Raw genomic sequence first — 72,089 nt, 5'->3', positions numbered from 1 at the left:
GTCCGGGAAGATCCCACATGCCGCAGAGCAACTTAAGTCCGTGCGCCACAACTACTGAAGCCCGTGCACCTAGAGCCCATGCTCTGCAACAAGAGAAGCCACCGCAAAGAGAAGCCCGCGCACAGCAACAAAGATCCAATGCGGCCAAAAATAAATACATAAATAAATTAATTTTAAAAAATCTTTTGCCTGCTTTTTAAACTGGGCTATTTGCCTTTTTATTATTGATCTATAAATGTTTTTTATGTGTTATGATTATAAATTCCTTATCAGACATATTATTTGCACATATTTTCTCCCATTCTGTGGGTTGTTCTTTTTTCTAATTTCTTGATGGTATCCTTTGGTAAACACCCTTTATCAGTTTGAAGAGGTTCCTGTCTATTCCTACTTTGTTCAATGATTTTATCATGAAGGGGTGTTAGATTGCACCAAAGACTTTTTCTGTGTCTGTTAAGATGATCATGTGGGTTTTTTCATTTATTCTATTAATATGGTGTATTACATTTATTTTCAGATCTTAAATTAACTATTCATTCCTGAGATAAATCCTACTTGGTCATGGTGTATAATCCTCTTTATGTATTGTTGGAATTGGTTTGCTAGTATTTTGTTGAAAACCTTTTGTGTCCATATTCATAGGAATATTGGTCAGTAGTTTTCTTATCTTTTGATGCTTTGACTAGTTTTGGTATCAGAGTAATACTAGCCTTATAGAATGAGTTAGGAAGTGTTGCTTCCTCTTCTAATTTTGGGAAGCATTTATGAAGGACTGGTATTAATTTTTTTAATTCTTTAAATGTTTGGTAGAATTTACCAATGAAACCATGTGGGCCTTGGCTTTTTTTGTTGGAAATTTAAAAATTACTAATTCAGTCTTTGTGGTTGAATTCAGATTACGTATTTCTTCTTGAGTCAGTTTTGTTAGTTTGTGTCTTTCTAGGAATTTATCCATTTCATCTAAGTTACCTTGTTTGTTGGCAAACAGTTGTTCATAATATTTCTTTATTATCCTTTTTCTTTCTGTAATATCAGTAGTGATATGTAGATCTAGGAGATGTTCCCTCCTTCATTCCTAATTTTAGTATATGCATCTCTTTCTTTTTTTCTTGGTCAGTCTAGCTAAAGGTTTGTCAATTTTGTTGATCTTTTCGAAGAACCAACTTTTGGTTTCGTTGATTTTCTCTATTGTTTTTCTAGTCTCCATTTCATTTATTTTTGCTATAATCCGTATTAACTTTACTATGGCTGAGATGGTTTCACTCGTGAATTCTACCAAGAATTTAAGGAAGAAATGATACCAATTCTCTATAATCTCTTTCAGAAAATAGAAGCAGAGGAACACTTCCTAACTCATTCTATGAGGCCAGTATTACCCTAATACCAATACCAGACAAAGATATTACAAGGAAGAAAAATTACAGGTCAGTATCGCTCATGAAAATAGATGCAAAAGTCTTCAACAAAATATTAATAAATTGAGTTCAGGAATGCATAAAAAGAATCTTACTAGCAAGTGGAGTTTATTCCAGGTATGCAAGGCTGGTTCACCATTTAAAGAATCAATTAATCCATCACATCAGCAGGCTAAAGAAGAAAAAACTTATATGATCACATCAATGGATATAGAAAAGGCATTTGACAAAATCCAACATTCATTCATGATAGAAAGCACGCAGAAAACTAGGAATAGAGGGGATCGTCCTCGATATGATAAAGAAGATATATAAAAACTACAGCTGACATACTTAATGGTGAGAAACTAGATGCTTTCCCCCTAAGATCAGAAACGAGGCAAGGATATCTCCTCTCATTATTCCTGTTCAACATCATACTGAAAATCCTAGTTAGTGCAGGGTGACTAGAAGGGGAGGGAAGGTATATACAGATTAGGAAGGAAGAAATGAAAGTCTTTGTTCATAGATGACATGATTGTCTATGTAGAAAATCCCAAAGAATTATTTTAAAAACCTTTCGGAACTAATAAGTGATTATAGCAAGGTTGTTAAGTTACAAGGTCAATAGACAAAGGCAATTGCTTTCCTGTAATTGTAAATTAAAAACACAACATCATTTATTTTAGTACCAAAAAGAAAGAAAGAAAGAAAAAAATACTTAGGTATATGTATCTATATGCGGGAAACGACAAGCTCTGATGAAAGGAGTTAAAGAAAATTTAAATGGTGAGATATTTCATATTTATAGAGAGAAAAACTCAGTGTTGTTAGGATGCCATTTCTTCCCAACTTGACTTATAGATTCAGGGCAATCCCAATCAAAATCTGAACAAGTTATTTTGTAGGTTATCAACCAACTAATTCCAAAGTTTATATGGAAAGGTAAAAGACCCAGACTAGTCATACAATACTGAAGAGGAAGAACAAAGTCAAAGGACTTACGCTACCAAATTTCAAGACTTACTATAAAGCTACAGTAATCATAACAGTGTGGTATTAGTGAAAAAATAGACAAATAGATCAATGAAACAGAATAGAGAGCCCAGAAATAGACTCACACAAATACAGTTAACTTATCTTTGACAGAGAAGCAAAGACAATTTAATAGAGAAAGGATAGTCTTTTCAACCAGTGGTGCTTAGCAACTGGACATCCACACGCAAAAGAATAAATCTAAACACAGAATTCTCACCATTTATATTAACTGAAGATGGATCATAGACCTAAATTCAAATCACAAAACTATAAGACTTACAGGAAATAACATAGGACAAAATCCAGGTGACTTTGGATTTGATGATGACTTTTTAGATGCAACACCAGAAGCAGATTCGGGAAAGAAAAAATTGATAAGTTGGGCTTTATGAAAGTTGAAAACTTCGGCTCTGAGAAAGACACTGTTAAAAGAATGAAAAGGCAAGCCACAGACTGGGGAAAATATTTGTTGGCAAAGATGTGGAGAAATTGGAACCTGCATACATTGCTGCAAGTGGGAATGTGAAACGGTGCAGCTGCTGTGGAAAACAGTTTGATGGTTCCTCAAAAAGCTAAACATGAGGGCTTCCCTGGTGGCGCAGTGGTTGAGAGTCCGCCTGCCGATGCAGGGGACGCGGGTTCGTGCCCTGGTCCGGGAGGATCCCACATGCCGCGGAGAGGCTGGGCCCGTGGGCCATGGCCGCTGGGCCTGCACGTCCGGAGCCTGTGCTCCGCAGCGGGAGAGGCCACAGCAGTGAGAGGCCCGCGTACCGCAAAAAAAAAAAAAAAAAAAGCTAAACATGTGTGACCCAGCAATTTCAGTCCTAGGTATCTTTCTAAAGAAATCTAAAGTAAGGACTTGAACAGATACTTATATGCCAGTGTTTACTGCAGTATTATTTACAATTGCCAAAATGTGGAAACAACCCAACAAGTATCCATCAGCCGATGAATGGACAAACAAAATGTGATATATCCACACAATGAAGTATTATTCAACCATAAAAAGGAATGAAGTTCTGACACGTGCTACAACATGGATGAACCTTGAGGACATTATGTTAAGTGAAACAAACCATACACAAAGGACAAATATTCTAAGTTTCTATTTGTAAGAAATGTCTATAATAGGCAAATTCATAGAGATAGAAAGTAGATTAGAGGTTACCAGGGGCTGTGGGAAGTAGAAATCGGAAGTCACTGCTTAGTGTTTATAGTTTCTGTTTGGAGTGATGAAAACGTTTTGGAGATAGTGTTGTGATGGTGGTACCACACTGTGAATTGTATTTTGTGCCACTAAGTTGTATACTTAAAAATGGTTCAAGTGGTTAATTTTATATTGTATTATACATATATATTTTACCACAAATTAAAAAACTAATAATGTAATGTGAAACTTTTTTTTTTAATGCGGTACGCATAATTTTTCTGATTTTAATGAGATTGAGTATTTTTTCATATGTTTATTCACAGTTACGATATTTTCTTCTATAAAATTCTAGTTATCCCATTGGATTATGTCTTTTATTGTTATGTAGGAATTAGCTCTTTAAATATTCTAGATATTAATCTTTGGTTGATTGCATATGTTACAAATAGACATACCTTGCTACCAGAATTTATGAAGTTTCTGAATTCAGATAACCAGAGTTCAAATAATGAAGAATACCTAGTTTTCAGAATCTATTTCATTCTTTATTTTCATATAAAAGTTAGCTAGAATTTGGATAATGAGATAATTCAACATTTTATTCAAATATTTTTGGTTCCTAGGACACCTGTTTCTTCTCTTAGTTTCTAATTTGTCTTTTTATTTTCTTTAAGATATCTTTTTTGTTAGAAGTTCTTAATTTTAACGTTGTCATGCTTATCAATCTTTTATGAATAGAGCTTTTTTTCATCCTACTAAAGAAATCTTTTCTTGTCCTGAGATCATAAAGATGTTTTTCTCTATATTCTTCTAAAAGTTTTATCTTTCACATTTTTTTTTTTTTTTTTTTTTTGTGGTACGCGGGCCTCTCACTGTTGCGGCCTCTCCCGTTGCGGAGCACAGGCTCCGGACGCGCAGGCTCAGCGGCCATGGCTCACGGGCCTAGCCGCTCCGCGGCATGTGGGATCTTCCCGGACCGGGGCACGAACTCGTGTCCCCTGCATCGGCAGGCGGTCTCTCAACTACTGCGCCACCAGGGAAGCCCTTATCTTTCACATTTAAGTCTGTAATTCAACTGAACTTAAATTTTGTGTGTGGTAGGAAGTAGAGATTCTACCATGTGGATAACTAATTGTCCTGACATCATGTGTTTTATAGACCATTTCCCAGTGACCTACAATGCTACCTTTGTCATAGATGAAGTTCTTATACATTTGTGATTGTGTTTCTGGGTGCACTATTATCCATTGGTTTTCCAGCATCAATGTCACCCTGGCTTAACTATTATAGCTTCATAATAATTCTTGATATCTAGTAGGGCAGTTTCCCTTTCCTTATTCTTCAAAAATATCTTGGCTGTCTGTGGGTCTTTGCTTTTCCATATCAACTTTAGAATTAGCTTGTCATGTTTTTTGCAAACCCATTGCTGTTTCATAGAATATACGATCAATTTGTAGAGTACTGACATTTTGTGTGATATTGAGTCTTCCTGTCCATGAACATGGTGTAGTTTTTCCATTTATTTAAGTCTTCTTTAATGTATTTTCAAATATTAAAATTTTTTTCTCTGTAAAGGTCTTGCCCATCCTTTATTAGATTAATTCCTTTGTTCTATCTATTCTGTCATTTAATCTACTAATGTCTTAATATTAAGGCACCTTGAATTTCTAGCATAAAGTCATCTTGTTTATGCTGGATTATCATTTTTATGCACTGCTAGATTTGGCTTAATAATATTTTAAGATTCTTATATCCATCTTTATGAGCGTGATACCTTCCTCAACTGGTTTTGGTCATGGTTATACCATGATGGATGTGGGATTGGGTGTATGGTTATATTATGAACTAAGTTGAAGATTGTTCCTGCTACTTCTTTTCTCTGAAAGAGTTCACATAAAATTGAATTGATCTGTTCTTTGAAACGTTGATAGAATCTTCCAATAAGATCTTCCGATGCTGACTTTTTTTATTTGGTAACAAGATTTTTAACTCTAGTACTGATTCAGTTTCTTTAATGGTTATAGAACCATTCAGACTTTCTATTTTGTCACGTATTAGTTTAGGCAAGTTGTTTATGGTTGTAGCTTACAAATCCCTCTTGTTTTGATACAAAAGCCTGTCCCTTTTTTATTGCCAACTCAATTATGTATTTCATTAAAAAATTAAATTATAAATACTTATATTAGGAGGACTTCAAGTTAGTTTAGACTTCCAGCTTGCTAGAACCAGAACCAGATATGAATTTCTTCAACTTTACTAGATATTGTCCTACAGCTCTTCAAAGTGGTTGCACCTATTTATACTGCCACCAACGCTGTTTGAGAATTTCTGTTGTTCCACAGGAATCTTACCAATACTTAGAATTGTCCAGTTCTTTAATTTTTGCTAGTCTCATGCCTATGAAATTGTAGTTTTAAATGGAATTTCTCTGCTTTTTGGTAAGGTTGTGCATCTTTCTATTGGCCATTTGCGTTTTATCTTCTGTAAATTGTCTGTTCATATCTTTTGACCATTTTTCTAGTGGGTGTTTTTTTCTAATAACTTGTAGGCATTTTAACATACTCTGGATAGTAATACTTTGTCAGTTATAGGTATTCAAATATATTTTCCCATTTTACACCTTGCCTATTGAAATTTTTCAGGTGCCTTTTCAGGACAGAGGTTTTTATGTTTATATATAGAATTTGCCAGTTGTTTTCTTTGTAGTTTGTATTTTTGGTATCTTGCTTAAGAAATTCTTTGCTATCCTAAGGTTATAAAGATATTCTAAAAGTGTTAAAGTTTGCTTTTCCCAATTATATATTTAGTCAGTCTATAACTGATTTTGGCATATGGTATAAGGTAGAGATCTACAATTTTTTTCCACGTGGATGGCTAATTGTGGCAGCAGCATTTATTGTCATAGATTCATTTCTCTGATATGTGTGGGTCTGCTTCTGGGCTTTCTTTGTTGTCCCCTTCTTACATTTATTTGTCTTTCCCAGCATCACTACTGTAATAGTTTAGTTCTCATCACATTTTTTGTAAATCTTGATGATTGTAAAGTTAAGTCTCCCTTTCTCATTCTTCTTCAGGAATGTCTTGGCTCTTCTTAGCCTTTATCTTCCATGTGAATTTTTTTTTTTTTTTTTTTTTTTTTGCGGTACGCGGGCCTCTCACTGCTGTGGCCTCTCACTGCTGTGGCCTCTCCCGCTGTGGAGCACAGGCTCCGGATGCGCAGGCTCAGCGGCCATGGCTCACGGGCCCAGCCACTCCACGCCATGTGGGATCTTCCCAGACTGGGACACGAACCCGTATCCCCTGCATTGGCAGGCGGACTCTCAACCACTGCACCACCAGGGAAGCCCTTCCATATGAATTTTAAGGTAAGCCTGTCATGTCCTTTGAAGAATCCTATAGGGATTTTGGTTGGAATTTCAATGAATTTATATATGAGTTTGGGAAGGAAATGAAAATTTTGCGTGTCCCCATTTATAAACATGGTATATCTCTATTTTTGTTTAAATCTTCTTTTATGTCCTTTAATAGAATGTAATAATTTTTCCATATAAAGCATGCTTCTCTTTTGCTAAGTTTATTCCTAGATTTTTTTTTTTTTTTGGTATCTAAAAGGTTGTCTTTTCCACAAAATATTTTCTGATTGATTGATGCAATTGATATTTGCATAATGTGTCTTATAGTCTTATGTCTTATAGTTTGAACAGTTCCAATGTAGACATTATCTGTAAACATTTTAGTATTGTTTATTATTGGTAAATAACAGTTTATTTCTTTTCAATCTTCATTTCCGTTTCTCCTTCTTTTTCTTATTGCATTGGCTGGGACGTCCAGAACAAAATTAAACAGGAGTAGTAACAGAAGCCTTCCTGTTCTTATTCTTGATCTCAGAGGGAGTGCTTCTAATGGTCACTACTAATGATGAGGTTTGTTCTATGTTGTAGGTAGATATACATAAAACTAATTTTGAAGTTCTGGTTGAAGAAGGAAAAATAAATGTACAAAAAATTCAATCTGAGCCACAAATTGTAGATATTAACTTTGGATTAGGGAGAGATCGATATAAAATTCACAGGGGCTTCCCTGGTGGCGCAGTGGTTGAGTCCTCCGGCCAGGGCTTCCTTGGTGGTGCAGTGATTGAGAATCTGCCTGCCCATGCAGGGGCCACAGGTTCAAGCCCTGGTCTGGGAAGATCCCACATGCCACGGAGCAACTGGGCCCGTGAGCCACAACTACTGAGCCTGCGCATCTGGAGCCTGTGCTCCGCCAACAAGAGAGGCCGCGATAGTGAGAGGCCCGCGCACCACGATAAAGAGTGGCCCCCGCTTGCCGCAACTAGAGAAAGCCCTCGCACAGAAACGAAGACCCAACACAGCCAAAAATAAATAAATAAATAAAAGAATCCTCTGGCCAATGCAGAGGACATGGGTTCGAGCCCTGGTCCAGGGAGATCCCACAGGCCGCGGAGCAACTAAGCCTCTATACCACAACTACTGAGCCTGTGCTCTAGAGCCCGCGAGCCACTACTGAGCCTGTGTGCCACAGCTACGGAAGCCTACGCACCTAGAGCCTGTGCTCTGCAACAAAGAGAAGCCACCTTAATGAGAAGCCAAACGAAGAGTAACCCCTGCTCGTAGCAACTACAGAAAGCCTGCGCGCAGCAATGAAGACCCAACACAGCCAAAAATAAAAATAAATAAATTTATTTTAAAAAATTCGCAGGAACATTAGATATTTGACAACAGCTCAAATCTATCTAGGAATAAATAACTCACAAAGAACCCTAACCATGCAACATCAAATAAGTACTTATTTAAGCCGATTAATTTCTGAGAGCTAGAGGAAACGCTAGTGAAGATCACAAAAAGGAATCAGTGGAGAAAATTCTGAGAACTGTGTTGAATTTATTTCAGAGCATTTTAGAACTGTTCTAGACGTGTTTTCTGACCCAGGATTTCTTATGGCTGGAGAAATTGAAAATAACTAGGGACAGCTTAGAAATTAGCTCTGATAAGAGAGAAGTGGGATGGCTTTCGAATCTCCATACATTTCTTGTGATAACTTTTCCCTTGCACTTTTACAGAGGACTTGGTCTTTTTGTAAAGGAATTAAGTGATCATCACCTAGCCTTTTTCCTTCCTGGCTCATTTTCTGCCTCCTTATGTATACTGTTCTGCCTTTGGGGAATCTCTGACTCCCAGAGCGATCTTCCTGGTTCCTTATTTAGGCCTGTCTTTCCCCACTTTAATTCAGCATTTCCCAAATTGTAAAATTTCTGAGAAAAAAAAGGGGTTCCATGGTCAAATGAGTTTGGGAAGTATGGTGTCAAGCAAAATCCAATACCTTATTTTACTACAGGACTTCTAGAGCCTTCAGTATCCTAATGTGCACTGTGAATCTCCAAAAGGGAAGCATATATCGCAGTGTTTCTCCAATTAATTGATCATGGAACCCTTTTCAAGCAACACCTAATAATACCTCATAGAACCCAGTTCATTAATTTTCAAATAAAAACTTCCATTTCTTCCGTAAACTTTTCTTTAGTGGAAGACATGTTATATGCTATCTCTCTACTAGACTGTCGACTCTGAGGGCAATTTCTCCTGTTTTCTTGAAGTATTACCTGATCTCATTTATATATTGAAACTCTGGGGTTCTGCCTCTTTCTTAGGTCCTGGGATAGCCACACTGGACACCACCCAAGAGTTCCTCTATGGCAGACTCTTGCTAAATTACCTAATTTAGCTTTCAGGATCTTTTTACTACACCTCAATTCAACCACTTTTGACGCTTTATTCAGGGCACTGAGCTAGGTAGGCACTGCTGGAGTTAAAAAGGATGAGTAAGATCTAGTTATACCTTCCAGGAGTATGTATAGAGGAGATAAGACAAGTACATGACACAAAACACGAGTTAAATACTAAACAAGAGGTACAAACCACCTTGATATTCAATGGAGAAACAATAACAATTGGGCAGTTGGGGGAGGGGGACAGGTGGGAAGAATCAGGAAAGATCTCATTTTGGGATGTATCATTTGGGATGGACCTTAATATTTTCTTAAATGTAGACAGAGAGTATTGGAAGAGTGGGGTTACAGGCGGAGGGTATAGCATATGCAAGGCATGAGGGTAAGAAGTTCAAGTGGCAGGAGTATATGGAGTTTGCAGGATGAGTTGTAGATGGGGTACGGCCAGAGCATGAATAATAAAAATGGAAATAAGAGTTGAATGCCAGTGTGAGTTAATACTGCTGTCCACAGGGAGCCACTGAAGAATTTTTGAGCGGGAGGGTGATTCGGGGTCCACGTGTTCCTCCCCCACTCTCGTCCTGTCTCCTATACTCTAGTTCCTTTGCCTCTGTCCAGCACAGCGACATATCAGAACTTCAGCCAATGAATCAAACCTCCAGTCTCCTAACCTGCCTGTAGGGTACTTCCTCCTGGAGAGCTGTCCAGAGTACAACAGAATCCTGAGCGCTAGATTCTAGTAAACGCGCACCCACTCTGTGTAGAATAGGATCGGAAGCCAGAAAGTTGAGGAGAGGGTGTTCAGATAAAGACTACAGATAAGAGGTCACTGATGGCGTTAATGACAAAACTTTGGGGAGTCATGATTTCAGGGTATCAAAGAGGAAACTGATAAGAAACAATTGGGTGCAGATAGTAAATTCTAAGCAGTGAGCCAGGAGAATGAACTGTAGCTAGGCAGACTTTCAAGGCAGCACAGGACTAAAATTGGCACTGGTGTGCAATGGAGAGTGAAAGCAAAGCAACTGGAGGGTTAGTTTGAGGTCAGCCACCCGGCCTTAGAAGCACTATCCCCCCTGGAGTGTTGAGCACACCGGACCCTCCAGGCTGTTGAGATGGGCCTGGAGAAACTGTGTGTGTTTAATGGTCTTAATGTTTTCTGTGAGGTCCTGGGGTAATGGGGTGGGAGCGGGAAGTACCCTTGGCTGGGGGAGCTTGAAGGTCTGAGAAAGCTGGCGCCTGCTGGGGAATCAATAAAGGAGTCAGAGCAAAGCTTTGGTGTTTTGCTGTTTACAGGGTAGGGCTTTAACCAGGCTGCGTCGGCCCGGCGCGGGGTTGCCTCCGGGGCCGAGGGCGCCTAGGGATGGGGCCCAGAAGCTCCACGGCGAGGGGCCTTAGAGCGCCCCGCTCCTCGCACCGCAGGGCCAGCCGGGTCTCGGCGCGCAGGGTGGAGCCGGGGCGTCGGCGGGGCAGCAGCTGGAGCTCGTTTCGCTCTCCTCCCTGCAGGTGCGCTGGGGAAGGCGGAACGCGTAGGAGCAGGTGCCCACCATGGCCGGTCCGCAGCTTTCCGCCGCGGCCTCCAGCCCGCCGTCCCCGCGGAACGGCCTTCCGCAGCCCCTGTGAGGAGGAAGAGGAGGCGGCGGCGGACGAGGCGCCGCCCTCTTGGCGAGCTTCCCGACCTGGCGGCCTCCGCAGGACCCATGGCTGATTCCTCGCCCGAGCGGTCCCTGCGGGCAGCCGGACCCCGCACGCCCCGGTCCTCGGCCCCCTCGCCGCCGCCACCGTCGCGCTCGCTCTCCGAGGCCGAGGAGGCCGAGCTGTCGCTGAGCCTGGCGCGCACCAAGACCCGCTCGTACGGCAGCACGGCCAGCGTGCGGGCGCCGCTGGGCGCCGGCGTCATCGAGCGCCATGTGGAGCATCGGGTGCGCCCCGGCGACACGCTGCAGGGCATCGCGCTCAAGTACGGAGTCTCGGTGAGCAGTGCTGGTGGCTGCGGGCGGGGGCGCAGCGAGTATCGGGGCGTAGGGGAGGTAGCCAGACGTCTCCTGGCGGCTCGGCCCCGAGCGCTTGCCCAGCGCGCGCTGCCGGGACAGCTACGGTCGCCAGAGCCTGTCCTGCAGCCAGAGGGGCGGGCCGCCAAGGCTCCCTCCCCGGGTGGGTGCATCCAGTTCTCGATGTGCTGCCTGTACTCAGACCGGATCTGCCGCGTGAGGAAGGAAGGTCAAAGAGGACCAGGGCGTTGGCACCCTGGGAGCCAAATTCGCCCGATTTTGAGTCCCGGTCGTACTGCTATATATTTCCTGAAAGCCGAACTGAGGTGCGGACTTGGGCAGAGAATTTTGTTTTCTGGGTAAACAATCGCTGTGATGAGTCAGGAAGGGTACAGTTGTTCCCGCAGGATGGTTCTGTTTCTATTGATTATGCTTCTTTATTTAGAAGTGAAATTACACCCCTGGGCTCACTGGCAACTGTGAATGTGACTCCTGTCGCTAAGCAGCGGCCAAGAATGTGGTCTAGGTGAGCTGCAGAGCTGTGTTTATTATAAATTTATAAGTGTGTGTGTCTTGGGCCTATTGCATTACACCTCTGGGAAGAACATGGAAAGCTGAGGGAACATATTGTTTCATTAAAATTACTTATAATTAACTCTGAACTATGTGATGGTCTTTTTACATTTGAGCTCTATATCAGTTTTCAATGTTCCTTCCTGAAGCACCCTAGACAGCAATGGGAAGAAAGGTGATCTTATCTTTATCGTTCTCTTTAAGTGAAACTCCTTCTGGCCCTTCACCAGTGACAGAGACTGAGTCATCTCCTTTGCACACCCATGCTGGTATGTGTTTACCTGGCGGGTCCTTCTATCCTTTCAACATTTTGAGAGCAGGGATCTTGCTGTGCAGGCATGTACTGGAGACTTCATGCCATGGTTAGTCCTATTCCGCCCTCTTGGGAGTTTCTAAAAGTGAACATAGAACTTCAATTCTTGTATTTGCATTCATGGGGCCTGGTTTGAGTCAGAGCCAGAGGAAAGCAGCGTTGGGAAGTATCAGCAGCTACTCTTTCTGCTGAATGCCTGTTGTGTGCCAGGCATTGCATTTGTCTTGTTTCATCTTGTTCTTATTCAGTTTGATTTTCCTAGTAAGTCTTGGAGATAGGTGTAATTAATCTCCTTTTTACAGATGTGAAGGTGGATGAGAGGTAAGGATATTTTCCAAGTATGCTTATTCATTGAGACCAGCTTGAATCATCACAGTGACAAAGCATTTGCTTGGCCCTAGGTATTACTTCTGATTTCCATCCTTATCTATTTATTTTTTTTTTGCGGTACATGGGCCTCTCACTGTTGTGGCCTCTCCCGTTGCGGAGCACACGCTCTGGACGCGCAGGCTCAGCGGCCGTGGCTCACGGGCCTAGCTGGTCCGCGGCATGTGGGTCTTCCCGGACTGGGGCACGAACCCGTGTCTCCTGCATCGGCAGGCGGACTCTCAACCACTGCGCCACCAGGGAAGCCCTCCATCCTTACTTTTATCCTAGTCTTATCAAGAGCTCTCTTAGCATCTTGATTACTGAAGAAGGGAGGTCTTTTCTGTCTGGTTTCTGTGCATCTTATCTACTAGGCTAGGCTGACTGCACCTAGGAATCCATGATACCCAGAGAAGTGTTGTTTCCCTGGTCCCTACCCACAGCAATCTCTCTGCATCCCACTGCCCTCCATGACTTCATTTGGGTTGCTCAGAGCTCCTGAACATCTGCTCACTGCGGTTCTCCACCTTTGATCAAATGCTTTCTTTCTTTTTTTAAAAGATAAATTTATTTATTTAATTTATTTTTGGCTGCGTTGTTTCTTCATTGCTGAGTGCGGGCTTTCTCTAGTTGTGGCGAGTGGGAGCTATGCTTCGTTGCAGTGCTCGGGTTTCTCACTGTGGTGGCTTCTCTTGTTGCGGAGCACAGGCTCTAGGCGTGCAGGCTTCAGTAGTTGTGGCTCACAGACTCAGTAGTTGTGGCTCGAAGGCTCTAGAGTGCAGGCTCAGTAGCTCTAGAGCACAGGCTTAGTAGTTGTGGCACAGGGGCTTAGTTGCTCTGTGGCATGTGGGATCTTCCCAGACCTGTGTCGCCTGCATTGGCAGGCGGATTCTTAACCACTGCGCCATCAGGTAAGTCCTGATCAAATGCTTTCTAATTCCTGTTTTCACTGATGTAGATCCTGTTACTTATAAATTTATCCCTTTTCATTAAAGCATAAATCAGGTTTTTCATTACCTTTATAAAGACTTGATTTTAAGATGTTAAGCTCAAGTGTAATGAATTGGGAACTATAATCTGTAGCCGCAGACAGTCTGTTTCAGGGTTTCTCAACTGCAGCCCTATTGATACTATGGACTGGATAATCCTTTGTCTTGGGGGGCTGTTCTGTGCATTGTAGGATGTTTAGCAGCATCTCTGGCCTCTGCCCACTAGATAGCAGTAGCACTGCCCCCCTCCCCCCCATCCAGAAATAGCCAGATATTCCCTGAGAAGCACTCACTGTTGGTTGAGAATCACTGGTTCTCATTTACTTTGGACCCTGAACTCTAGTTGATGAAATTGTTAGAGACTCTTTCCACTGGTTCTATAGAACTAGTGAAAGTGAAGATAATCACCATAACAGTGAACTGATATTCTTGCAGATATTAACTACAGACATTAATCGGATTTACTCATTGAAATTTATATTTCAGGTGGAAGTTAAAAAGGCAGAAAGGTTTTTTTCATTCCCCGACTGAACAGAGAGAAGTTGAGTGAGTTAAGTTTCTAATATTGACTGCCAAGATCACCCACATCGTATTTAGACTGTTTTTGGTTTTTTTTTTTTTTGGCTGCGCGGCATGGGGATACTAGTCCCCCCTCCCAGCCCCAGGGATCCAACCCACACCACCTGCTGTGGAAGCTCAGAGTCCCAACCACTAGACCACCAGGGCAGTCCCACCCACATTGTATTTAAATTAGTGTTTAAAGGAGTAGGTGATGAGATGTTGGCAATTTAGAGCCTACCTTGAACCTGCTGGATCAGAATATCCAGTAAAGGAGCCCAGGAATGTTCCTGTTTTACAAGCAGGGTCTCTTTGCTCTTTCCCAATGCTGTCCCTTCTTGGGGTCTTTGCCCTTGCTGTTCCATCCATCTGTTGGGAACACTTTCCCTGACAGCTGCATGCAGGGCCACAGGTACGTGCAGATGTGGGACCTGTGTAGTCACATAGGCCCCATGTCGAGAAGAGCCCTGCACTTAATGCTCTGCTGTTACTGTTGACATTTTTAATAATTTGTGAACAAATGCCCCACATTTTCACTTTTCTCTGGGACCTACAAATCACGTAGCTGATATTGGCTGTGTGACTTGCTCCCTCACTGCCTTCAAGTCTGCATAAAAGTCTCCTCCCTGAGGCCTTCCTGACCACTCCATGTCATACTGCAACCCTCCCTCATCCCAGTGCCCCTCCCCCCTTTCCTGTTTTGTTTTCTCAACAGTGTTTATCATTCATCTGATTTTTCTTTCCTCTTTTTTCCCAGCTTCTACCTTTCTGGTGATACCTTAGTGAATAAATAAAAATCCATGCCCTCATGGAGCTTATATTTTAGTCAGTGGAGACAGTTAGTAAGTAAACAAAATATGTTATATATCAGGTGTTGATAAGCAAAATGAAAAAAAAATTAATCAGGGAAAGGAGACAGGGCTGCTGGAGGTAGCTGCAATTTCAAATGGTATGGCGGTGGAAGACCTCACAGAGAGAAACTGAAACTGCTGGGGATCAATTGAGAAACTATTCAGTGTAATTCAAATCTCAGACACAGACTTGCTTGGGCTGGAATTTCCTGGGCTTTGCTCATCTCCACTGAGACATTAAGTCTCCTCCCCCAACCCAGTCTTTTGTGGTGATCCCAGCTCCTTTCAGTTGGAGGCAAGCCTCTGGAGGGAACTGACCAGCTCCAGGCAGCTGCTGTGAACTTTTTGTTAGGAAGCCCTGTATATAAACTGAAAGTGGGTGAGAGGCAGTGAGGGAAACTGTTATTTTCACAAACTTTTTCTTCATCTTTTTGTTACCCCCTGGAAACTTCCCTGTCCTCTACCCTCTCCAGACCATTGCCCCCCATATCCTGAGTCATTTCCTATCCAATTTTATTCCCGGGGTCTTCTCTTTCTCCTCCAATGAGCTGCTAAGCCCACTTGCTTCTTCACACTTCTCCTATCAGATGTCACCTTGCTGAGAAAAGGTGAAATGATTATCATTTTAGGGGGAACAAGTGCGGTGAGTTAGAAATATAAGTGTATATAAAACTTTTGTGTTTATAACTTTAGCTCCTGCTCTTGCTGGAAATTGTTGACCTTTGCTGGTCAAAGGGAAGAGAACCATAACTAAATAGTGCCACCTGTTGTAAGAAGTATGGTAAAGTAGCCCTTAGTAGTTTTAGGTTTTAATAGATTCTCATGCATTCTTTGTTTAAAAACAGCTTTATTGATACATAATTTACATATTACAAAATTCACCCATCTTAAGTGTACAATTCAAGGACTTTTAGTAAATTTACAGAGTTGTGCAACCCTCACCACAATCCAGTTTTAGAACAGTTCCATCACCCCGAAAAGATCCCTTACTCCCCATTCTCTTCTATTGTCCCAGATAACCATGAATCAGCTTTCTAATCTATAGATTTGCCTTTTCTGGACATTTCATAAATGGGATCTCATATATTCTTCTGAGATAGCATGGAGAAGAAAAAATCCTTTCCCTTATTATTAGCACCTGGCAATGGAGGAGGCTGATAGCCACCAACACCTAGCACTTAATAGGAGACAGCGGAGTGAGGAGGTTGAATCCAGCACTTACTAGAACATGATCTTGAGAGAATGCTTTAATGTTTAAGTCTTTTCCTCTATAATGATGATAATAATCAACTGAGAGTTGTGTGTATATGGAAATATTCCATAAGCAAACACAGTGCTGTGTAAATGTTAGTTATCATGGGTCCTGAAATGTTTTCAGAACAGTTTGTCTTTTTTTAAGGACTGGAGAGGAAGAAAAAGAAGCTTTGAATGTTGCATTCCCAGTTAGGCAGGTGGCCTAATGAAGCTGATGGAAAGTAGCCTTTGGGGAGAGTTCTTGATCATGCCCAACAGCAGCTGTTGAGATAACTTGGGGGCAGGGATGTTTTGTGAGTTCCCTCCCCAGTGAATTCACCTTTACAAATGTATTTACAGTGGAATCATTTTAAACAAGTTGTTGATGGTATTTGTTCTACCTGATTTCACCAGGGTAGACCTTGTGGCCATCCTGTCAGCTCTTACTTGATTATTCCATAAATTGTTTCTTAGCAAGCAGATGGTAAATTTCACTGAATCATGCTACTCCATCCTGATTAGGAGACAGTTTTAAAATGAAAGCATTTGGTTGCTGTATCTCCCCCACTAGTCATTTGCTCTCAAGAAACTGAGGGTAGTTCTGCGTCACTTTGAAAAGGTCACACTTTCTATTCTCAGCGTTCACTGGGTAGTAGGAGATATTGAACAGAGGGCAGGTGGTAAAGCTGTAGAGTTTTTCAGCTCTTCCTTGTATTGGATCATGACTTTTCTTAGTTTAATGTGAGGTGAAATTCCCAGAACATTAGACCCATCCAAGTTCAGATAAAAGCATAAAACATTCCAAAGCAAATTAAAATATCATTTCACTGTTTGGGATTATTTATATTTCTTATCTGTGCTATTGCAGTTTCTTCCATAACTGAGCTTCCTGTTTCCACTAATGCCTCTTTCTTACCAATCCATTTTCCATAAAGCTGCTGGAGTGATATTCAAATCATGTCACTCCCTTCCTTTACCCTCCAATGGTTTCCCATCACATTTAAAGTAAAATCCAAATTTTATTTATTATATGAGTGGCCTGCAGCTTGCTCATTACTCCCTATTTCAGCCACACCACTTTTTCCTGCTCTGGGGCCTTGTAACTACTCTTTCTGGAAGGACTCCTTTTTTTTTTTTTTCCCCTGGCTTTTTGTGTAGCTGGTTTCATTCCTTAACTTCACTACTGGTAATAGAGTTTGGAGCCTATGGTTGTAAAGGAGAACAAGTTAAGATCAAATTAAATACCTTATGAAAAAAAAACGCTCAGACCTCAGGGCAGTGACAGTATATTATGTTATTCATCTGGGCTTATTTATATGAAATTTTCTTACATGTTTTTACTTTGTGGGAGAATTTTTTTTTTCTTTTTTTGCGGTACGCGGGCCTCTCACTGTTGTGGCCTCTCCTGCTGCGGAGCACAGGCTCTGGACGCGCAGGCCCAGTGGCCATGGCTCACGGGCCCAGCCACTCCGTGGCATGTGGGATCCTCCCGGACCGGGGCTCGAACCCGTGTCGTCCCCTGCATCGGCAGGCGGACTCTCAACCACTGCACCACCAGGGAAGCCCAGAAATATTTTTTATGGAGAGAAAATTCCTACCTACTTCCTCCTTATTTGCTGAATACATGTTAGGATCTGCCCTTACTTGTTTTCTCACTTTTAACCAAGTTTAATGATAGTTGCTAACATTTTTGTGTGCCATGCATTGTTCTAAGTGTTTTACATGAATTAACTCATTTAATTCTCATAATAATCATATTGTGTGGAAAGTACTATTTTCCTTACTTTACAGAAAAGAAAATAGACATAGGGGATGATTAGAAAGTGGTAAAGCCAGGATTTGAACCTGGAAAGTATGGCCCCAGAGCCCTTGTTTCTAAGTACTACCTTATATTAACCTCTTTTATCTGTTTTCACCTTCAGTTTCAAATCTGCCCATCCTTAGATTGGTTCCCACCTTGATGCTAACTATGTCTGGACATCCCTGATGTCCTTGATGCTGGCAACCATGTGTCATCTTAGAGTCTAGACCATAATGGTCAACATACACCTTAAATGCTTGCTGGCAATGCTGAGATGGAGAAGAAGCAGTTCCTGACATTGGGAAGCTCATAGACTTGTTAAAAGAGGCAGTTCTATTGGTGAATCAATGGTAGAATGGCATGCATGAGAGCTAGGAGAGCCCTGCCCTTCACTCCCTGTGGACTCCCTGACTACACACAGCCTTTTACTCAGTCCATTTGTCTTGTGCTTCCTGTCTTCGGCCCCTTGCCTGGCTATGATGGCCTGTCTTGCTCTGAGTGATGGATGTATCAGGGTCCCCACAGAATACATTTAGCGCACTCCAAGGGTGTGGCCAGAGAGGGTTTAATGCAGGGACATTTACAGAAGTGTGAATAGGATTAAGAGGACCAGGAAGGGATGATGCAGCACCCGAGACCAGCAACAGCAGGGAGACATTACCCCTAGGCCTGAGGGCCAGGGGAAGGAGTGGGGTACCCGACACCGAGGAGAACGGGAAGAGTGGACAAGGGGCTGCCTGGTAGGAGCTCTGCTGTAGAGGGATGCAGGCACCAGAGTCATGGTGTGGTTGTTCTGCTGGTGACTTCCTTGGGAACACTGACTGGAATTCCAAGAACAAGGGGGTTTGGGGAGTGCAGTTCTGAAGAGGTCAGCCTCCTGCAGTTAGAACAAGTTCAAGAAGACTGGGGGATGGATTGGGAGGTGAGGGTGGGTTTAAAGGGAGAATAACCAACAAAACAGATAACTTACCACCCCTTCCTGGTTACTTCTCTGGGTTCATCTTTTATGCCTGTTTCTCTGACCTGTATTAACTATTTATTAATTAATTAATCCATCCATCCTAAGCACTTAGTGTGCATAAGATCTTTGTTAAACCTGGGAGGCTCTAGAAATAACCGGTCTTGACCTGAGGGAATTCACAGTTAATGGCTGATGTTCCCAGCCCAGCTTCAGCAGTCAGATCCCGGTGTTCCTGGCTGTTTCTGTCTTCCATCATTATTCCCAGGAAACAGTGTCTGTTAGCAGTTGTAGGCCCCTGTCAATAAGTATTTCAAGGGTACTGTACCAGTGAGGGTTCTTTCATTTACAAGTGACAGAAAACTCAAGTTGGCCTAAGCAATAAAAACAAAACAGAGTGGCATTTACTGGCTCATTACTGGGACTGAAGGGTGCGAGGGTATTCTGGCTTCAGGCTTTGATTCAGAGGTCTGATCGCTCTCCTTCAAGGTGGCATTGTTGTTAGGTTCCTTGTGGTGGAAGGATGGCTGCCAGCAGCTCCAGGCCCGTCTCTTTCTCACAGAAAAAATAGAGGTCCTTCACCTCCCAGACTCAGCAGAAGTCTCCTTGCATCTCTGAACTGTTCCGAGACGGGACTGTGACCTTTCAGGAGCCGGGGCACTGTGATGCTTCAAGGGGCAGGAATGAGTCATGTGCTCATCCTGGAGCCAGGGGAGGACTCAGTGCCCCTGGAAGCCCTTATACTAAGGGAGATGGAGGGCGTGGATGCTAGGTGGTGAAAACAAGAGGTACTAAAGGCAGATTAGGATATACCTGAACCTGCTATGGGTAAGTTTTCAAGTTCTTTAATTTGCTCACATCTAAGCCTAAACTAGACCAGAGACACTTAGGATTTTTAGATGTTAATTCTGTCTCTAAAAGTGTACCTGCCTATTCATGTTCTTTCTCACCCTTGCCTTCTCTCTTTTAACTAGAAACTAGAACATAAAAGACCACCCTACACAAAAGATACTTTAAAGTAGTATCTTTAAATGAAAAAAGAAAGCATTGAATGTACTATTTGTGTGGATTCACCTTATAGCTAGAAAGCAGGAGGAGCAGGGCCCATCTTATTCAACCATTATTTTTTCAGGCTCTTTGAAGTGGAAATCTAATTTTTTCACTCAGTCGATTTGGCATTAAAGGATCCCAGAATTGGGTTCCATTAGTCATGCACTTTAATCTTGGTGTTGTACATATGGACTTTAGAGTCAGACGGAAATTCTGGCTCATACAGTTGCGGAGCCATATGCACTTGGTCAAATCAGTCATCTCTTGTGTGCCTTAATTTCTTCATGGGAAAATGGACAGTAAGTACCATTTACTGCTAAATTGTCTCTCCCTTTCACACCTGTATCTTTACACGTACATCCATATCCTCTATGCATATACATGTATAAACTCTCATTTAATCCTTCCAACAACCCTGTGAAGGCTAGATGATACCTGTCTTACACATGAGGAAATAGGCTCAATGAGAGAAGTAACACGCTTATGTTCAGACAGTTCGTGTTGGTGGAGCTGGGATTTGAAATTAGCTCTGTCACATTCCCAAGCCTGTGTGCTTAGCTGTTGTACCAAGCTGTCTTGGTGACAATACCTCACAAGAAAATTAGATGGTACAGTGCATGTAAAGAACCTAGCATGGTGCGAGTTCCCAGGCTAGTTGGGTGGAGAAGTCTGCAGATGCATGATAGTCGGGTGTGATGAACATGAGGGTAGGTATTTCTCCGACAGCTCTGCAAGAGTCCTGTCTGCACTTACCCACATTTGTGGACTTAGGCATGCCACTTAACTCCCTTGAGTCTCCCTTTCTTCATCTGTAAAAAGGAGGTGATAATATCTAGCTTGCAGTTCTGTTAGCAAAGTTAAATGAGGTAACATACGTAAATTCCATTCCCCCTTTCACCCCTACCTGCTATCCCCATTTCTTTGGTTTGGAGGCATTCACAGGGTATGAAAGAGTTTGAAGTTTTGAAACCTGTATTAAATTCTGTCTTCTTCATCTGCTACTTGTATGATGATTCCATGGTACATAACCTCCATGAGTTTTGTTTCTTTTATTTGAAAAGTGGATCTTCAGATACCTAATCTGTAAGGTAGAAAAAATAAGATACTCTATGTAAAGTGCTCCCTACCTGTTTTCCTTACCTGTCCCACTTCTACCCATTCTTCAAGGTCCATCTAAAGTCAAAAGAATCAAAATCAGAACCCCACCTTCTCCGTGAGGGCTTTCTTAATGACTGCAGCCCCAGCCTACACCATTCTTCCTAATTCTCGTTGTACTTTTTTCTTTACCACCTCCTGTATCCATTAAATTTACCAAACACAATTCTAGAGATGGGAAGCACTCCATAAGGAAAATCACAGCACTAAGAATTTTGTTTTTTTAAATTAGATAATAGAAATGTTAAAATAGGATTGAAGTGTATTAAATAAGTGCTAAATAGTCTACATTTTTTAACTTCAGGGATTTAAGGCTGCTTGGTAAAAGCTGCCTTGTAGGGGAAATAATATAGCAGGGGAAAAACTAGTCTTTCTTCTTATAAAATTGTGAAAGAGAATTTTCTGGCACCTCTTGAAATAACTGGGGGTATCTGGAGAGGTGACTAACCCCGAATTAAGAATTTCAGATCCAGAGATAGCATTGCACACATTTTGCTTATGAATATTTTTATTTTGTGTTGTATAATAAACCCTACTCTTGGATTTATTTATATGTAACTCTGTTGCTTTTTTAAAATATTTTAGATGGAGCAGATTAAAAGGGCAAATAAACTGTTTACCAATGATTGTATATTTCTGAAGAAAACTTTGAACATCCCAGTTATATCAGAGAAGCCTTTGCTGTTTAATGGACTTAACTCAATAGATTCTCCAGAAAATGAAACAGTTGATAGTTTTTCTCATGAAGAAGACCTGGTAGCGGCTGGGGAAGACCTTTCCTCTCCCAGTCCTCAAGAATCTGATGCTCAGCCCATGCAGCCCGAGGAAGTGTCAGCCAGAGATTTCCTGCAAAGGCTGGACTTGCAGATTAAGTTATCAACACAGGCAGCCAAGAAACTGAAGGAAGAGAGCAGGTAAAAATATGCTGGAAAAATGTCAGAGGCTGAACAAACTACTCTTAAGATGTCCTTGCTTGGTCAAATTCTCTTTTCTTTTTTTGCTTTAAAAGCTAGATTTTAATTCTAGACGGGCTTTTTTTTTTTTTTTTTTTTTTTTTTTGCGGTACGCGGGCCTCTCACTGCCGCGGCCTCTCCCGTTGCGGAGCACAGGCTCCGGACGCTCAGGCTCAGTGGCCATGGCTCACGGGCCCAGCCGCTCTGCAGCATGTGGGATCTTCCCGGACCGGGGCACAAACCCGTGTCCCCTGCATCGGCAGGCGGACTCTCACACTGCGCCACCAGGGAAGCCCTAGACAGGCATTTTTAATGTATAAAGTCTAAACAGAGCTACTGCATTCTGCATAAAGCTTTATCTGTTGCAATGCTTTTGTTTTTGTTACTTCGTATAAAAAGTTTACTTCTTTGCTTTAATAGCATAACTGTCCAGCTAGTAGTTCTGGAGAGCATCCAAGTAGACATCTAGTTGACACCATCAGAGGAAGCAGTGCCCTATAGATTACTTGTAAAATACTGTTCTTTATAAAACTTGCCAAAGACAGTTATTACTTGTTACCAGGTGTTTCCTATATAAGATCTCATGTGAGCTTTTTTTCTTTGTTCTTTAATTTGGTACTAGGGCAAAACTTTCTCTCTCCTATAGAATTGGTTTCCTTCTTCCTTTATCATTCCAAGAATGGCACAGCCTATTGTGTTTTCTTTTTTGCCCTGGCTACCAGGAAGCTTGCAGCCAAAACTGGTCCTCAGTTCACCTACTACAATATTGCTGATGGTTAATATATTTGTATCCTTCTCCTTTCCTTAGTCGTGATTTTTAATTTCTATTTTATTCATAGTATATGTATGCCTTTTGTTGTAGGTACCTCAAACCCTTTTGAGAAAGAGGTAGAATATTAAAAATATAGACAAATATAAATATGAATATAATTAATTTATAATTTAATATAAACTTATATAATATAAACAAATACAAATATATAACAAGTACCATTCTTTATTCCAATAACTGAGACACCAGTAAAATGGGGACAATGAAATATTCCTTAGTGAGTGTTTGCATTTTGTACAACTTTCAAGGCATGCATGATATTATAAGTTGATATAACTCCTGCCCTTCTTTGGCAAGTGGATATTAAGTTGTATAATGAATATGTGTGTTAGTTTTCTGAGTACAGTTTTTAAACACTGATTTATGCTGTGTTTCTTTTTTTCAGAGATGAAGAAAGTCTCTTTGCAGCTTCCCTCTATCACAGTTAGATGATCAGGGGACACAATCTAACCTGGGTTAAGAGATGGTTAGATCATAAAGGAACCAACAACTGATGATTCAAAAGCATCCCTTTTGGATTCTCATAGCATACATCTTTAAATCACAATTAAGTAGTTCCACCTACAGCAATTGCAATGAAGTGACTAGCTCCCTCTGGCTTTCTATGATTTTCAGTCTTTATTATGGCATGACAGCAAAATTGTATCTTAAAGCTCATCACTTTTGCAAGCGGTGGTAGTTTTTAGACTAGCTTTTGTAAATACTAGTTGACATAAAGCCACAAAGACTGTTTACATATTCAAGGTAAAAATGTTTATTTCCTGAGAAATCCTAATTATGTGAAAAACATGGTTGCTGTTTAAGTGATGCTGATTTTGCTATGTGTTTATAACTTAAGTGCTATATATATATATATTTCGATATGTATTACATATTCTGTATTACTATAAAGAAACAAATTTTGTCTGCTATTTTGTAAAAATAAACTCCAGAAGTCTGAATGAGAAAATAAACTATGTTTTCATATTTTAGTCTTCAGTTTTTTTCAACAAATGGGAATATTAAATTGATTTTTAAATTATAGTTTTAAATGGTGACAGCTTCTCCTCTACTTTAATGGTCTTTATTATTATTACTGTAGTTTTGAAAAAGGTTTCAATAATCTAAAAGCAAATACATTGCAATTACTAGTAACCTTTGCATTTAAATAATATCTGACTTGGTGTGTTTCAGATATAGTGAAAATATGGAGTATATCAAAAGAAGAAGTAAAAAACACCATGACTGGACACACTGGTGAATTTTAGCTTAGATTTCATTGATAAGTCACTTTATAGAATGTTTTACAGCATTTTACAGTCAAATGCTCATTTGAATTGAAGGGTTAGGTTTTTATTCACATAATTTGTCTTAGTTTTTTATATGTACAGGTTACAGCAGTAAAGTTTAAGAAATGTATTATTTGCAATTAAATTTTTTTGATCTCCATTTCTATTCAAGTATCAGGTTAAATAAATCTTTAAGCTTCCACAAAAATTCCTTGTATTTATCCCTCACCAACATCCCAAAAGGAGTCTGCGTTCTGTGGGGCAAGAAGGACCTTGTTTCCCTTCTCTTCTCCCTTTTCTTTTTCCTCATTATCTTCTCCCTGCCTTGCTCCTCCAAGTCTTCCATTAAGCAGGAAACAAGTGCCCTTAGATGTTGGTGCAGCAGAACTTGTTGAACCAGAACTGCATATATCCACCCCTTGAGACTAACAGGGACATGAATGGGAAAACAGTAGCTGTTTGCCCATGTCTTGAATTTCTTGTTTGTTCATAACGTCCACAATCCCTTGTATTTTGGGGTTTTTTCCTCATTATTTTTTCTCATGATAACCTCTGTTTTTATTTCTCATGTTTCTTTTTCCTAACGTTATTATCATCTTTGCTATAGGGTGATCTCCTTGTCATGCTTTGCTATTTTCTTGTATCCATCGCTACCTGAACTATGGGGAGGTCGTTGGAAAAGCAGAAAGCTAAAAGAAAAAAATAAAGGAAGGGAAACAGTTGTGTATGTAAGAAAAGGTCAAGGTCTCTAAAAAAAAGTCCAGGGATTTTTTTTTTAATGTTAATAGTTTTTATGCTATTTAACATAAAATAATCTGAAATTTGAGAGTAATGCAAAAGACACAAATCCAAAAACACTATCCAAAAGACATAAGTTCAAATTTGAAATGAAGACCACAATCTCAAAAACATTTTTCTGAATCTTTTATTTTTGCCTAAGGTCTCTCTTAGCAATTCCTAGCCAAAACATCTCTTCCCTCATCTTCAAGTTACTAAAAACTGATTTCACTGAGACCACAGTTGAAACGTCCTGGACTAGAGTTCTTTAGTCGCTGCCTTGCACACGGAAGTGCTGTGGAGGAGGGAACTAAGACAAGCACCTGGGTTCTAATCCTGGCTTTACCACTTCTTGGCCATCAGAGTTTGAGCATGTCCAGTGCTCTTTTTTTTTTTTTTTTTTTGTGGTACGCGGGCCTCTCACTGTTGTGGCCTCTCCCGTTGTGGAGCACCGGCTCCGGACGCGCAGGCTCAGCGGCTATGGCTCACGGGCCCAGCCGCTCCGCGGCATGTGGGATCTTCCCGGACCGGGGCACGAACCCGCGTCCCCTGCATCGGCAGGCAGACTCTCAACCACTGCGCCACCAGGGAAGCCCCCAGTGCTCTTTTTGTGAACCTCATGTATGAAACAGGACTGAAGAGCTCCCTCTGTCCTGCTTATTAGTAGGAGCTAAGGAATGTCAATGTGCTCTGAAAGCTACAATGAACTCCCTTAGTAAATGTCTTATTTTTAAAAATACTGCATATTTTGATAAACTATAGAAAAGTGAATGGATAAAATGCTTGAGTCATAATCATCTAATTCTCTGTAATGCAGAAGCAGCGTGTTTGGACTACAGGCCATGATGAAGTCGAGTCAGCCATGTTATCAAAGATGACTCATGCAAACAGTCTGACTCATTGTGCTTTGGCAAGTATAGTTCCGGCAAAGACGTTTTTAGTTCCCTCTCACCATTCACCAACGTGTATTGGCTTCTCTAGAACATACTGAGTTTTGTTTCTGTGTGTGTCAGGCTGTGGTTTTTGTTTTTGCAATTCTAGAGAGAGTAGGGAAGAGCAGCAGTGGTCTCCTCCCTGTGAAAACAGCCTCTTGTAGCTTTCCTGTATGTTCCCCGGTCCTCACCAAAAACTGAATATGAGGTAGAGACGTTCAAGACAGGTGTCAGAAGCCATCTGAAGTAGTGCCAGCTGATATACATAGTATTAAGTTATTTTTATGATTTTCAACTGAAATGTGTAGAAAAATATTTATGTACTTAATTTATACTGAATAATACATTTTCAAAGCATTAACATTTCCGGAGGACCTTGGGTCACTGTGTGTTGTTTCCAGGACTGTGTTGGTGGTGGTGGCTGAGGAAGAGGGGTTGCAGGGATCTGACATTCTTTAACCTTGTCCTCTAGGGGAACTCGTCTACCAGCTTTGGTTCACAGGGGAAGGAATGATTTTTATCTCTATATCTACCCTACTTCCTGGCCCTCTTGCTCTCTGTTGAGAAACCTTGGCTTGGATCAAATTCCGTTTAGATAACTCAGACCTGGCATCAATTTTTATCTTGCTTTATGTAGCGTTTATGACCTCACTTGTCTTGGAAAGTACATAGGTAGTATCCCTCTTAAGAGAAAAACTCAATGTCTGAAAACTCACTAATAGAAAATGTTGAGAGTGGGGGGGAATTGTTAATAAATCCAGCAAATCCTATGCCCATTTTTCAGGTTCCTTTCTGTGCCATTGGGCCTGATAAAGAGCCAGCAGGAGCAGGCAAAAAAGCAGATGGCTGTACTTTAAGCTATAGAGGCTATGAGGAAATGTGAATTTATTTAAACTCCCAAAAGGAAAGAGGTATGGAAATGACATCTTATAACAGAGATATCCTACGAGGTGCTTTGGTACCCGGCATGCCTTGAAAACAGAACCCCCTAATTCTTCAGGGGGTGCTTATATGTGTGACACAGTGGGATGAGGGTTCAGTTTTAAGTTCAGTCCATTACAGGCTTTTCCAAAGCAACATAGATCTGCTTATAAAATGTATATCTATAAGGAAATAAGGATTCTATATACAAAATCTCAGCTTACATACAACTTTACTTTTTGGATAGTTTTATGGCAAGAAAGCTATGTTTTAACCACTTCTAACAGATTAACTACTGTAAATTCAGCACTTTCTAATAATCCTTGGGTCAAAATAACTTTAATCACAGAATTAGAAGTGTTTTAAGCTACACTATGTTTCCTGAAACAGTTAAAAGACTCTTGGGTCATTTGCCATTTTTACAGGGTGCTGTAAATACGCTTAATGGCGTCGGCTTCTTCTTTATCAAGGATGCCTTTCTCCACATAAGCATCAGCTTGTTGGTTGATGAAGTCCTTCATCTTTGAAAGGTCATAATCTGGAAAATATCATTAGAGTATCATGAGCAAAGATAAGGAAAGCACAGCCCATTACAGTGATTACCATTAACGAAGAAGCATTTTGTAGAACATCATTACCATGCCCTGTCTTTCACGTTGGAAGGCATTTTAGTTCTTGGCATTTGTGCTGTAGTTTGCAGCTTCAAATCATGTTTACACGCATTATGTTATCCCACCTGCTCTTCATCACAACTTTTCGAGGTGTTCAGATGGGGAGAACAGCTCTCATTTGACCAGAGAGGGAACAGGCTCATAAACCAGGCCTTGGCAGACTTTAATATTTATACCAATCACCTGGGGCTTTTGGAAAGTTGCAAATGTGTATTCAGTAGGCCTGAGGTGGTGCCCCAGATTCTGCATTTTAAACAAGGTCCAGGAGATGTTGATGCTGCTGGCTCAGGAAACACACTTGGGGTTACAAGACCCTAAAGCTTAAGTGCCTTATTCAAGGTCACGCCGCTGGTAAAAGTTATATATATATAAAAGTTATAATCAGAACCAGGTGTTCTGACTTGAACTTGTTACACTGGTTAAGCCCATGTTGCCGTGACAACCCACTTTTTTTTTCCGCATTAAGAATTACCTTGATTTTCATGTTGTTTGAATTACATGCATGGAGTGAAAAACGAAACCATAACCTCTTTGTGGTTCCTCTGTCCGACTTAAACAAAGAAGTTAGGTAAACCATTGAACCGTCCACAAAAAACCAAGAGATCCTCAACCAAGTAAGGAGGGGGCTGGTGGCGTCTTTCTGAAGACTTGAAAAAAAAACCCACATCTTCCCTTGATTCTTTAAGTGTTATATGCTTATTGTTTTAAAATATGGAAAATACAGAAACATGAAAATAAAATTGAAATCACCTGAATTCTATTAATCATTGATAACCAGAGTGGATATTTTGTTCTGTTTCCTTTTAGCTTTTGGATGTATCTTTCTCAACACAGTTATGATCACAGCGTACATTCAACCTTATACCTAATTCCTTTCACTCAGTTTACACAGTGAGCATTGATATTCCTCAGAAACACCATTTTTAGTGGCTGCATACAATACATCCTATGGAGGAGAAAGGAGAGAGGGGGATACAAAAGCTCAGAGCATTCTATGGCCACCTTTAGCTACCCTGAGTAGAAGCTGAACCTGGGTCACTCGGGCATCTTTAAGCCCCTGCATGAAAGGAAAACCAGACTTGAAGGACCTCTGTACAGGCACCAGGTGTTTATCATACCGTGGTGAGCTGAGGCTCAGAGAGAGATTGTTTCTTCTCCACCCAGGAGGGCATTTGCTCCTTTCAGTTTGGGCTCGGCCATGAGGATCGAAGTGAGAACTCCCAGCCCTGGACACTTTACAGCCATCATCTTATTTGCTCCTCACAAAACCCCATGAGGAAAGCATTACTGTCCCCGTTTCAGAGATGAAGAAACAGGACAGAGGAGGTAAGTCACTTGCTCCGGTCATAATAGTCAGGTTCTGAATTCAGGTCTGTCTGTAGTCACTGCCTTGACCACTCTACGGCCTTGAGGTAGTGAATATGAAGCATCTAACACGTGCAGAACATTCAATAAGTGTTTGAAGGCTCAGTTTTGTTTTGGTTGTTGACTTTCCCTTTCTCTCAGGCGCGAGTTAGGGAATCAAGCTGAGTGTACATTCTGTGTGCACCTCCCGAGCTGATTCCTGACTGACTCATAGGGCACAAAGAGGCACTTTTTTTTTTTTTTTTTTTTTGCGGTACGCGGGCCTCTCACTGCTGTGGCCTCTCCCGTTGCGGAGCACAGGCTCCGGACGCACAGGCTCAGCGGCCATGGCTCACGGGCCCAGCCGCTCCGCGGCATGTGGGATCTTCCCGGACCGGGGCACGAACCCATGTGCCCTGCATCGGCAGGCAGACTCTCAACCACTGCGCCACCAGGGAAGCCCAAGAGACACCTTTTAATCATCACTCGTTCTTCAGAATCGGTTCTGGGTCAATATCTTTAGTGGGACAAAAGGCAGACTCCCCCAAACAGCTGTGAAGTGGTCCAGGTGATTTGAATGGACAAACGGGAAAATATTTGGCTTTCTTTTGAAATGGAAAAATGGTCTCTTGATGGCATGGCTGTCACTGTGTGCCATGGGAAAACTGGCACGGTGCAGAGGAAAGGCCATTGGAGTCCATCCCAGCTCCGCCCTAGCTGGCTGTTAGAGTACACTAGGAGTAGCTAACTTGCTACTTAAAGGAGGTTTGAAGGCTGTAAGGCTCAAAAGAGATAAGGGCTGTAATTCAGTTTTCTAAAAGTACAAACTTTCTTTTTAAGGCTCCATAAGATTTCATCATCTTCCTCACTGTCACATCACATGGACTTCCCTTTCCTGGATTTGGAAAGGAGATTCAGGTCACCCAGGCCCCTGTCAAGCAAAGGGCATCTGCAGAGGTTAAGGAAGGTCAGAACTAATAGTAAGACTTCCTGCTCCCACAGCTGCAGAAGCTGTATGGTTCTAGGACTGGGTCCCCACAGGCTTTGAGAGATTGCCCAAGTCAGGCAGAGCACATACGAAGGCAGTGGAAGAAGAGCTCTCTGTTTCTTCAGAAGGGTGAACTGCATGTCACCCTCACTTCCTGGAGGCAGAAGGGAGCCTCATACCCACCACTGTCATTCGGAAGCTTGCTCACAGAGCCTTCAATATGCATGCACTAGGGTTCCATGATTTACTAGGTTGGTCGTTTCTGGAAATAGAAGACTGAATTGCAGGATGTTGCAGATTATGACCAGGAGTCAGATTCATGTGTTAGTAAGTGAAAGAAATAACATAAATACTCTAAATGGTTGGTCCCTACAATTTACATTGGTTTCAGAATGTATTTTGGTACGTACTGTATTACACGGATTCTAAGATAAACTTTAAAAAATTTTTAAAGCCTTTGCCATAACTGATGGCATGTTCTAATTTTTCTTCTGTAGTGGTACATGAAACAATGGTGCATTTTTCAGTCAATGACAGATTGATGAAATATGGTTCATGTGAACTTTAATGGAGCTGATAGCGCAGAAATTCATATCATTTTGAACCAAATAAAGTGTGTGTGAAGACCTGATAATTGTTTCCATCTCACTCAACTTGTATGATCACAGGCTAAAGGGGTGCTGAAAATACATACCTCTTGCTCCCACTGTGTTCTATCTCATTGGTTTTCAAACTTGGTTGCACAGTGGAATCATGAAAGTTTAAAAAATACTGATGCCTGGGTCCTGCCCCTCAAGTTTGATTTAGTGGTCTTGTGGGCATTAGGATATTTGGAAGCTCCACAGGTGATTTGAATGCATTTTCAAGTTTGAAAAGCAATGCTAATCTCATTTTAAAAGCATCACTTCGCAACTGCTCTGGCCAGACACCTGGGAATCATACTAGAATCCTCTCTCCACATAGCTCTTGAGCCTCTCCCTTCTTCTTTATTTCCTCTGCTTTGCCTTGGTTTAAGCTGCATTACAGCTGCTCCAGATCCTTACTTCCTATCTCTCACCTGGCTTCTGGGGTTTTATTTTTTTTATTCTTATTTTTATTTTTTTGCGGTACACGGGCCTCTCACTATTGTGGCCTCTCCTGTTGCGGAGCACAGGCTCCGGACGCATAGGCTCAGCGGCCGTGGCTTACAGGCCCAGCCGCTCCACGGCATGTGGGATCTTCCCGGACCAGGGCACAAACCTGTGTCCCCTGCATTGGCAGGCGGACTCTCAACCACTGCGGCACCAGAGAAGCCCTGGGGTTTTATTTTTTCAATCTGTAACCATACTGCTGCCAGAGAGATTTCTCAGTCCTTAACCTAATTAAGCCCTAATTTTAAGCCCTTGGGCTAAAATTAACCTCCTTTGCAGGGTGCACAAGCCGCCTCCTGACTTGGCCGCTGCCTACCTCCCCAGCCCTGTCTGCATACCTCAGTGCTCCTGAAAAACTAGCTCCAGTTCCTGTAATGCATCACTCTGTTTTGTCCCCTCATGTCTTTGCACCAGTGTTCCCTCTGCCTCTATCTCTCCTCACTCGTACGTAAATTCTTCCTTGCCTTTCCAGCAAAGGCTTTCCTGCAGCTCTTTCTCCCGATGTAAGGAGATGTGCCCCCTCCTCTCACCTCCTTTGCACCACCATGTTATCTGTGTTAGCCCTGAGCAGTGCCCACCAGAGGTTTATTGATAGTGTGAGCAACCTGGCAGGGGGTGAGGGGCTGCATCTTATGGTCCTTCACATCTCTTACACTCAGAACGGAGTCTGGTTCTGTGTTTTGTTTTAACTAAGTGAGCGACTACCTTCGTGACTGCAGGGTGCACCTAATACGTGCTCAGGAAACGTCTTTGTTTAAGATACTCCAAGAGAAGGGGGCGGGTGGGTACACAAAACAAGATTGGCAAAATGTTGATAATTATTGAAGGTGGGTGATGGATGCATGGTAATTCATTATACTGTTCTCTCTGCTCCTGTTCGACATTTTTTATAATAAAATGGAAAAGAAAAGAAAATGCCTTTGCTTGAAAGGCTGATTTGAAAAATAAGAGAAATGGAGGTCTATTCCCTTCCGCATCTGAGAAGCACCTAGAGTCTTTTGGGCCCCGAGAGGGGACTTTAGCCTAATTTGATTGTGGGAATCTTTTTTTTTTTTTTTTTTTTTTGTGGTACGCGGGCCTCTCACTGTTGTGGCCTCTCCCATTGCGGAGCACAGGCTCCGGATGCGCAGGCTCAGCGGCCATGGCTCACGGGCCCAGCCGCTCCGCAGCATGTGGGATCTTCCCGGACCGGGGCACGAACCCGTGTACCCTGCATCGGCAGGCGGACTCTCAACCACTGTGCCACCACGGAAGCCCAATTGTGGGAATCTTTAATAAGAGCTCTTGGGAATTCCCTGGCAGTCTAGTGGTTAGGACTCCATGCTTTCACTGCTGTGGGCCGGGGTTCAATCCCTGGTCGGGGAACTAAGATCCCACAAGCTGCTTAGCCAAAATAAAATAAAATAAAAAAATAAAAAATAAGAGCTCCTGACAAATTGGAGAACTTTGCAATTTATAACAACACTAATTCCTTACCTTCTTTATTTTCTTTTTTGTTGTGTTTCTTCAACCATTCAATATTTTTTCTAATGGCTTCCAAATAGGCTTCTGTTTTCCCTGGAAAAGGCAAGAGAAACCATATTAAACACTCATAAAAATATCACTGCATCCCTTTTTAAAGACCACACTTATGTTTGAGACCATGAACAAATATTGGACTTATCAAGCACTTGGAGGGGACCATCCCTAAGGAGGTGGTGTGCATATTTCTGTGGGTGGGTGGGATAAGAGTCCAGGAGGCAGGTCCAGGCTGGCAATGTCAAGAGGCCATTATCCCCCAACACAAATAAATACAGTTTGATGTCCTGGCAGAGAAGAGTTTTGATTCAGTTCACTGGATGGGTGGGTCCCTACCAGTCTCAGATTGGGTCATTTCCAGTTAGGGATGGTTCTTTCAAACTGAAGAGTATTATCAAGTCAAGAACTGAATCAGAGTGGCAGATACTTAAGACTCCATCACCAAATAAATGAGAAGTCAGTCCAAGTTTGTGGCTTTGTGTAAGCTGCTATACAGGTCTTCTGCCCAATCTGTTAGGGAGTATGTAAAAACTCAGATGAAGAAGAGACCTGGACCTCATTTCAAGGCCGGATAGTGAAACTTAGAACCCGTTCTAGTAAAATTCCCCTGGATGTAAACGTTCTCTGATGGGCTTTAAGTGTGTCAGGAGAATACCAGGCATCACTGAAGCACCCGCCCTGTGACACCCTTTAGATGCCTTGTTGTCTGCAAGTGGGTATGATCATTAACTCAGAGATGAGGAAACTAAGGCTCAGAGAAGCTAAGTGATTTGGCTGAGGCCATACAGGAAGTAACAGAGGTGAAATTTGGACTCTAGTCTGGCCAAGTTTCTGTTACCTGCACTGTCTGAAAGATAAGACTTGTATTCAGACATGAGCACTGATGTAGCTTTGTTCTGTCTCAAAGAAATCAACCATCCCCTTAATCAGGTGGGTCCCTAATGCTCAGAGTGTCTGCGCCAAGAGATCAGTTGATCTGGAGAGTACTGGATGGCCTAAGAAAAGAGGCTTTTAAAGTCCAGGGCCTTTGCAGAAGCAATGGCTGTCAGAGCTCAGTGCGGTGACCACCTGTTCTGAACCCCCTTTGAACCCTGTTACCCCTAGTCTACTGCCCAGACCTCTTGGTTGAGCTACCTGTACTGTGTGCTTACTGTGTGCCAGGGGCTGTGTTTTGTGCTCCAAAATACATTCTCTCTTTTATTCTTCACAACAACCTTTTGATGCAGTCCTATTTAATCCCCATTTTAGAGGTGAAGAAACTGAGGCTTAGAGAGAGGAAGTAAGGCTACTACTTATTAGCCTTGATCACAAGGCTAGTAAGTAGTAGAGCCAGGCTTGAACCTGGGTACATCTGACTATAGTCCATGAACAGTAATATTGCCTTAAGATTTGCTGACGTTCCAATTTCCACCACAACATTTACTTAAGTGACTTCCTGAGCATCTTTCTTCCTGATCTTGTGAGCTCACTCTTACGTCACCACTGGGGTTCCATGTTACCTGGTCCCCAATGAAGCACAAAGAAACTCCTTTGCAAAAAGGGGTAAGTGGACAAAAGAAAAGAGCCACAATTTCCAGCCCCTATTCAGTTCAATTGCCTGTGTAAATGATTTTAATTCTTTGCTTTTAATGTTAGAGCACGTGAAAGACCAATGTCCTCCTGACTGATGTTATAACATTGCAGCACAATGAATGTAAAGATTTTCATTGTCTGTTGCCCATTTGCTACGAAGGTCATCAGATTTGGTAACAACAACAAAACAAACAAAAAGCAAAACCAAAAAACACAGCAGTATTTCAAATTAATTCAGTTTGAAGAAGGAAAGAAATCTTAGACTATTTCTAAAGAATGCAACTTCATTATTTTTAAAGAATTTAAATCACATTAGTGGTTCTCATAGGGCTTGCTTTAATGAATAGATAATAATGATTTGTCATTAGCACATCAGGTAATTAGGGCTTCTGAAACTTTTGAGGATGTGTGAAAATAGTCTTGCTCTAAAGACGCAGATGGCAGATGCAGACGTAGAGAATGGACTTGAGGACACGGGGGGCGGGAAGGGTAAGCTGGAACAAAGTGAAAGAGTGGCATGGACATATATACACTACCAAATGTAAAATAGATAGCTAGTGGGAAGCAGCCGCATAGCACAGGGATATCAGCTCGGCGCTCTGTGACCACCTAGAGGGGTGGGATAGGGAGGGTGGGAGGGAGACGCAAGAGGGAGGAGATATGGGGATATATGTATATGTACAGCTGATTCACTTTGTTATAAAGCAGAAACTAACACACCGTTGTAAAGCAATTATACTCCAATAAAGATGTTCAAAAAAAAGTAAGTCTTGCTCTTTGAATAACTTTAAGCATTCTTCCCACAATCTTACCTATGATATTATATCCTAATATGGAGAGCTTATTTTTTAAAATAAATTTATTTATTTATTTTTATTTTTGGCTGCATTGGGTCTTCCGCTGCTGCGCGCGGGCTTTCTCTAGTTGCTGCGAGCAGGGGCTACACTTTGTTGCGGTGCGTGGGCTTCTCATTGCTGTGCCTTCTCTTGTTGTGGAGCACGGGCTCTAGGTGCACGGACTTCAGTAGTTGTGGCACGTGATCTCAGTAGTTGTGGCTCGCGGGCTGTAGAGTGCAGGCTCAGTAGCTGTGGAGCACGGGCTTAGCTGCTCCACGGCATGTGGGATCTTCCTGGACCAGGGCTCGAACCCCTGTCCCCTGTATTGGCAGGCAGATTCTTAACCCCTGCGCCACCAGGGAAGTCCCCTTATTTTTTTTTTAAGTTTTAAAATTTATTTTATTGAAGTATAGTTGATTTACAATGTTGTGTTAATTTGTGCTGTACAGCAGTGATTAAGTTATATATACACACACTCATATATATACATTCTTTTTCATATTCTTTTCCATTATGGTTTATCACAGGATATTCAATATAGTTCCCTGAGCTGTATAGTAGGACCTTGTTGTTTATCCATCCTATATATAATAGTTTGCATCTGCTAATCCCAAACTCCCGATCCATCCCCTCCCCTGCCACCGGCAACCACAAGTCTGTTTTCTATGTCTATAAGTCTGTTTCTGTTTCATAGATAAGTTCATTTGTGTCATATTTTAGATTTCACATATAAGTGATATTTGTCTTTCTCTGTCTGACTTACTCCACTTAGTATGATAATCTCTAGGTCCATCCATGTTGCAGCAAATGGCATTCTTTCATTTTTTTTTAATGGCTGAGTAGTATTCCGTTTACATACCATATCTTTTTTTTAAAATTTTATTTATTTATTTATTTATTTATGGCTGTGTTGGGTCTTTGTTTCTGTGCGAGGGCTCTCTCTAGTTGCGGCAAGTGGAGGCCACCACTCCTCATCGCGGTGCGCGGGCCTCTCACTATCGCGGCCTCTCTTGTTGCGGAGCACAGGCTCCAGACGCGCAGGCTCAGTAATTGTGGCTTACGGGGCTAGTTGCTCCGCGGCATGTGGGATCTTCCCAGACCAGGGCTCGAACCCGTGTCCCCTGCATTGGCAGGCAGATTCTGAACCACTGCGCCACCAGGGAAGCCCCCATGTCTTTTTTTTTTTAAACACCTTTATTGGAGTATAATTGCTTTACAATGTTGTGTTAGTTTCTGCTTTACAACAAAGTGAATCAGCTTTATGCATACATATATCCCCATATCCCCTCCCTCTTGAGCCTCCCTCCCACCCTCCCTATCCCACCCCTCTAAGTCGTCACTAAGCATCAAGCTGATCCCCCTGTGCTATGCGGCTGCTTCCCACTAGCTAGCTATTTTACACTTGGTAGTGTACATATGTCAATGCTACTCTATCACTTTGTCCCAGCTTCCCCTTCCCCCACTGTGTCCTCAAGTCCATTCTCTACATCTGCGTCATTATTCCTGCCCTGACACTAGGTTCATCAGTACCGTTTCTTAGATTCCATATGTATGTGTTAGCACACGGTATTTGTTTTTCTTTTTCTGACTTACTTCACTCTGTATGACAGACGCTAGTTCCATCCACCTCATTACAAATAACTCAATTTCGTTCCTTTTTATGGCTGAGTGATGTACCACATCTTCTTTATCCATTTATCTGTCGATGGACATTTAGGTTGTTTCCATGTCTTGGCTATTGAAAATAGTGCTGCAGTGAACATTGGGGTGCATGTATCTTTTCGAATTACGGTTTTTTCCAGATATATGCCCAGTAGTGGGATTGGTGGTCGTATGGTAGTTCTATTTTTAGTTTTTTTTTTTTTTTTTTTTCGGTACGCGGGCCTCTCAACTGTTGTGGCCTCTCCCGTTGCAGAGCACAGGCTCCGGACGCGCAAGCTCAGCGGTCATGGCTCACGGGCCTAGCCGCTCCGCGGCATGTGTGATCCTCCCGGACCGGGGCATGAACCCGCGTCCCCTGCATCAGCAGGCAGACTCTCAACCACTGTGCCACCAGGGAAGCCCTATTTTTAGTTTTTAAAGCAATCTCCATACTGCTCTCCATAGTGGCTGCACTTATTTACACTCCCACCAACAACGTAGGAGGGTTCCCTTTCTCCACACCCTGTGGAGAGCTTATTTGGGAAAAGGAATATCCCAGCTTAGACTCTGTTTAGACACTATATTAAAAATTCTGAATTAGGAGAGTAAAATATAAATATGAGGTTTTGGGCATAGTGTAGCAGACACTGTTGATTCCCCACCCTCATGCTTCCCGTATTCTAGATATGCTAATAGAGGAGCCCAGAGCCAGTGACGGACAGGATTGGCAGATATACACCCCAGCTTCCTCACTCCTCGGGCTCGGTCCACATGGTCCCCAGAGAGCCTCATGGGACTGAGCCCCACACCCACAGCTGAAGTCTGCTCATTAACACACCACAACGGCTTCTTTCCCTTCCCTGTCTCATGGACCTGTCCCCCAGTAGAGCTTCCTGGGGTCACCTGCCAATTAAAAACGCCACCTCAAATCCTCCTCTCAGTCTGCTTTGGAGGGAACCCAACCTAAGACAATTGGAAGTAGGGGACTCAGCGTCATCTTGTCAGGTTGCTTTTTGCTCAGTGACCAATTACCTATAAAAATGGTGTTGAATTTTTAAAAGTATGAAATGCATGAAAAATAATTTCATTCACCATATTAACATTATCATCCCACAAAAAAGACTTAGTTTACTGCAGCTTAAAGAAAGCTAGACTGTAATCCATTAAAAGACTACTATCTTGTGGACCATAACATACATGATTAGGGCTGTTTCTCTAACTTAAAATATAGAATCCCCCCGCCCCCATCACCCTCATTCCCATTTTCTGCTTTATTTTTATCCATAGTATGTATCACTCTCTACCATATCACATAATTCCTCCCTTAGAAATATTTCTTGTTTGCTAATGTACTCCCACGCCTAGAATAAAGCCTAATACAAAATAGGCACTCAGTAAATATTTGTTGAGTGAGTAAATGGATGAAGGCTTCTTATATAGAAGCTAATCATAATCAGAAGATTGTTTGGTGAGCATGGCATCCAACCTAGGGAAACTACAATTTTTAAAAAGAAATGGTATAAGTCTTCCTTCCTTCCTTCCTTCCTTCCTTCCATCCTCCCTCCCTCCCTTCCTTCCCTCCTTCCTCAAAAAATGAATTGTTTATTTACAAGACTTGAAATTCAATGGATTCTGAATTTAAATGATAATAACATCAGAAACAATTTAAAACACCTATGAGGGCTTCCCTGGTGGCGCATTGGCAGGCGGATTCTGCATTGGCAGAATCCGCCTGCCAATGCAGGGGACACGGGTTCGAGCCCTGGTCCAGGAAAATCCCACGTGCCGCAGAGCAGGTAAGCCTGTGAGCCACAGCTGCTGAGCCCACATGCCACAACTACTGAAGCCCAAGCACCCAGAGCCCATGCTCCACAGCAAGAAGCCACCACAATGGGAAGCCTGTGCACCGCAACGAAGAGTAGCCACTGCTAGCCGCTACTAGAGAAAGCCTGTGTGCAGCAACGAAGACCCAATGCAGGCAAAAATAAATAAATAAATAAACCACCTACCAAAGTGCTAAACATACTATATCCATGTGTCACTTAATCTTCACAGAGCTCTATGAAATAAGCATTATTGTTCCCATTTTACTCATGAGGAAACTCAGGCTCAGAGAGGCTAAGTGATGTGCCCAAGCAGACAGCTGAGTAAGGGTCAGAGCCTGATCTTGAACCAGAATGAATCTGGAACCTCTAATGAGTGGAACTGGGTAAAATTCACCTTTTCGATTAGAGATTTAGTGACTGTTGTTGTCATTACCAAACTGGCCAACAGGCAGTGGTTCTCAAAGTTGGCTGCACATTGGAATCACTTGGGGGAGCTTTTAAAAATCCTGATGCCTGGGTAACTCCTCATACCAAATAGATCAGAATATCTGGAGGAGGGACTAAGTATCAGGATTTTTTTAAAGCAATCCTGAGATGATTCGAATGTGGGGCAAAATCTGGGAACCACTGCCACCAGCATTGGGACCTCCGCACATTTGCTGGGGCCCTGGAAACAACGGGAATAAAAGCAGGTGTTCATCTGCTCTTAGAGACAAGCAGCTGGTTCCTGTTTACATTTTCTCTTCTCGGGAGCTGTAAAGCAAATCTTTTATTTACACAGTGTGCATTAAAAGCCCATGAGAGTCCACTTTGGAAAACTGGCCTATTTTTTTCAAATTAATTTCAGCTTCCTTTGGAAAAAAATAGCTCATGGCTGAGGTAATATGGCACAAGCCTTAAAACTTATGCTGAAGCAGATGGGAAGAGGGCCAGAGTCAAGATGCAGCCCTGTTTTTCTGGCTGTTCTGGTTCTCAGCCCTGCAAGAGAAATATCCTTTATTATACATGAATTTGTCCTGATCCTGATATGCTCCCCTGATCTGCAAACATCCCCTCAAAAAAACCAAACCAAACCAAGACGAAACAAACAACTCTGTAGAAATCAATAGCTTTAACCTACTGAATATTGGATATACTGAAGATATTAAATGTTTGAAAAGAGTGCTTATGAAAATTGTTTGATATAATGCTTAAAATTCCATATAGTAAAGATTATATGATTATAGGTTTGAACAAAGCAACTGATACTGGTATCATGGATGTCAAGGTGGGCCCCAGAGCCATTCAATTAAAGAATTTTTGTGGGAATTCCCTGGTGGCCCAGTGGTTAGGACTTGGCGCTTTCATTGCTGAGGGCCCGGGTTCAATCCCTGGTCAGGGAAATAAGATCTCACAAGCTGGGCTTCCCTGGTGGTACAGTGGTTAAGAATACACTTGCTAATGCAGGGGACACGGGTTCGAGCCCTGGTCCGGGAAGATCCCACATGCCACAAAGCAACTAAACCTGTGCGCCACAACTACTGAGCCTGCACTCTAGAGCCCGCGAGGCACAACTAGTGAGCCCGCGAGCCTAGAGCCCATGCTCTGCAACAAGAGAAGCCACAGCAATGAGAAGCTTGTGCACTGCAACAATGAGTAGCTCCCACTCACACAACTAGAGAAAGCCCACGCGCAGCAACAAAAACCCAACGCAGCCCCCCACCCCAAAATAATAATAACGATCCCACAAGCTGAATGGCACTGCCCAAAAGAAAAAGAACTTGGGCAAAATGATGCCATTTGACATTCCTGCAAGATGCAGCATGGGATGCTGGGATGACCACTGGTGGGAGTCAAGGGACAGAAGTTCAAGCCCCAGCTCTGCCACTCTTTGCCTATGAGCTCTTGGGCGAGACTGTTCATCTTCTAAGGCTTGGTTTACTTATTTGTAAATTAAGGAGTGAATTCTGAAAAGAAGATCCGTGGTTTCTGTATATGGGGAGAAATTCTCCTTTGCTGTCCTGGAAAATCCTGTGTTGGTGGTAGGTCTCTGGCCTGCCTTAGCTCCTGGCACACTTGCTGACTCATAGGGAAGAAGACAGCCTCACTATTTTTGGACATTTCCAACAGAATGCCTTGGGGCTTGAATAAAGACACGAATTTTCCCCTGCTGTGTTGCTTTAAAAATAAAAGCATCCCCGTGAGTTAGTCAGCTTATTATCAATTTATTAATTAAATAAGCTGCTTTCTCTTTTCTGGCTTCTGTAAAGAAGATACGGGGGGACTTCCCTGGCGGTGCAGTGGTTAAGAATCCACCTGTCAGTGCAGGGGACACGGGTTTAAGCCCTGGTCTCGGAAGATCCCACATGCCGAAGAGCAACTAAGTCTGTGCGCCACAACTACTGAGCCTGTGCTCTAGAGTCCGCGAGCCACAACTAGTGAGTCTGCGTGCCTGGAGCCCGTGCTCCACAAGAGAAGCCACTGCTATGAGAAGCCACACATTGCAATGAAGAGTAGCCCCTGCTTGCTGCAACTAGAGAAAGCCCGCATGCAGCAACAAAGACCCAACACAGTCAAAAATAAATAAATAAATAAATATTTTAAAAGATTAAAGAAAAAAAGATAGGGGAATGATAGGATATTTAGGGGAAAGTTATCTTAGAGATGACCTTTTCATCTTAATTCCATTATCTAGCCATAAACTTGACAAATGATAGCATTGGAATGAGTTTATGGGTATTGTAATGCTTATTTCACCCCTTGGATGAGTGTTTTGAAAGATTTTCAGTGACTCATAGAGCAGAAGTGAATGTGTAAACATCAGACTGGCAAAAAGAGCCCCACTTAGCTCATGGAATAAAACTTTAAAGTTCTTCGGTCTCCAGAGAGCAATTTATTTGAAAAATTAAGCACCATTATAGATATGGTTGAAATTGGAGTAAATCTGACTTCATTGGCATATCCCTATATTTAGGAATAATTATCAAATCATTCACATAACTGTACCAACTAGAAATCGATATCTTAAAATATTATTCTTAGTGTGAGTCCCTGTAGAAAGCAAGGGTTTAAATAGTCTAAAATATTTTCAAAGGTGAACGTGTCATTTTTCATCACTGGTAATTAAATTGGAATTTTTACATTTAGCCTGAAGTGAGATGCATGTAAACTTGCTTTGTAAGTTGAAGAGTGACATAAATGTAGTCTGTTGTTGTTATTCCTGTTGTTGTTATTCCTCCCAGGCCTCAGCATATGCTTGGCATGGTTAATCAATATTTCCTTTTGTTGGATGGGGCCATCACTTCACATCACAAGACCAAAACAGACTCCCTACAGATATTCCTGCCAATGTGTCCTGCTTCTAATTATTTCCTTAAGTGGTTTTAGCTATTACCTCATCTCTTGCTCTGCTCTGTAACGTCCTCCAGCTTCCTCTCTGAAGGGAGCCTGTTCTACATGCTGCTGACTCATCAGTAAGGGAGAGACATATGTGGCTTGTGTTGTATTTGCCTACATATGACTTAAGGCCTATTCTTAGGTCATTTCAGAGCTTGCCTGAGTCCTCAAAGGCAGGCATTGGTCCTTAAATTCCTTCTGTAGCTTTCTGAGCACAGTGCCAGACATGCCATTGGAATAAATGTTTATTTATTGCTGAATAAATGTCTCAAGAAACCCAGCCAACCCTGCCTTCACCCTCGTAGATTCTTTTATTTTTCTGCCTAGAGACAACAGGTGTTTTCTCCCTGGGTTTTATAACAAAGAAGCAAAATAGCCTTTGAGAAAAGTGCAAATAAAGCAACTGTGAATACAAAGATATATGTCATAATATGTCCTTTTGGGCATTAATTACATCTTTTCCAAGAAATGTTGGCCCTTGGCTTAAGCTCAGTTTGGTGTTTTCTAAACCATACTAGAATCAGTTTTTCTTATCCCAGAGCAAATAGGATCGGGGTAGCATGAGTAAATTAAGTCTCTAAATAATGGGGGGGGGGACTAATATTAGCCCCAAATCCCTACCCTTTTCCTAATGTTTCAGGAGAGCCATTACAAAGATTAACACTGGGCTTCCCTGGTGGCGCAGTGGTTGGGAGTCCGCCTGCCGATGCAGGGGACACGGGTTCGTGCCCCGGTCCGGGAAGATCCCACATGCCGCGGAGCGGTTGGGCCCGTGAGCCATGGCTGCTGAGCCTGCGCGTCCGGAGCCTGCGCTCCGCAACAGTGAGAGGCCCGCATACCGGAAAAAAAAAAGATTAACACTAACTGGATGGAATTTTACTCTTCTCTCTCCCCATTATTACCTGATGGAAATCCTAAAGAAATCTAACCTCATCATTAGTCTCCACACACTCACACCCTAAACAGGAAGTAGTGGGTTACCAAGAATCAACTCCTTCATATTCCTTTTTTACATAATGCTTTCCTAAAACAAGTAAGAGACCGGGAAGCACCCATTCCTAGGGATATTTGCACGGCAATATAAGGTGTTGTCCTAAGCAATGAGCATACTGCCTCAGCAAGTCAGCTGACCTAGATAGATATGGCTTGCTCTGTTCTAGGGAAGGATGGTCATCACATGTGGGTTGCTCCCAGAGGAGATGATCCAGGCACACTGAGCTGTAGTCCTTTGTGCTGCCCAATTCCTAGCTCTCTATCTCAGGGCACAGGACCACTCTTTTCCTGCTTAGCTGTCTTTCAAAAGTTTACCACTCATCCTCCACCTCACATCCATTAGGATGGCCACCATAAAAACAAAACAAAACAAAACAAAACAAAAAAAACACCAGAAAATAAAAGTGTTGGTGAGGATATGGAGAAACTGGAACTTCTGCACACTGTTGGTGGGAATGTAAAAGGGTGAAAACACTATGGAAAACACTGGTTTCTCAAAAAATTAAAAATAGAGTTATCGTATGATCTAGAAATTCCACTTCTAGGAATATTCCCCCTGCGCAAATTGAATATTTTTTAGTCTTGAGATGTTTGTTCAGAGCAGCATTATTTACAATAGCCAAGATGTGGAAGCAACACAAGTGTCCATAGGCAAACAGATGGATAAACAAAATGTGGTATATACATTCAATGGGCTATTAGCCTGAAAAAGGAAGGAAATTCTGACGCTCATTACAGCATAGATGAAGCTTGAGGACGTTATGTTAAGTGAAATAAGCTGGTAGCAAAAGACCAAATGCTGCATGATTCCACTTATCTGAAGTACCTAGAGTAGTCAAACTCCTAGAGACAAAAAGTAGAATGGTGGTTGCCAGGGGCTGAAGACAGAGGGGGAATGGGGAGTTACTATTTAATGAGTTTAGAATTTCAATTTTGCAAGATGAAAAGAGTTCTGGAAATGGATGGTGGTGATGGTAGCACAATGATATGAATGTACTTAATGCCACTGAACTGTACACTTAAAAATGCTACAATGGTAAATTTTATGTTATGTATATTTTACTATAATTTTAAAAAGTTATTAAAAAAAGTTTACCACTCATCCAAAGTGGGCCTAGGGTTGACTGGAAACATCAAGGCAGCATGACTGGCCAGCAAAAGTGACACATATATCACCAATTCCCCGTTTCCATGCCCATGACAAACATTATTAATTAATCATCGCAACATTCTTTCCTCCTGAGTCCAGATGCAACCTCATAACCTTTCCCAACATAGGCTACCACCAAACAATTAGAGTTCATATGTCAGTAATGTCAATATAGGAGAAAATAGTGGTGGTCTATGAAATCCATCCTAGAGAGAAGAGGGGTGTAATAATCTAAAACTTCATGAGATAGGAAAAATCGACATGAACTTGATATATTAAGAAAAAATTTCTTTTTCGGCCCTGTGTCAAAAAGTCCCAATAACTGGAATACAAGCATTACCTTTGGCCAACATCACCACTCATTTGAACCCATGTAACTCAGGTTGGATTTTCTATATTTTCTACATAAAGGAACCAGAACTCTTTGAAGGAGAATTGATTTCAAGGTTTTTTTTTGGGGGGGGGACAGGAAAATTCAGAGTAGGTCTAGAATAGCCTGTTTAGGAGTTTGGGATTAACAGATACACACTGCTATATATAAATAAACAACATGGACCTACTGTATAGCACAGGGAACTATATTCAATATCTTGTAATAACCTATAATGGAAAAGGATCTGAAAAAATATATATATATATTTCTGTATACCTAAAACTAATACAACATTTTTCTATAGTTCAATTAAAAAAAATAGTCTGTTGTTGCCAGAGAGCATAGATGCTTTAAAAACCACTGGGTACAGGGCAAAAAGGACAAAGGAGAAACTTGGAGGCAGGGTTACTGCCCAAGCTACACCAATTTAAACAGAAAAATCATCATCGTTGTCATTATCATCATTAACTGGAACAACTTACATAAATGGAGAAATTTAATATAAAGTGTTAACAAAGAGAGTAGTAATGTAAGAGAGAAATAGTTTGTACTTTTATTGCTGTTATTAAGTTACAAGGTATTAAATACATAGCTAGCTTCTTTCTTTTCTACTTAATACATAGACACTGTTAGGCATGGGTCTATTATCAAGTATGAATGTGAACCTGTTTCTATCTGTATGAGCAAGAGAGATTGGGAACTTGTATGAGGGCGAAGCAGTCTCTTCAAAATTAAGAGCTATACCATAAACATGATCAGCTTTTGTGGTCTCCTATCATATTACAGCAAGGAATAAGGGAAGTCCCTCAGTTCATTGCCACTAATGATTATATGTAATAAACAATGAAAAGGGAGCCCAATGGTGTATTTCCAGATGATAAATTAGCTGAATGTCACACTTGCTACCCCCTCTCCCAAGAGAGCAGTGACCCATTCCCTCAGCTTCCAGGGAAGGAAACCTCAAGGTGACCCTACTAATGAGATACAGAAAAAGATATAAATAGGGTTCCAGTTATACCAAAGAGTTCAATATATCATGACAAAAAATAAAGTAGGTTTAAGCCATCTGTTCACAGCTTCTGGTAAAGACACTGAGTTTCAGAAAAAGAATATCTATCTGAGATACAGACATAAATTTTCTATGATGTAACCAGCACACTTTGTAATTAAAGGGGCTTGAAACATTGGACTGTGCAACCAGATCCCGCATCCTGACCTGAAATCAGAGGGTTAATGACTTTGAACTTGCAACTTCATAGGGTCTTTTTCTTTGGGTACAGTTAAGTTTCTCAAACCTTGGAAGATGTGAATTTATATCATATAGACTTACTAGAGCTGAGTAAAAATTTGACCCCAGGAATGTGTAAGAATAAGGATAAAAACAAGTTTTATAATTACTGGGCTAGTTTAGTGTTTGCTTTTTTAAGGTATTTAGGTTATTTAAGGAAATGTAATATATTTGATTTATGATTTTTAATCAAGTCTTTGAAAGTGTCAGATTGCAATCAATATAAATGATTAAGAAAATTTGCTTTGTTAAATCCATAAATTTTGATGACTTTGTTAAATAAGTAGTATGTGACTATTAAGAGGAGTGTCAATTACGTTTAAATGAATATTGCTTAATAAATTCATAAGATCATAAATTGGACATTGAACAATGCACAAATGGTCATGAGTGTTCCTCCCAAAGTGCAAAAGCCCATTGGACGGTAAAGTCCATCAAAAGATGAAACCAGTTTGCCATTCCAGAAGACTCAAGACCATTAAAAAAAATTGCTATTCAAATAAAGGTACCACGTGCTGAATCTTCTGTATACAGATGATGTTAATTTCTCCGATTTGGTGGGGCTTGACTTGTGGATGACCCTTCAAGTGAAAGTTTTTGCTTCCCCAATTTCATTGTCAACGTAGAGCTGTCAATTCCATACCTTTTGGCTCATCTGTCTTTCCTCTTGGGTTGGAGTCCTCATCTTTTGTGGAATCCTTCAAGGTTCCGTATTCCTTTTCCATCTTAGCAGCTTCTTCCTTGGTACTGTCTGTTTCTTCATGACTCTTCTCTGATGGCACTGTAATCAGATTGTGCACTATTATAACCCTATTTCCTATCTATTAATTAATTCCTAGTGTAGAAATAAATTTTATTACAAAGGTGTAGTTTGAGGTCAGATCATTTTTTGAGCTGAAAGAGATCTTAGTGATTATCTAGTGTGATTCCTCCCTCCCCACCATTTCACAGAAGAGGAAACTGAGGCCCAAAGCGGGGAGAGATGTGCCCAAGGCCACCCGTTGAGTTAGCAGAAGAGCTGGGCCAACACCCCCCAACCCCAGCTTTCTGGATTCTGGTTGCGTTTTTTCTGTTCTGCGACACTGTGATATTAGAGTGTAGATTATTCTCCTTATTTTAATCAGTGTTGGCATTCAAGTGGGATAGGTCAGTTTCCAAAGTAAATTTGAGTCTTGATTCCAAATGAAAATAACTCTGTAGTTGCCCCATCTCTCCTTGATGTTGTTTTTGAAGAACAGTCTGTTACTCAGAGTAGCACCTAAGGGTTTGGGGCTATGGCTGGACTTCTCTCCTGCCTCTTTCTTCATACTCCCTTATCCCTGGTCACCCTAATGCAAAGAAGAGTATTGAACCCTTGCTGTCAATAATAACGCTTGCTCATTTCTCACTTAAAAATAACTATACTTCCTTCTAGAAATCCTATATTGAATTAAAGAATCATAAAACTTGAAGTAGGTAACCCCTTGAAAACAATGGTAATGCATCCCTGTAGTCAGTAAAATAGGGAATGTCAAGCAGTCTAATGATAAGCTTTTTTCTTTTTTCAGTAAAAGGTTTATTACTACAGAAAAATAGGAAAAAAGAAAAATCAGTTATTGTCTCCTTAAACATCCACTACTAGTGTTGTAGTATATATATATACTTTTTTGATGCATTTTTTTCATACTTGTGGCACAATTTTGTTCCTTGCTTTTGTCATTAGCATCATTATGGAAGAATGTTTCCATGTTATTAAAAACTGCTTGAAAACATCATTTTAAAGGGCTGTATATTCTATCAAATATAGGTACATAATTTCTGTGATAGGGACACAAAATTAAAGTATAAGAGTTTGTGATCTTGGGCTTCCCTGGTGACGCAGTGGTTGAGAGTCCGCCTGCCGATGCAGGGGACACGGGTTCGTGCCCCGGTCCGTGAAGATCCCACATGCCGTGGAGCAGCTGGGCCTGTGAGCCATGGCCGCTGAGCCTGCGCGTCCGGAGCCTGTGCTCCGCAACGGGAGAGGCCACAGCAGTGAGAGGCCCGCGTACCAAAAAAAAAAAAAAAAAAAGAGTTGGTGATCTTTTCTCTTTTTGCGCCTTCCTCATCCCTGAAATTCTCCTTTGTACGGCTCTGCTCCGTGGTGTTCGCCATGCTAAGCAGGGTGATGAGTAGAGATGCAGAAGTGAGGAAACCAAGAGAAGGGCATAAATCATACCACACGGGGGCACAGACTGTCCCAGAGGAGAAAGAAGAGCTGGGAGGGGAGAGTATGGGAGGGAGCAGCAGGAGGGGACGGAGGGTAAGGGACAGTGGTGATCTGGGGAGAGAAAAAGATACCTAAAGGAGAATTTTAGGAAGGATTGCTCAACTTGGGATATAGCTCTCACCTTTGCCCACCAGCCACCGCTTCAGTAAAGTCCTCATTTCTTTTCAATGCTTCTTGGGATTAAATTTCTGTGCTGACTGGCCAAGGTTATCGCTACTTAATCCCATGGTTGGATTTCAGGTTTTCAAACTTTTTGAAATCTGTAATTCTTTATCAATGTTTATTGAAGTTCATGGTTTACCACTCAAAAGGGTTATTTTGCTAAAAGTCGGGGGAAAAATACTAAAATAAATCATACCTGGGAAAAGCTTGCTCTTATTGTCAGTAACATTTTTTTCTAGTTTGTTCTTGGTCTGAAGAGCAATTGTTTCATCCAAGTTTTCTGGAGGGGGGAGGAGAAGAAATAAAATTTTATGTCCTAAAAGACCATTTCAAAGTTTTCCTAAAAATGTTTAAATCTCACCAGAAATAGCCAAACAGCAATTCCACAATATTAGCACTGCTAGTAAGGGGCTTTGATATGGATTATATTTCATTGACTCTCAAGATGGAAAGGCATACAATTTGAGATCCTCAAGTTCAGCTTCCTACTCAGTTAACTGCAGAAGTCCCTTCCACATTTCTGTGACCACTGTGATTGAGGCCTATAATGGACAACTGTGGTTTGGGCCTACTCAACGCCTTCTGGTAACTACACCTTGATCTTCCTTTGGAGAACCCAGACCTCTCCCACTCTCAGCAAATTTGCTCCACTGGTGGCTGAATAACCCAGGCCTGGCTGCTCCAGCCCTCAGGCTATGGTGATTGGTTCAAGGAGGAGCACATGACTCAAGCCAGGCCAGTGAGATTCAATGCTAAGAGAAAGAGGCTCTCTTTCCACTAGGATTGCTCTACTGTGCGGATGTGAGATTGGAGCTGTACCAGCCATCTTGTTTCCAGAATGGAGCAGTTTATCTGGAATCAATCAACATACAAAAAGTCAGTGAGATGGGGAGGGATAGATTCCTCACACTGTGGTGGGCTTCACAAACCTGAAGCCAGACTACCCCCACCCCTGGACTTTTCAGTTACATGAGGAAATAAATTCCTTTGTCGCTTAAGCCAAACAGTTGGATTTCTGTCATTCAGGGCTCTCACTAATTCACGAGGCAGCCAGTTCTATTGTTAGTCTTAAAAAATATTTTTTTCACTAAGATAGAACATTGTGTAAGTTTAAGGTATAGTACAACATACTGATTTGATACACTTATATTCTGCAAAATGATTACCACGGTTAGCTAACACCTCCTTCATGTTAGATGTCTTAAGGGCGAGAATTTCTCTATTCATATTAAGCTGAAATCTGTATTCTTGTCTTTGTCCTAATTCTGCTCTTTGGAGTAACATCTTGTAGGTGTTACCAGATAGGAATCTAGACTGTGACCACCTCAAGGCAGTCAATGAATTAGAATCCACAACCCTGGTATTCAGTTATTTAACCAGTCACATATCCATCTTACTAATAGGACAGGGCTATTTGCAAACAAGCAGTTCTTTGCAATTTGTCTATAAAGAGTCCATTATTACTTTGTATTATTTCTCCCCAAGAAAATTCTTCCTTCTACCCTACCCCACCCCTTTTTGAGAAGAAAATCAGTATATCCTATTATGTGACACATTCTGCTTTCTTCTTTGAGATAGCGACCACAGCTGGCAAACTTCGTAGTCACCATACATTGTTGGGACCAGAACAGAAGGGTAGATCACTGATCATTGTTTGTCACATGCTGAGATGGAGGAGAGGAGATTAGTTAATCCTCTCTCTTCTACCCATGCTGCCCCTGAGCCCTTCAGGGTCTGAGGGTGTACCTTCATGGCAGCGACAGTCAAAAGTCAACATGCTTGTACAGAAAAATTCTCTACATACAACTCATTTTCTGATTGTAAAAGTTATATACGAAAATGAACAGAAAATTGTAAGGAAAAAATAACACTTACTATGACCAGATAATGTTTTGGTATATTTCTTTCTAACTTTTTTTTTCCCCAACTTTCTTTCTTTATGCATATCCATTTTTTAACACCAAAATTAAGGTCATATTCTAAATGGCTTTAAGCATTCAATAATATATCATGGACATTTCCCCCATCATTAGTCTTTATAAACAATATTTATTTATTTATTGTTTATAAACACTATGATTATTAAAAGTAGTTTATAACATATTGTTTGTAAACAATATTTAAAACACAATTTATAAACATACAATTATTAAAAACGCAAACATTAAAAAATAAAATTTAGTCTAAATAAGAATTAATAATTTATATAGTCTCCTCTTGTGGGGTAGCAAGTTTATTTCTATTGTTTTGTTTCTATAAGCCAGTGCTGTCCAATAGAACTTTCTGCAACGATGGAAATACTCATTTCTGTGCTGTTCAATATGGTAGCCACAAGCTACCTGTGGCAAGTGAGCACTTGAAATATGCCTAGAGCAACTGAGAAAACAGATTTTTTATTTTGCTTAATTTTAGTTACTGTTAATGTAAACAGCAACATGTGACTATCACACTGGACAGCACAGCTATAAATAATAGTGGAAATACCTGGTTTGCACACAAGCCTTTGCGGCATCTCTAATTTATTTCCATAGAATAAATGACTTAAGTGCGAAATATGAGTCACAGGGTATTGATATGAAACAATGATTGATTTGAAACAATGTTTTAGATCTATTAAGTGGGTAAAGTAGGCCACAAAGCATGGTGTGTAACTAGAGCCCATTTTTTGTTAAATAAGATAAAAGAAAAAAAATGACATAGGTATGTATGTGTATGTGTGCATACATTATTATGTATTATATACATAATATATATATTATGAGTGATTTTTTCACTGTCTTTTTAATATCGTTTTGCATTGACTGATTTTTTTAAATAAATATGTTCTTTTATAATCAGAAAAAAAACAGTAAAACTAGTTTTCATGTAGGAAAAAATGGCATTTATACAGAACAACTCTGGATTACTCTATCCTATGAGATTTTCTCTTCCATTTAATTCTCCCTCCCGCATCAGTGATCAGAGTAAGGGGCCATGAGTTCATCTTGCCCAAAGGACTTCTGAGATGAATGGTATTTGGTGATTAACTAAACCAAGCAGGAAAACAAAAGGCTTTTCTTCTTTTAACAACTTGCATGCAGAATCAAAGATTAAGCTTATCTATAAAGTTCAAGGAATCAAAGGTTGCCAACTTTTTCTATAAAGGGCCAGTTAGTAAGTATTTTTGGCTTTGACAGCCGTATGCAGCTACTCAGTGTTGTCATGGTAGCATGTAAGTAGCCACGGACAACACTAAAACAAAGAAGCACAGTTGTGTTCCAATAAGACTTGATTATGGATGGAGAAATCTGAATTTTATGTAGTTTTCTCATGTCACAAAACACTATTATTTTTATTTTTTTTCAACCATTTAAAAATGGAAAAGCTGTTTTTAGCTTGTGTGCTATACAAAGATAGGTGATGGGACAGACTGGCCCATGGCCAGTAGTTTACCAGCCCCGGTTAGAGGTAACAGAGTCCTTTATTTCACAGATACAGAAACTGAGGTCCAGAAAGGTGAGTGCCTTCCCCAGCATGACAGACCTGGTCTGAGGCAGAGCTGGGACCAGGAAGCAGAACTTCTGATGCCTAGTCCAGTGCTCCTTCCTCCTCACCACACACAGGCCGCACTGGTTAAAATCAAGACTCTTTTTGTCCCAAACCATGCAAACACAATTGGGGAAAAAAAAAGTCAAATTTTAATAATATTATCTCTGGCGAGATTATTAGAAAATGTTAATAAGACAAAATATAACAAAGGTGAAATGTCTGTATTTGAACTGGATCTGTAAATATAAAGAGCTGAAAATGTCTAGTTAATTTTCTTTGTATGCGTTGTCAAGCTGGGCAATTCTGATTACCCGGATGATTCAGGCTACTTTGGCATAAATTATCCAATTAGTAAAATAATTGTTGCCAAATCCCTCATTCATTTTGGACAATGAAAACTAACCACTGTGAAAACAAAAGAGGTAGGACTCTCACCAAGGTAGGAAACACCTTCTTCTGGAGATATGGTGCCATATTTTACCATCATCTTCACAAAGTCAATCAACGTTTTCATGATAGTAATCAAGGTTTCTTTCTCTTTTGCCTCTTTTTCTATATAAAAGGACAAAATAATTTTTTAAGGACTAGTGGAGTATAGCTTCATCTTTCAATGTTCATTTATGAAATACAGCATCTTATTGAAATAGTTCTCCCTACATATATAGCTAAACCATTTATAGCTAAAATATATTTAATTTCTGAAAAGCCCAAGACTTGATTGGTAATACAGAACAATGTACAGGTATACTGAACTTTTTCAGAAATGGGTAATTATAACTTCTCCAAAACGGTTTACCTTAATCTAAAATATTTTATTGATAGAGTAGATGATAGAGACAGTTTGCAACCTGAGATAATATAAACTCAAAAGGAAAGTTAGAAGACTGGTAACCCAACAACCTTTCTCTACTCTGGTTGTATGTTTTTGAGGGAAGGAATGACCTGTTTTCATTAATCAAGCTTAATATTTGAAATAGGGACACACATGTTTCTTTATTTTTTAAATGCAATGTTGACTTTTTAACAGTAGTATATATTGCTTTCTAACATTTATTTCATTTGAAGGAATAAACGCATATAGTGAAAATATTCCAGTGGTACAGAAGTAAATAGTGAAAGCAATATTCTCTTCCTCTCCCTCCCCACAACTACTACTTCCTATAAGCAACCACTACTAACAGTTTCTTGGAAACTTCATATGTGACATACTGTTCTGTATCCTGATAGAACAAGATGGCCAATGACTCCATAATAGTTCAGTGGCTATATTAGTTCTAAAATCAGAAAAAAAAAGCTATTTCCATTTTTGAAGGAAAGAAAAACTAAGTTGCTAGAGAACTGTTTCCCTATTCTTTCAGCTGCCAGGAAGGATTTTCTCTACATACTTCTAGCCTTTCCCCCCATTTTTTCATCCTCCTCACAGATGAGGTTGGTAGCCAACAGCCATTAGTCTACTTTTCTTGAAGGATGGGGATTTGGAATCTTTCTTCTTCCCATTCCCCTGGAACAGTGGAAGGCAGGGAACTGAAAAATGTGCCTGCTGTGCAGACTCAAACTCTTCCAGGATTGGCTGTTCCAAGAGCTAGACTGGGGGTAGGGAGTAGACAAGCCCACTGCTGGCTCTCACACCAAGCTACATTCTACAACCCGGTCTGTATCAGTAGCAAAGATACTTCGGTTTTCTCAATTGGTTCAGACCCTGGGTAAAAAAGATGGGTACTATCAAAGACCTCAGTGTAAGTATTCAAATTAAAAGTCTATAAAAACAAAGGCAATAAGGAATGGGGTCAAGGAAACTGAAAGATAAAAACACACAAAATAAAGAATATTCCATACAGTGGAATCTTAAAAATACCACAAAAGTCACAAAGTTGGGAGAGAGGAAGGTGGGAGAAGAGGTGCGGGAGAGAAATCCTGGAAAAGGGCAGGTAAATAATAACTTCAGCAATCACATTATTTGCTCAAGGTCACATCCATATAAATATTTGGTATTATGCTGATACACTTCACTGACAAGAAGTGATTCACCAGGATGACAGAGGTTCTGAGCTGGGTATCTGCCAACCAGTGGGGCAAGAATAGACCCTCAAGATGTACAAGCCCTGCAGACACCAGCAGGGGGGCTGGTGCCATCTGGCCAATGTCTGGGATTGAAGGACAAAAGGATGTTCCCCAGAAATGAAGTCTACTCTAAGGTCACTTCTTGGGGAAAGATGTTACAATTACAGAAGTCTTTATTACAAATGTTCAAACTGGCGATGAATCTTTAAACAGGAAGAAGAAAAGCTATAAGGCAGTGCAGGGCAGCTATATGGACAATAACAACAGAAAATTGGCACATTATTATCCTCCTTGCAGATTAACCAAAAATAAACATGAACTGAAATCTTCAGTCAACTTATTTTGGTGCACATAAAAAAGAAAAGAGAGCAACACATTAAGGACTTTTTTTTAAAAAAAAAGCAGAACATTTCCCAAGCGTGTTTTGGGCTCCTGACCTTCATTAGTCCAATGTTTAGTTCAATTCATTTGAAGACAAGTTGAAAATATCTAAAAAGCAAAATTCTGAATCATTTAAAAATAATAAATTATGTTCCATACACTGTTCTTACTAAGAGAGGAAAATAAAGCCTTTTTGAAAAGAGACTTGCAATAAAAGTTGAGGCTGAAATGGGTCAGGCCGGGAACACTCTGATTCATCCCTATATCGGTACAAGGTTCACTACAATCCCAGGAACACAGCATGTGTTCAATACCTGTTTATTGAACAAATAAATGAACCCTCTGTTAACATGAAGATTAAATTATCCAGAAATTCCACCTTTCCTGATTACCCTTTCCTAAATATTTCCATGGCTAGTACACTTCTTTTGAAAAAAATCAATGTGAACTATTTTCCCTGAGGCCATAATATACGTCATTGATGGTTGAATTTAGAAATTGAAAACAGGAAGAAAAAAACCCCACCCACACATTTCCTGGAATTACTGTTTCTATTCCACATGGTCAGAAAACAATGTTTACCTGAATCAATACTTTTCAGTAGTGCATAGAAGTTTGGGAAATACTGGAGTTCCTCAAAGTTGTCTTCACTGTAGGTTTTAGTTCTCCTTTCCAAGCCATTTGTCAAGGTTAAGGTGTTAGACACTGTTTCATCATTTTCTCCATTAGTAAAACCATCCTGAATTGCTCCCATTGGAGTCTACAGTGGGGGAAAAATCAATACAAAATAAACATTTTTGTTAGAACTGATGACAATCCAGGATGATTCTTTCCTCTGTGACGCGCTTGAATTGAAGTGCAAGAATATCTCTTCCTTTGTAAGCTCCTGCAGGATCAAACTCTTTTGCAGGCGTGTGGGCATCTAGTTACATGGGAAGATCATTGGGATTTAGAGACAGGTGCTTTACCTGAAGACCCTGGCTCCTGCTCAGGGGAGAATAGACAGGTTCCTGCCCTGGCCAAGTTTCCCTCCACTAGTTCTCATGAGTGTTTCTTCATAAAACTGCCTTTCACCAAGGAGGGGAGCTTTGAGTTTATAGAATCTACCAAGAGGGATGGTGCCAAGATACAGGAAAGCCTGTCACAATGTCTAATGCTAGCAGAGCAATCATACCTTAGTGATTCCTGGGTGACATTTTAAACGCTGGCTGGGAGGGTACACAAGACTCTTTTTCCCAAACCTGATGTGTGTCCAGTGTTCCCTATCTTAATGATCCATTCTCCACTGAGTGAACTAGACAGAAATGTAAGAGCCTTTCTTGCCTCTTCATTTCCCTGCATTCGATCCATCAGTAGCCTTATTGGCCATACTGTCTAAATTTATCCCAAATTTGTACATTTCTCACTTTCTCCACTACCCCACTCTAGTCCAAGCTACCTACACTTCTTACTTTTTAACTGGTACACCACCCACCTTCCAATCTATTCCCAACCCTGCATTTTCCACGTTGTAGCCAGTTATCTTTTTAAAAATATGATCATGTAAGTCCTTTGCTTAAAATCCTTCAGTGTTTTCCCATTGCTCTTATGATAAAGATCAGAATCTGTACATGGCTGATAAGACCCTGCTGATCTGGCCTGGGTCCACCTCCCCAGTCTCATCTCTCATTGCTCTCTCTGTGTGGCAGCCACACTGTCCTTGTTTCAGTTACTTGGGTACTCCACACATCCTTCTCTACATATTGCCTATCATATTCACAAGTTAACTCCTATTCAGCCTTCAGTTTTTGGCTCAAGTCACCTCCTCTGGGAAGCCTTCCCCAAGCCTAAGTCCAAGACAGGTTCCTTTTTTATGAGGTCTAGTAGAACCATGTTTCTTTTCTCAGAGTACTTAATGCAGTCACAATTAAAATACATGACTGGGCTTCCCTGGTGGTGCAGTAGTTAAGAATCTGCCTGCCAATGCAGGGGATACGAGTTTGAGCCCTGGTCCGGGAAGATCCCACATGCCGCAGAGCAACTAAGCCTGTGTGCTACAACTACTGAGCCTGAGCTCTAGAGCCTGCGAGCCACAACTACTGAGCCCACGTACCACAACTACTGAAGCCCGTGCACCTAGAGCCCATGCTCTGCAACAAGAGACGCCACCGCAATGAGAAGCCCGCGCACCGCAATGAAGAGGAGCCTCCACTCGCTACAACTAGAGAAAACCTGCGCGCAGCAACGAAGACCCAACACAGCCAAAAATAAATAAATAAATTTATTAAAAAAATAAAATAAAATAAAATACGTGACTATTTGAAGACCATCTACCTCTTCCCTTAGACCTTAAGCATAATGAGAGCAGGGATTGTATCTTTTTAAATGAGCATTTTATCCCCAGTGTTTGGTACATAGGTGGTACCTCAATAAACATTTACTGAAAGAATATTTTGTTTGCATTTATGCATTTAGATAATATGAGTGAGCAGGTCAAGTATATGGACATTTTAGAGATGGGAAGTAAGGTGTATATAATGGGAGTGAAGGATCATGAAAATTGCTATGTAAGTTTTGGTTCAGATTGGTAAGTTTGAGTAAAAGCCATGAGTTCTGTGATAAATCTAGATAGTTTTTTTTTAGGGTGGGTGGATCTTGAAAAGCTGTTTTTCAAAATGGCAGATGGTGGGGATTGGAAGTAGGGAGAACAAAGGAGAATTTTTGGCTAGCAGTAAAAAACAAAACAAAAACAATCCATACCAATTTCTGTTTTCTAGCCTTCCCTAAAATAGGACCATAGGTCTATATACCCTTTTTCCTTGTATTTGGGATAGGATGTTGGAGAGCCATGCATGGGGTATGGGAGCTCTGGTGAAGAAAATGAAAGGAGAGGTGAGGAGTTTGATATCCTCTTATATCCTCCTATAGTTAGCTCCATCTAGAAATTTAAAAAGGAATTCAAGGAGGAGAGAATGATTTTAGTAGTTTGGCTGAGGCCAAAGAAAAGATGAAGAGGCAAGGAGTCCAGCAAGGACAAGGACAAGTGAATGGCAAGTCTAAGTAAAGGATGACAGACAGACCTCTGAGCCAATGGAAAGAGGAAGGAGCAGGTGGGAGGACACAGGGTAGACAGAGAGGCAGCATGAGGCAACTAGCTCTGAGGAATATAAAAGCTGGTGTGGAAAAGGATCAAATCAGCCCAAGTTTCTTTTTTGGGGTTTTGGGAGCAGATGATGACATCCACTGTGAACAGAAGTTGGATACCAACTTCTGTTGTGAAATACTTGGATCCAGTGCACTGTGATTATATGAATTGTTATGTGAAATAACCGTTTCACATAATATTATGTGTTATTTTACTCTGGGGTATAAGGCATAATCTTTACTATGTAATATAACATGCATCTTTATACTATTTTCAAAGTGGAGTTCATTTATATCTTTTAACTCATTGGTATTTCATTAATGTATATATTTTAAGTGGGCTAAAAATGTCACATACCCCAATTCTTATTTGGCACAAACTGAAGTACTAATTATACACAGATTGTATTAATTATATACAAATACAAGTATACACACACATCCATGCACATGCATATACACATACATAATAGATGCATATACATTTGCATATACATACCACTTTCTCTGGTATTTTTCCAGCCTGACTCTCAGTCCTGTTCATTGGCTTATTGAGTTCCTCTTCATAACTGTTGGCTTCCTTAGAGATCAGTTTTTGTAAAACCTCTGCAACTTCATCTTCCAGTGTGTGTGCCTGGCTTTCTGTGATCTGTTATAAAGAGTCAAAACATATAACTGTTATTCCCATTTTTGTGATTTAAAAAAAATTCTGGACTGAACTCTTTAGTTGAACACATAGTTTTAGAAGACTAGAGAATGTTCTGGTCCCTCTTCTGAACATCCCTTGATTATGCCTCTACTACATGCTGGCCTTCACAGTAACTGCTCAGCACTCCTGGGAAGAAGTGTCTTTGGGCCCATTGTGCAAGCATCAGTCCTATCTGTTGGAACCCACAGAATACTTAATTTGAGAAACAACTTGAGGGTTGTTTCTCAGTCCTCAGCTGCAGGTCATAGTAGGTAACCTTTGAAACCTGCAAATTTAGTGCTCTCCTAAAGCCTGCCAGGCCTGTGTTAGTATCTGGGAGCCAAGCTGGGGCAGGGTCAGTTTGAATTGCTTAGGGCTTCCCAATCATTGTGTGGCTTTGCACATCTTATTTCCTTCTCATCTAACACATTTTTTTTTAAACTTCTGCTGGTTAAATCCCAACCATCCTTCTAAGCTCACTTCAAACACCTCCTCCTCTGAAGCTTTTCCTTATTGCATAACTGGATATAATCCACCCTCTGGCACACTGAACCACTCAGATGGTTCTTATGCACCTTGCATCATGAGCACTTGCGTACTTGTCTAGTGCCTCTGATAAACCATAAATTCCTAGAGGGAAAGAGTGGTGTCTTACTTGTCCTCGAGACCCATGGTGACTGGTATAAAGTAGATGCGTTATAAACATTTGGCTCTTTGAATGAAGTGGCTTGGTTTCTTAGCATATTCCAACCTAAGATTTGGTTCATTCTCATGCATATGACTTACTAGGCCAAGATTCAGCAGTTTAGAAACGATCTTGTCAAATACTCCTCTGTCATTTTCCTCATAAATCCTGGTAGCAATTTTCTGGACAATGTCTTCAGCAGTTAAAGAAGTTCCATCTAGTTGATGAAGGCCATCTGGATCATCTAGACAGAGCAATCACAACTTCACGTTGTGGTGGTCACAGACCTATTTCTTGGATTACATTCGATTTATAATCTATATCTTGTACACTCAAATATGTTTGGAATATGTTTAAGGTGGTGCTTAGTCCATGTAAACTCTTGGTTTAAAATAAAATTTGACTTCAAGTTAAGAACCTGGGATGATAATGGAAGTTCTGAAAGCTGCTTATGTGATTATAGGAGGAAGATCTGAAAATAACACAAAAGGCCTCTCCGTTTTTAGCACTAATAGTACAAAAAGTAAAATACTGTTAGATAGTATGCAGTATTGTTCAAAGCACCCTTCTATATATTATATAATTCGATATTCCATTTCCCCACAAGAGTAGATTTGTATTAATGTACTCCCTTTGCAGGCAAATTCCTGGGCTGGGGGTGGGGAAACCTGCCTTACACCCAGAATCAGAGAGTATGTACTGAAGATTTTATGACTTACCTGGAATAACTGTTTACTTGTGAGTATGTGTCAGGGCACCTTTATGTAAGGCAGCTTAATGTGACAAGCCTCTTTCTCCAGAGAATGGGGAACTTATTTTATGTGCCTGGAATTTAAGCTTTTGAAATGTGATCACAGGTTTGCACAAAGCAATATATAAATCTATGTAAATCTCAGCAGAGAAGCTCGCAGATATGTATCCTTGGCTTTCCTGGGAATACATTTGGCAGCACTACTCCAGACTAAAGCAAGGGCCCTTCCTGAGGGAAAGGACGGATACAGTAGGGTTGGTGGCAAGGACGCTTTGCACTATGTCCACAGAGCACTCCCAGGAATTAACTGGTCTTTTCCAATCTATACCACATGGAACAGTATATTCATATATGCAAGTTTACAAGGCATTTAACCTGTCACTTCTAGGCAGCTTGGAAAGATCAGAAATTTAGCTCCAGTGATCCCTCTTGTTATCTATATATCCTTGGACCACTGTAAAGGAAGTTAAAAAGAGTATCTATTTCATGGGATTGTGAGGATCAAATGGAATAAGATGTAAAAGCACCTTTTAAATTGCAAAGTATCGTATGAAAGTTAACGTAGTTTTATGAACCGTAGATTTGTACCTGAAATAAGGGAACTACAATTATCTTCTAGAGAAAATAGACATTGCATCCCTAGCCAAATCCTACCCTAATAATTCTGATATTCACTCAAAGAAAGAAGAACCTAGTACATATTTCTATTCTGATTCTCTCCTTTTCTTCCATAGCTCCTGGGGATTCATAGACTTCTTCTAGACTCTATGAAGCTGGAAGTATGTGCAGCCTCAGGCAGAATATCCTCTTCTTGCTGTTTGGAAAGAAGCTTAGGAAAATGAGCAGGGTGAGTACACACAGAGGGCTGGAAGTTCTCTGACAGTATATGATTGCTGAATTGTTGGCCAACCCATGAGCTGTGAGCCCTTTGAGTCCTGTGTACCAGCGTGATGAATGAGCAGAAAAGTCCCTTAGAAAACCCTGTAAAATCAGTTCCCCTCCTGGCTGACTGAAAATTGGGCTCATCACCCATGTTTTTCAGGAGCAGAGACTCACTATCACTTAGGTCTGATTTTTCCATTTGTGGGTTGCAAGTCAGACTCTCGGGAATATGTGGAGCAGACACTTCCCTGGGTCTATGCAGAGGTGGAAGCATTTATTTCCCTTCCCACTTATTCCTTGGGATCTGAAAAAGGAAGAATAGTGGTTGCCTGCTGAAGCTGGAAAATAAATGAGATGACTGTTTTTCAGTTCATTTACTTCACAACAGGAAGAACATTAGCAACACTCTGAAGAAATAGCTTCCTCCTCTGCAATGCTGTATTCTCTTGAGCCAGGAACTTCAGGCTCCCCTAGCAGAGCTTCGCTAGATGGGGTTGATAGTTGAGCAGGTGGGCAATGCTCCTTGCCTTCCAGTGATTTCCCCTGCTCCTCTACAATGGACAGAATTACTCAGAATGGCTTCTCTACTGCTCGTGAAGGGGTGTTTCACCCTCCTATACAGACCTCAGAGGGAAACCAGACATGAGTTCAATATTTATAAGTTTTTAAAGCATTTACAACTCTAAGTGGATGCGAAAGGGCCTTGTTCAAAGTTGTCATCTGCTCAGTTACATTTGAATCTCCAGGCATCTAATATGGCACTTGGCCTTCATGTATTCAATATATTTGTATTAAAGTCTTAATATGGGCCAGGACTGGAAAGAGAGTGATAAGGAGTTTAGATGTGGTCCCTAACTGCACAGAGCTTACTGTCTAGCTCATAGACTGATACATAGTAATTGCTCAATGAATATTTGTTTGGTGAGTGCACACAGGAGCCACAAAGCACTATTTCCTAAAAGAAACTTACAAAAATCCTGAATCATACATACTGTAGAAAACACTGAGACGGAGAATTGGTGGGTCCTATAGCACAAGCCCATTTAGAGGTTTCCTAAAGGTATAAAAGCACCCTGCAGAAGTTAGGCCCCTTGTCCTCCCTTCTGGGATGTAAGTCTGCATACCTCTGAGGTTCTAGTCACCTGAGTGGTCCCAAACCTTCTGGTTCCAGCATTACCAGGGTATGAGAGAAAATCAGCAATTCACTCATATCATTCTCTCCAAGAATCTTTTTTGTATACTCAAGTGGACTTAAAATGACCCCTAGGGTAAACCTGGAACCATCAAAACTAGCACTTGGTAGTTCTGAACCTATTTGCATGTTAATAAAATGTTGAACAATTTAAACATAAGTTGCTAAAGTTAGTGATCAGATCACAAACAGATCTGCCTCTGTTTGCATGTACAGCCCATCTGACCAAAAAATGCAGTCAAACAAACTTTAGACTATTTTTTTATTTTATTAAATCAAATGGTCAATTCAATCAAAGTGGTTAAATCTATTTTTCATGGGGCTATGCCCAGTGCCTATTTATTTCTAGCCCAAATGTCTTAGTTTAAAAAGTAGAATTCAAAAAAAAAATGTCCCTGGGAATTCCCTTGTGGTCCAGTGGTTAGGACTCATCGCTTCCACTCCCATGGGTCCGCGTTCAATCCCTGGTCGGGGAACTAATATCCCGCAAGCCATGCACAGCACAGCCAAAACAAAACAACAACAACAAAAACAAAAACAAAACCCTCACACAAAAAAACCCCCAAAACATTTCCCTGAATAGTATACAATATGAAATGTGTCAAAATATAGACCATCTCCCCCACGCCATCTATATAAAACACACTTCTGAATTCTCCTCAGGCTACAATAGCCTATAAAAGTCAAATTTAATTGGCAGTCGTTTTCTGACAGAGATAATCAGTATAATTCTCTTGTGGTCCGTGGAAAAGAATTAAGACACATAAGAAAATCTGTAGTCACTCCTAAGCACCAGTACTCAGAATAGAAGACACACTGAGGAAGACCTCAATGCCTAGGTACAATAGTTAATTTACTCCCTCATGTATTCTTTTATTTGTGCATTTGTTCATTTATCAATCCATGCAACAAATTCACGAGCTCCAGACACTTGGACTACACCGTCTCTGTTCTCATGGAGTTTTCAGTTGAGTTTAGGAGAAAAAGATAAATCAGAAGTAGTCACACTCAAGGATGTAAAATTACAAACTGCAGTAAGTGCCATGAAGGAAGGAAATAAGGTTTCTATCAGATCATGTGCGCTGGATGAACCTAGAGAAGTAGACAGCCCATGTAGGACTGTAGAAGTCACGTTAAGGATTTGGGGTTTTATCCTAAGAGAAATGGGAATCTATTAACAGGTTTTATGCAAAACAGAGACATGCTCATGTTTGTGTGTTGAAAAGATCACTCTGGCTGCTACATGAAGGATAAGATGGAGAGGGTCAGAGCGAATGCTAGAAGATCCATTGGAAGATTTTGCTCTAGTTCAAATGAGACATGATTGGAGCTTGGAAAAAGATGGAGGTGATTGGGGATAGAGAAAAAGATTTTGAGAGATACATAGGAGATAAAATTGCTAAGACTGGTGGATTAGAATTTGAAAGGTAAAGAAAAAAAGAAATAGTTTGACTCATAGATTTGTCTTGAAAAGCTGGATGTATAGTAGTGCCTTTCCTAGAGGAAAGAGGGCTAAGTTGTAAGGTGTACAGAAATTATGAATTTAATCTTAGACATGTTAAGTTTGAGGTGCATCTGAGACTTCCAAGGGAAGATAAGTCGGTAGTTAGCTAGATATAGGTCTATAGTTCAGAGCATTCTGGGCTAGTGATATGAAACATCAGGATATAGATGGTAACGGAAACTGTGGAAAGGTTAGAATGACCTAGGGAGAAAGGATATAGCTAGGAAGAGAACACTGAAAAGGGAGTGACGAATATTCCTCTTGGGGAGGGGGGGTATTTTGTTGATTTAATTGTTTGAGAATTATGATATTTTGCTTGTACTAATAGTTAAATTGGAATGTTAAAATGAATTCAATAACATAAAATATAGAGAGTAGATTTAAATGTTTTTCAAAGCATCAGTAAAGGAAGCTTTAAAGAGAAAATAAAATCTGGGCTTCTGTGGAGCTGGAGCTTTGCACATTATCAGTAAGTTTGGGCTTTATCTCAATTTTGGACATGACTAATAAAGGATTGTAAGTGTGTAAGAGATATTTTTAAAATATAGAACTTTCTCTTAACCCATAATGGGAAACTCCAAATTAGAGAAAATAGGTAGCAAAACTTCTTTTTCTTCATTTACCTTGAAATTTATGATCCAGTCCACTCTTAGTAGAATCATAATCATCAATCAGTCTTCGATTCTTGGTTGAATCAACATCTTCCAGGTTCAATTTATTATCATTTGGAGAACTTTTTACGGACTGTCTTTCCTTGTCATTCTTTTCCTTTTCTGTTATAGCCTTTAGCAGGTTCAAGTTATCAACAAAGGAATAATTGCTCTCACCTGGCTTGTTTTCTGGAAGAAAAGCCCCCAAACCAGGCACATCCGTTTTAGTTAAGCTTCTCATAGCCTACATTATTTAAATTAACATCAATGTAATTTCTTATTACCTGAAGGGTATGTTTTTTTAATCTTGTCTGCTTCTGCTTCAGCAATCTGTGAAAGAAACAGGAGATAGACCTGGCTTTAAATCATTACTCCACCACTTACCACATATGACAGCTCAATAATTCAATCTCCATGGGACTTAGCTTTCTTGTTTGTAAGATGTAGTTAATAATTTCTATCTCAAAGTATGTCATAAGGATTAAATGAGATAAAATAAAGGGCAGATGGTCTATAAATATTAATTCCCTCTCTGATAATATTGGTAAAAGATAAATCTCTGATAAAGAAATCTTACAATAGAATGGATGTGATGTTGCGCTTACTGGCTTATTATGCAGGCAGCTCTTTGCATTATACTGAACTCTCTATATTTAACTGTTGGGACATAAAAATTACCAAAATTATATTTCCCATCATAATTTCAGTGTTTATTATTAAGCTCCTGAGGTTTGTGAATTCAAAATGGCTAAAAATTTGCGGCATAGTTACATTAAATAATGATAACTAAAATAAAATGGAATAGCATTTATAATTTTACTTCCGACCTACCTGCTCATTCAAAGGTCTTTCTGCACTTAATTCTCTATTATGTAGGGGTTTCTCTAGAATAAACACACACAAATACAAATTTAATTGTTCATTGGAAAGACAATATGTCTCATTAAATAAAATTTTCAAAATAAAAGGAGAAATATTTTTGGATCACTGTGAAACAAATATATATATTAACAGAGATTATCAAGATTATCCAATAACGATGATTATCAGTGTTGCCTTGCTTATTATCTTGGTGTATTTCCTGAGTTAATAGAATTACACTTTTTCTTTTTTTTTTTTTGACCAGAAATCTAACATATTGTTCTAACACTTGGTTTACCAGCTGTTTTCAACTAGACAGAGCATAGTCTGGATTGGTATTATTGGCACATTAAAAGCTTTCTTCATACACTGCACGTTTTATGAATAGAATATCTGAGAAAGGTTGTAAGATGACTAGGAAAAAAACAAACAAACAAAAAAAACCAAGCCATATATTAGGCGGGAAAGCCATCCCCTCCCAATTTCAAAATAAGATCTTTCAAAACAACTTATATTATTGTTCTATCATGTAAAAAGTGAGGGAGGAAAATCTGTCTTCTGGCTCTAAATTCGAACTGATTTCTCTGTCAATATGCACGGATATGACGTGATCAGAAAATGAGGCAAGGTGATTTACAGCTCGCGGATTACACCAAGCTTTACCTTTTCATGGCGAAATAAAAGGGAGGTGGGCAGAAAAGTGTCCACGTACCTTGGCTGCCTGCCGGTTTGGGGAAAGCTTGAATTGGGCTGCTGTGGAGCACCAACACCACAATCCAAGTGCCGGTCCAAAGGAACCCCATTCTTCCACGCTTGGCTTCAGAAACAGCCTGGCGCCGGGCTCCCGGAGCTATAGCTTTTGTTATGAATGAAAAGGAGGAGTAAAAACAGGAAGAGCTAGGAGGGCGGGCGCAGGGAGGGCGAGTGGCGGGGGCTCGGAGCTGGTGGAGCTCTCTGCGGCTCCGGAGTAAAGGGATGAGAAAGACTCTGGGCGCTCGGGACTCAGGTCTTCAGGTGGAGGAAAGCGCTGTCCGCCCCGTGGGTGCTGAAGTTCCTGTGACGCGGAGCGGTCAGCGGGTCGGCTAGGGCGTCACCTTATTCTCGCTCCCTCCTTGAGAGGAAGTGAGGATGGAAACGCATGCTCCCTGCGAGCCAGAGGCGGGAAGGGGTGGTGTCAGCGACTCGGAAGCTGCTCCAATCCCCACAGCGAGTGGAAGCGGGGAGGACGACAGAATAGCTAGCGTATTTTCGGTGCCGCAGTCCTAGAGGTGCTCCTGCGCTCACGGTCACCTGGATTGCTGTAAACGTGCACATCGTTGTCGTAACCTCCCAAGTAAACGTTACCTCAGGGACCAAATGCCTTCTCTGCCCGTGCACCCGTCAAGGAAAGCTGGATAATCTTGTGCAAGGGGTTCTGCTTAGAGATTATTCTGGGATACCGTCTCCAAAAAGCACTTCTTTCCATTCCACCTTCTGTACCTAAAAGGTAGATATAATTCTTATATTCTTAGAAAAGCCATGCCTTTTGTGATTTGGGTTGACGTACCAGGGCTCCCTTGGTGCTCTTATTTGGGTCTCAGCTCTATGGAGTCCTTTGAATTGGGATATTTAAGGAACATTCTTTCAAATAGATTGCTGCAGCACACTCTCACTCTCCTAGATGAGGAAACAGAACAACAACAACAAAAATCATCGTTGGTTCCCCTAAGGGTGAATATCCTCATCAGTCCAGGGTAGGTGAGCAATAGGGGCCAGTTTCAATAAAAAATTTCCCCTTCCTCACCGTGGGAAACCCCTCTTCAAAGAAAGAAAGGAAAAAAAGAAAAAGAAAAAGAAAAGCAGCACTTTTGTAAAATTCTTCCCTAGGATTCAATTATGCCTAAGGACTTGGTTGTTCCAGCATTCCTTGAAGAGAGTGGGTAGTCATGAAAAGCATTTTTCATCATAACTAGGTCAGGGAGGTTCTTCCTATATTTTGAGAATATTCCCAGAAGCCTAAGATTATTGCATAAAAGGAGCTATCAAAAGACTTTAAAATGATGAATACAAGCAACACTAATGTGAGCAGGGTGCTGAGTAAGCTGTTTAGTCTCTGATTTTTAAACAGAGCTTGGACCCTTTCCTTTGGACTGTGGCATGCTGGGAACTAGTCTGAATAATGACCAAAGAGAAGAATTCAGCACAATCAGGCCTTTGATTTCTGCACCCCGGCTTTTCAAGGAGCAAGTTAGTTGTTCAAGTACCTAAAAATAAACAGATGCATCTCCCTCATTCTGGAGGTCTTTGAATTTGGATATCACTCAAATACTTTCTTTAAGAATCTAAAGAGTACTTTTGCTCTAACACCTACTTCGAAACAAATAGTTGTTTCTTGGCAGTGATGACATAGCATTAATATCCCAGTAGGCTGCATGAAAAATATTGTCTCCCAATTTAAAATCCCAGCCAAGTGAAGGGCAAATTTCCTCTTCTTTAAAACAGAGGTGGCAGGCTCTGTTTACCTTACAGTGTAATTGTGGAGAACAATTGAGTACATGTCTGGATCAAATCATTTTGATGCCAGGAATATTTTGACACAGCCTAAAAAATAAGTTATGAAGTGTTTTCAGCTTCTCATAAACATTACCAAATATTAGGTGAAATAGTCAGTCACTGAGATTTACTCTGTCGCCTCAGCCTCACTGCGTCCTTTGTCCTGTCCTTAACTTACTTCTCCCCACAATGTATGTTTGCAGCTGGGAGGGACTCAGGATGGAATTAAGGGAAGGGATGGCTATTGAGCACGATGCATTGCTTGCCAAAAATGAAAAAGGTATTTGACTTTTCTCCGCCATTTGTACTCAAAGTGACTGTGTTAAATCTAAGAACATGTTCTGTTGCTGACCAAATGAGCTGTGGAGCACTGAGTAAACTGTAAGGCACGGAGTCATTTACATTCCTCAGTCTTACGGATGTTTCTGCCAGACGTAGTATCGGTCTATGAGTGGAGTAATCCTAAGTTTCATTTATTCATTCATTTAAGAGATAAAGTTTCATTTATTCATTCATTCATTTAAGAGATATTTATTGAGTACTCAAAATGTACCAGGTATTGAGATAATTGCTGGGTATACAAAGATAAGTAAGGTATGGTCACTGCTGGTCTTATAGCCTGAAAGAAAGGACTGTGATTATAACAAGCACCACCACAACTATTTACTGAATAGGTTTCATGTGTTACACATTGATCTCACTTAAATGTAAGTGAACAAATAAACATGAGAGTGTGTTATGGGTTCCCTGTTGTATGTGCAGAGTTCGGGTGGGGTGCAAATAATGGAGTGAATGATCAGGAAAGGTTTCAAAGAGAAGATCTCTTTCCTTAATAATAAAAAATTAAAATATTTGATTATTGTGTGTAAGCACACTATAAACATTGAATAATATAAAAATATATGTTGAAGTTGCAAGAGACGTGTCATTGACACAGATCAGGTGATCATGAAATAGACAACATACAATGCACAGTGACTTTGTCAGTGCTGTTTGTATATGTGTGAACACACACATGGTTTGATTGTTGTATGCTCATTCACTGGTATAGAAGATGCCTTTTGTGCTGAGTCTTGAAGATAGAGATATTTGAACTTGTTTATATTTATTAGAGGAAAAATTTTGTATTAATTATTATTGCATATTATATTACAGAAAATTTCAGACAAACACAAAAGGAGTAAAAATACTGAAACAAACTGCTTGAATTCATTACCTAACTTCAATAATCATTAACTCATGACCACTGGTTTTTTTTGTTGTTGTTGTTGTTTTTTGCGGTACGCGGGCCTCTCACTGTTGTGGCCTCTCGTGTTGTGGAGCACAGGTTCCGGGCGCGCAGGCCCAGCGGTCATGGCTCACAGGCCCAGCCGCTCCGCGGCATGTGGGATCCTCCCGGACCGGGGCACGAACCCGTTTCCCCTGCATCCGCAGGCGGACTCTCAACCACTGCGCCACCAGGGAAGCCCATGACCACTGTTTTTATTTTATATTCCCAACCAATGGATGATTTATGTGTAAAAATCCCAAACTTCGTATCATTTCATCCACAAGTATGTCAGTATGTTTACCTAAAGGATTAGGTTCTTTTTTGTCCTAGCATTACTGTAATACCTTTATCATATCTCATAATAATAATATTCCTTTTGTATCATCACATATCTAGTTAGAGTTCAAATTTCCCCACTTGCCTTATAAATATTTTTACAGATGGTTTGCTTACACCAGAATCCAAATAAGGCCATATGTTGCATTTGGTTGGCCTGTGAGAGACCCATATTAGTATAAGATATTGCAAGGTTTTCTTTCCCTTCCCCAGACAAGTTAGTTGCTTCCTTAGAATACTGTGCACACTTCCAGTGTAGCATGTATCCCATTGTACTCCTTTTTGTACATGATTCTTTTCTCTTCATTTCAAAAATAATAAATATACACTGAAGGAAAAATTTTGAAAAGACAGGAAGTAAAAAGGAGAAAAATTATCTGATAGAGACAACCACTGCTAACTTTGGGCATATTTCCTTTTGGTGCATGTTTTTCTAAGAAAATATACACATATTTATAAAATCGTATCTCTCACTGTAATTATCTCCTTACATATTTAGCTGTCTATCCCACTAAATTGTGAACTCTTTAAGGGAAAGGATCTTATCTTGCTTACCCTTCACTTCTCAGCCCTTCTTACAGCATCTGGAAATCCATTTGCTTAAGTAAATGAATGAAGTGATGAAGGGTTGCCTGTTTACCTTTAGTCTTCAAATGCTGAGACCATGATGGCTGTCCCACATTGGAGGATCATGACAGTCTTGCAGGGCCAGGAGCTGCCAGTTCCTTCAAGAGCTGTTAGTCACTCTGTCAGCATGATCATCCACTCAGCATTTTCTTTACCAAAGAGTAGGCTTGCAGAAGAGTATTCATGAAAGGCCTAAAAATAGAGATCCAGAGCTGGCAAAGGCTCACACAGATACAGAGCTATAGGAATGGATCCATTGCTGTTGAAAAGACTGACACAGAATGCCAACACTAGAGATGGCTACTGGTGTAGCTCAAAAGAGAAATGTGGAATCTGGAAATTCACCATCAGAGGAAAGTTGAAGTAACGAAGGATGATGGAAATGAGCAAATAGAAAGACGAAAACAAGGAAAGTAAAAACATGGAAATGCAAAGAGTATATGAATAGAGAAAATGGGCCCAAATGACAAGATGTGATAGGCCACCTACAGAGTGCAAAGTGCCAACACTGAATCTGAGAGTGGGAAGGAGGACAAGGCAGCTGGGTGGCAAAGAGTTTTGTTGTTCACTTACCTCATTTGTACCATGATTGAACCAGATTGTGTCAATCTCTTGCTCCAGAGGTCATGGGAGGAATGTGTGAGTCATACAAGGGCTCTCTCCAGAGATACAAGTGTAGAGCAGTTTCCCAGAAGGAATCAGGGTGAGGGTGTAAGGCAAACAAAAACAACAGATGCTCACTACACTGTAGAATGTAGTATTGATATTTAAGATAGATTAAACATTATTGAGTAAAAAAATCAAGTGGCCTATTAGCGGTATGATTCCTATTATAAAAATTGTGTGTGTGTGCCTGTGTGTGATTGTAAATAGTGATCTGAAAATTTTATTTCCCATAATGTTTACAGTGGTTACCAGGTTAGGACTTTTTTTCTTTGTTAATTAGGCAGTTCAGAATTCCTTGAATTTTCAACATGCATATGTACTTGTTTAATAAACAGGAAAAAAACTCAATAAAGCAATATAATCTATATTTAATTCAATAATTCAATTTTATATACTAAAAACATATTCTATTATGTTTCAGACAATTGTAATGAATTATCTCCTTCTGGGATATGAGAATAGATTGTGATAAGGTCAGCAGAGGGTAAATTAAAATCTAGTACAAGGGTTGTTTTGTTTTTTATGACATTCTGCTACTATTTGAATGCCATTCTAAACAATTTTTACAGTGCCCGGTCATTGTTTTTATTTCCTTTTTATTGTGACCTCCTTGAGGGGAGGGGCTGGTCAGGATTCATGTTTTTATCTTGGTGCCTAGTATATTATAAGGAAGTCAGTAAATTTTTGTCGAATGGAATTTTATCACCTTATGAATCTATCCATAGCAGTTCTCTTACATGAGGTTTGACACCTTTTCCCAAGGTGCAGGTGTACCTCAAGTAGCCAAACTATGCCGGACACCATCCCTTTCTATCATCCCTACCCATACCCTCCCTTTCCAGGGGCAAAGCTGCTAGATGGTCTGGGGCATGCTTGAGGTGGGCTAAGGCTTCCCAAGGACCCATCCTACACCCTCCCAGGCTCTACAGCTGGCCTCTGTGGCACTGGGAATTAGGAATAGGGGATTATTCCAGGGTTTTTTTTCCCTGTTCTGTAGTACAGGTTTCGGGGTTGTGGGGAAGGAAGATAACGCATACAACCTGGGATTCCTTTCAGTAGGGTGTGTTCTAGGAGGATTTGCTAAATTACTGAGGGCATGTGTTTCCTTGTGGATCTTCACAAGGTACTTGTTGCAAGATGTGCTCAGCTTGCATGAAGTCCAGGCCATTCTTGACTTCCTCAAACACAGCAGGCCTACTTCTGCCTCAGGGCCTTTGCACTTGCTGTTTTCTCTTCTTGGAATGTTCTTCCAGATAGTCTCAGGGCTTAATCCCTTACACAGATCACATTTTTGCTAAGAAGTCACAGTCTTAGGAAAGCCTACTGTCTCAGGTCGAGTTCCCTGGGAAACAGACTCTGAAATGGAGATGAGCAGGCAGGAAGTTTTTAGAGTATTCTCTTGAATCAATACCTATGGAAGGGAAAAGATGGGAAGGATTTACCAGCAGGAGAAATTGAGCCACAATACAATATCAGTGGAGGCTTTAGCCAACCCTACAAGGAGGTCTAAAGATGAAACGATCCTGGGTTTCCCCGGTGGCGCAGTGGTTGAGAGTCTGCCTGCCGATGCAGGGGACACGGGTTCATGCCCCGGTCCGGGAAGATCCCACATGCAGCGGAGCGGCTGGGCCCGTGAGCCATGGCCGCAGAGCGCGTCCGGAGCCTGGGCTCTGTAACGGGAGAAGCCACAACAGTGAGAGGCCCGCGTACCGCAAAAAAAAAAAAAAAAAAGAGATGATCCTTCAGAGCTGTCTTGAGTTGGAGCAAAAAAGTAGGCCTTTATACTTTTGCATAGATCAGTCATTGGGTGTAAGCCTTCCCAGGAAGAAGTCAGAACCTTGGATGAGGTGTTTTTTTTGTGTGTGTGTGGTATGCGGGCCTCTCACTGTTGTGGCCTCTCCCGCTGCGGAGCACAGGCTCCGGACGCGCAGGCTCAGCGGCCATGGCTCACGGGCCCAGCCGCTCCGCGGCATGTGGGATCTTCCCGGACCGGGGCACGAACCCGTGTCCCCTGCTTCGGCAGGCGAACTCTCAACCACTGCGCCACCGGTTCTTTTGTAGCTAGGGGAATAAGATTTTCAGACCTGAAGTGGCTGGCATATGAGCAGTGCATCCCAACCTTTACCACACATACCCTGACCCCCTTATTTAAAGTTGTACCCCCTGTCCTTACATGCTCCCTCCCCCTTCTCTGCCTTATATTTCCCCATTGCACTAACCATCTAACATACCATATAATTCACTTGTTGATTTTATTTCTCTTTCTCCCGCAACTAGACTGTGAGATTCTTGTGCACAGGCATTTTTTGTATATACTTTTTCTTTCACTGCTGAATTTCAAGCATCTAGAATAGTGTCTGACATATAGTAAGTGCACAGTACATATTG

General features: G+C 40.9%; 2 protein-coding genes across 3 annotated transcripts; one reads left to right on the top strand and one right to left on the bottom strand.

The window, feature by feature from the left end:
• Positions 1-11,028: 11,028 nt before the first annotated feature.
• LYSMD2 (LysM domain containing 2) lies at positions 11,029-23,711 on the top strand (the record flags this gene model as incomplete). Of its 2 annotated transcripts, none has more annotated exons than XM_082648846.1 (3): positions 11,029-11,301; positions 21,752-22,080; positions 23,337-23,711. In XM_082648846.1, 3 exons carry the CDS (start codon positions 11,029-11,031, stop codon positions 23,377-23,379), a joined length of 645 nt encoding a protein of 214 aa, XP_082504972.1. In that variant the 3' UTR covers positions 23,380-23,711. The 2 variants fall into 2 exon arrangements, with proteins under 2 accessions (XP_082504972.1, XP_082504973.1); XM_082648847.1 differs by lacking the exon at positions 11,029-11,301 and adding an exon at positions 12,118-12,161.
• Positions 23,712-27,268: 3,557 nt separating this feature from the next.
• On the bottom strand, positions 27,269-65,109 carry SCG3 (secretogranin III; the record flags this gene model as incomplete). The annotated part of the gene is made up of 12 exons (XM_082648833.1): positions 64,983-65,109; positions 64,241-64,293; positions 63,694-63,739; positions 63,383-63,598; positions 58,532-58,674; positions 57,557-57,706; positions 54,517-54,694; positions 51,928-52,044; positions 48,161-48,244; positions 46,198-46,335; positions 32,459-32,539; positions 27,269-27,387 (listed from the first exon to the last, which is right to left on the bottom strand). The coding sequence occupies exons 1-12, from the start codon at positions 65,071-65,073 to the stop codon at positions 27,269-27,271; spliced, it is 1,416 nt and encodes a 471-aa protein (XP_082504959.1). The 5' UTR covers positions 65,074-65,109.
• Between the last annotated feature and the right edge of the window lie 6,980 nt (positions 65,110-72,089).

Source organism: Grampus griseus (assembly GCF_964374135.1).
Source record: "Grampus griseus genome assembly, chromosome: 2".
Taxonomy (NCBI): domain Eukaryota; kingdom Metazoa; phylum Chordata; class Mammalia; order Artiodactyla; family Delphinidae; genus Grampus; species Grampus griseus.
The sequence above is the reverse complement of the archived record's forward strand: the minus strand, read 5'-3'. Positions and strand labels throughout refer to the sequence as shown.